The sequence below is a fragment of the Talpa europaea genome, assembly GCF_964194135.1.
Source record: "Talpa europaea genome assembly, chromosome: 12".
NCBI classification, from domain to species: domain Eukaryota; kingdom Metazoa; phylum Chordata; class Mammalia; order Eulipotyphla; family Talpidae; genus Talpa; species Talpa europaea.
The window spans coordinates 102,210,932-102,277,397 of NC_140079.1; the positions used below are offsets into that span (position 1 = coordinate 102,210,932).

The following is a 66,466-nucleotide window of genomic DNA, read 5'->3' on the forward strand; positions in this document are numbered from 1 at the left end:
CCCGCCAGCCAAGGACAGAGGCCTGGGAGGACCGACCACGAGGCCACCTCGGTCTGCACTTGACTCACAGCCTCGGAGCAGAGCCTGGCGGTGCTGGTGTTCAGCCATCCACCTGGGGGTAGTTCGGGCCCCTGAAAGGGCAACCCTCTCTCTGGCCATATACGTGAGACCCTTGTCCAAGCGGGTGCCCGCAGCCCCGCTAGGAAAGTGGCCCCAAGTCTGGCCTCGTGGGGAGGGTCACAGCCGGGCCTGGCCTGCTGTCCATCCGACGCTCTCAGGTGACCCGAGGTCGGGAGCTGAGTGGTGACCAGCCCAGGAACCGGGTTCACCGGTACCCCCCACAGACGCTCCGGAGACTCTGAGCCCCGGGCTTCCTCGTGAGGTCGCCCTGGCCGCCCAGGCCCTTATCTGCACATGTGTGGGTGGTGGGGCGCCCACGGCGAGCCCCATCTCAAATGTTGAGGGACGCACCTCCTGTCTGCAAGTGTCTTCTTTGCCTCCGACAGGGCCCTGAACTCATGACCCCGACTAAGGCTTTGACGAGGGAGCCCCTCGTGGCCCTGGGGTGGGCAGAAGCCCCAGTGGATTCTCTGAAGCTGCCCCTGGGCCCAGCCCCTCAGACCGGGTCTACATGAGGACTGTCCCCGCTGCTGTGCTGACGCACCTCCCCCGGTCACGCCTCATCAGAACCCCCAGACAGTGGGGGAGGGCACCATGGATCAAAACCCAAACCCAGACCCTCAGCCCTTCTCGGGGCTGAATGTGGGGTGGGCCCAGCTCTCTTTTCTGAGCCACAGCAGGGAACCCAAAACTCAAACTCCAGCCCCTGGTAGGGCACATCCCTCCCCCAGGAACCCGCCCCCAGGACCTCTGCCCCAATACTCATCCCCCTGGTAACTACCCCTAAGACCCTCCCATCTCCCCCAGGCACTGGTCAGGGGATCCCACCCCCATGACTCCTCACCCAGGACCCCGCCCCCAGCCCCGGTGACCAGGGCCCCAGACACAGCCCCGACTCCCTCACAGGTGCCTGTGGGGGCGGGAGTGCGGCCTGTGTCCATGTGTGCGTGTGTCCATGGGCACGTGTGTCCATGGGCGCGTGTGTCCCCGCACAAGTGTGTGTTCATGCAGTCCGAGCCGAGTCTGTCCCTGCACGTGTCTCCTGCGCACACACACTCCGCACGGCTGGAAGGTCACAGGGGCTCGCAGGCCCGGCTCCTCCGTCCAGGGGCCGCCCCGCGGCGCAGGTGCAGAAGGGGAAGGACGGGCCGCGCGGGGGGACCGCCCCGCCTCGGGCTCCGCTGGCCCCTGGCTCCCCGCCCGGCACAGCTGGGCCTGGCTGGGGTCCCTCGCCCTGGGGCCCTCTGGCACCAGGACTAGGGGCGCTGCCCGGGCACAGGGGAGGGCCGGCCACCAGCTGGCCGTGGAGAGAGGAAGCTCAGGGCGGCCTTGGCCGCCAGCCCGGGGGCCGGGATCCCGCCCCGGCAGGCACTGGCCTGTTCCCCCCACCCCCGCGCCCCCCTGGCCTTGGAGCAGGGGCTCAGGGACGGGTCCTGCCCCCAGGGGGCGCTGCGGGCCGCTCCTGAGCAGGGGGCGAGGGAGGGCAGGACTAGGGGTTCAAGCCCACAGCTGGGGGGGTCCAGCTCTCCGTCTGGGTTCCTCATTTGTGAAGTGGGAGATGAGCACCTCACACCCGGTGCTGGCCCACCCGAGGCCGGCGGTGAGCGCCCGTGCCCTTGCTGCCCCCCCACCCATGTACCCCCCACCCCCCAGCCACCCGCCACCCACCCAGCCGTCCCGTCCACACATCTCTCCGCACCCCCAGGGCGGAGACACTGTCGCATGCAGACGCAGCTCAGCAGACACAGCCCCCCAGCTCGGGGGAAGCCCCTGTCACCGGACTCCTGTGATGGCCTCACCCTGACTGCCCCCAGGCTCTCCAGCCCCAGCTTCTCGGAGGGCCCCTAGAATCCGCGTGGGGCTCTCCACTCCCCTTGTGTGTTTGGATTCCAGGCCAGGCCGACAAGCTTCTCCCTGGACACCTCCTCTCGGCCTGCGAGACCCTCCCCCAGCCCCGCCTCCCGCTGGTGTCCCCTGGACCAGGCCCGCGGGTGTCTGCGCGCACTCGAGAAACGGGGAGTCGACAGGTCAGATGCCGACCACGAGCGTCTCCGGGTACCGGACGCCTCGAGTCAGCCAGTGTGGCGCTGGTTCCTGACGTTTCCAGCCTCGCGGGTGTGACTTTCCTAACTGGGAAGAGAATGTTCCTATCGCGTGTTTGAGAGGAGACTCGAATTCTGTGTCTCCCCGCGGCCAAAACTTCGCCTATTCTGTCAACGCTTTGGTCCATTCGTCCGTTCGTCCAAGGCCCTTCATGCCCAGGGACCAGGGTATCGCTAGTGTCCAGGAGGAAAGGGACACTGGGGAGGAACCCCTCTTGGCTTCCAGACACAGCCCCACCCCAGGGCGCGGCCCTGCGTCCGGGGTCTCGGCGCCGCGTGAGGCCAGGCAAGAGCAGACTCAGCCAGCAGGGGAGCGAGTTAGCGGCGCCTCGGGTCCCCGGATGTGCTCCTGTTCACCGGCTCGCCAGCTAGTTAGCTCATTGGTTGACTCGTCAGCTGCTTAGTCAGCAAGTGAACCGGTTATTTGGCTAGTTCTCTTGTTAGCGTGGCAACCTACTAGTTAACTACCTGGCCAGTTAGGTGAGTATCTGCTAGTTACTCGGCTAGTTAACTGGTTGGTTGTGGGTTCCTATGAGCTGATCACTCACGGGCAACTAGCACCTATTTGCTCTCTGCAAGTCCCAGCAGCATGTTCCTGATTGGCCATTACGGCCAATGCTGTGTCCCGAGGCGGGCCTCAGGGCCCGAGGAGCCTGGGGGCCCGGGCCACGGTGGATGTGGTGAGGAGACTGTCCCGCTCGCCGAGCTGCCACTGGGTCTCCACCAGGGTGCCTGGCCAAAGCCGGGAGCAGGCGCTGGGCCAGAACAGCTCCCTCCCCGCTGCGCCCTGCGCTGGGTCTGTCTCCCTGTCTGAGCTCCCAGTGGCCCCCCATGAGGAGGCCCCAGGGACTTGTGGCCATGGCTGCAGGACACCCCCTACTGGGCGAGCAGGGACGCGCTGGCCCCCACAGACCAGGGGGCCAAGGTGGCCTCGGGATAACTCTGCCGTGGTGACATCAGCACATGCGCAAATGTCTCTTGACCTGTGGTCACGCCGTCCCCAGCTCTGTTCCTCGTAAAACGTTGTCCCCGGTCCAATCCCACCCCCCGGATCTTACTCCTCATACCATAGTCGCGTGACCACTTTTACTAGCCTGTGGCCGCAGGAAACGCACAGGCGCTTGTGCTCAGGGGGCAGAGTCCGGCCCCGCACACCTGCTCCGTGACCGCCGAGCCCAGCCCCCGCCCCGCAGCCCACGGCGTTCCCGCGGCCACAGCCAGTGGCCAGTTCACAGCCAGGGGCTGCTGACGGGCCGGCCGGTCACTCCTTAGCAGCTGGTTCGTTTGCCGCTTACGAGTAGTCGGCTGGTTACCCGGCCAGGCGACCAGTGAGCTAGTGAGCCGCGAGTCAGTCAGCCCACCCGCGCCTCAGGGCACCCCCAAGCCCGCCGGCCCGGACACGTGTCCCAGCGCAGACGGGGCCTCTGGCGGGTGGAGAGTGTCTCCTCGGGCCTGTGCTCGCGCCCTGGGGCACTTCGGGTCACCTGGTAGATTCTCGCGGGGTAGTCGGGAGTTAACGAGCTCCTGCTCAGGGAAATAGTTGGTTGGCAGCGCACCAGCCCCCTGAGCCCTGGGGCGGCTCCCGCCCTCCCGGGGCCCAGCGTGCCCGCCCCTGCCCCAGGAGGCCTCCCGCCACCCCTGCCCCACTCCGGGCCCCCTGCTGGCTGGAGGCTAGTGCTGGGGCTCGCACTCACCCAAGGAGAGGGGTTCCGGGGAGAAGGCTGGAAATGCAGGCACCGGTGTCCCTCCAGCTGAGCTCAGGGTCCCGGTTCCGAGACCCCGGGCCCGGTCTGAGCGAAACAAGGGTGGAGGGACGCCCACTGGGAGACCGTGGCCCGTCCCGCTGAGGCTGTCATCCTGACCCGGGTGCACCCCCGGGGCCGGGGCGGGGCTGGGGCAGCGGGTGGCGTCACGGCCCAAGAGGTCAGCTGGGTGGTGCGTGTGGGCACAGCGGTGCCCGGGCCTCTCCCGGGCCCTCGGCCCAAGTGGGAGCTGCCCCCGGGCCTCTGGACGCAGATCTGGGCGAGCAGCCCCCCGGGGCCAGGCCAGGCACGGGGACCGAGGAATGAGCATGCTTGGGGTCCCCACCGGCCTCCCGCTGCTGCTGTATCTAGTGACCCCGCTGGAGGCGCTCTCTGTGGCCGCGGACACGTTCACGCTGGGGCTGCCCCCCATCTCCACCTGCTCACTTTCACCCACCGTTCAGCTGCGCCCCATGGGGCTTCCCTGAAACACACCCCACAACCCTCTCGGCAGGGCCCACCCCACTCAGCACCCAAAGTGTCCCCTAGAGGGCAGATGCCCGACGCCTGCCCCATGTCGGCCCCATTGGCGCCCTGGCTGAGCCTGGCTCTGCTTCCCGTGGCCAGGAGCCGGCGAGTGGGAGGCTCGCGAGTGTGCCCCGGGGAGTGGACGAGGGAAGAAGGACCGGGTCCCCGAGGCCCTGACGCCCTGAGAGCCTGGACACGCGCCTGCCCAGGCGGGACCAGTGGACACTGGGCTGGGCCCGGGGCCTCCTTTGTTCCCGTGTCCTCGCTGAGGGTCGGTCCCAGGTGTGCATGGCCGATGCGGGGCGGCCCTGGCACCCTCTCCTGCCTCGTCCTGTGGCTGGTTACAGGGCTGCCCCTCCAGGGTTGCGCCGCCCATGATGACCCCAGTCCCAAGGACCAGCCTGGACACGCCATTTGCACTTTCATTTATTGGAGGGCTCTGGCTCATGTTGGCACTCAGATCCCCAGGGCCACACGCATCACCAGACAGACTGCGGCAGGTGCTTGACTCCGTGCCTGGGAGCCGACTGCTTAGCCGGCTCCGTTCTGTGTTGTGTTGTGGCTCGGGGTGGTCGGTTCCACCAGTGGGTAGTCCCACTTGAAGCCCATGCCCGTGAGGCCCAGGAGGCTGTACTGCCCAAAGATGCCGGTCAGCACCTTCCCGGGCTCGGCGGGGCTGGCGGCGAAGGTGCGGCCGTCCTCCTGCCCAAAGGAGCCCCAGCGCCCGAAGTCAGTGTAGAAGACCAGGTAGCGGAAGAAGCTCTTGCTGGCGCCGTACACGGAGGTGACGTGCTCACCCGGCCACAGAATGAACTCCTGGTTGATGACGTCCTTCTGGCCGCACATCTCGCTCCAGACGGAGCCTTGTCTCAGGGAGACCCTAGGGAGGGGAGCCGTGGGGGGGCATCCTGGGTGACCCCTGCCTGGTTGTCGCCCTCCCCCTCCAGGCACGCAGGGCAGCGGCCCATGCGCCGAGGGTGCCCGGGCCGCCCTGGGTGCTGAGACAGGAATGTTGCTCTGCCCGCAGGGACTCTGGGGTGTGGGCCTCTTGCCCAGCTTCTCTGGGCCTCAGTTTCCCTCTCTGTAATGGGGGGTGACAGTTGGGAGCCAGCATGGAGCCCGCCCCTCAGCCCCTGTCAAGGGCCGGGGTGGGGAGCTGCCCTGGGGCCCGGGTCGCAGGCCTGAGCACAGGTGACCCCACGCTCACCTGGGCCCACTGGCTCCACGGCCAGGGCTCCCGGGGCCTCCCCCACCTCGGTGCTGCCCCAGCCCCCCACCCTCGCTGTGCCCTTGCGGTGCTGGCTGCTTGGCCCCATTCCCTCTCCCAGGTGCCGGGGACCCCAAAAGCACTGAGCACAATGCTGACCACAGCCCAGCCGTCTGCCTCTACTTCGTCCCGCCTCTGTGGCCTGGGCCCACGCCACCCTCCCCCTGGTCCCGAGGCCGCGCTGGGGCTGGGCGGCGGCTAGTGGGGCTGGGCTTGAGGGAGAGGCAAGGGGATCACCCCTGCCCCGCGTGGGTGCAGTCCCGGAAGCCCCGGCGCCCTACGCACCCTTTAATGAGGCCGGCCACGCCCATGGACACCCGGATGCCGGTGATATCGCTGTCGCTGCTCTGGGGCACCGAGCAGTAGGTGCCGCGCGCAGCCCCGTACATCTCTGGATGTGAGGATGGGAGACAGGGGAACCCGGTGACGCGGGTCCTCAGATGGGGCCGTCCTGACCCCGAGGCCTCTGGGGTGGGGCCCACGCCCGGGTCTCAGGATTGGGGGTGGCCCAGCTCGACTCACGGTCAGCCCAGCAGGCGCCGCTCCACAGCAGGAGGCTCAGCCACAGCAGCATGGCGTCACAGGCCCGGCAGCCCCTGGGGAGAGAGGGAGCTCGCAGGTGCCCAGCCAGGCCCCCCGCCGCCCCGCTCGAGCCCTACCTGGAAGCGGTCTGGTCGGCAGCCCTGCCCGAGTCCTGGGCGCTGCTCCCCGGAGCCCTTTATACCCTCCCGGGCCCTGTGGGCCCCCGGCCAGAAGGAAGAGCTGGGGTGGGGGCTGTCGCTGGGGGGGCTCCCCAGAGCATCCTGGGGCGGCTCCGGACGTGCCGTGTTTGCTGTTCTGGCCCCGCGGCCTACACAAACAGCCCGGAACAGTGACAGGCGCCCGCTGTCCCCTCCGGTGTCTCAGCGCCTGGACTAACTCGGCTCAGAGGTGGGGGAGGGTCGTCCAGCTTGGCCCGGACCCCAGGGCAGGAGCAGGGCCCACGTCCGCAGGCGCCCCTGGGCCGGATCCTGCCGGCCGCAGCCCGCTGCCCAGCTGCCGCGTGGCCTCGGCGGGCTGGGGTCCGGCCAGGGGGCCAGGCACCCAGGTGCTGCCTCAGGCCTATCCCTGCCCAGCGGCATGTGGCGAGGGGGGCCTGGCGGCTGCACCCCTGACCTGCCCGGCGCAGGACCCGGGATCGCACTTTACATTTTTAAGTGGCTGGAAACGATTCCAAAGGCAAATGCTGTTTGGTGACACATGCAAAGTCGTTCCGTGAGATTCGGGGCCATGCCCACGAGTGTGGCACCTCAGGCAGCCTCGCCCACCCTCGGGCCTCCGCGGCGAGGCCGGGCCAGGCTGTCCTGCAGAGGTGGCGTTCGCGGCCCCTCACCCGCAGCCACGGATTCCCTCCCGGCCACGGTGCTGCCCCGCCCCGGTGCTGGCGGCCGCGGGGCTCAGGGGGGACTGGGGGGCTCCATTTAACACTCAGCCTTTACTGGGGAGCAGAACAGAGAGAGAGGAGTATGTCCGGAGCCGTCCCTTTCTCAGGCCTGCACTGGTCTCCCTGGACCAGCTCCTGAGGGCTCAGGCCCCACTGACTCACGTAGGAAGGTGAGGGCCCCCACCTGCCCCCCAAAGCTCCTCATCCTTCCCAGCGACCTTCAGGTCTGTGAATGCAGCGAGCGGCAGGGAGGCAGCGGCCCGCAGCCCGCAGACAGGCAGCAGGGCCCGCCCTAGGCCAGGAAGCCCCTGAGACGGGGGCGGAACAGGCCAGATCTTGTTGAAGCGGCACCCGGGGAGGGACAAAGGGTCTGTGTTCCCGTCCCAGCTTTTTTGAGCACTTTTTGGGGTCGATGCCAATTCAGCACCTTCTCTCCACCTCCAGGCTGGCAGGGTTGGGAGCCCGAGGGAGACCCGCCTGCTCACGGACTCCAGGAAGCGCCTTCTAGGCGGGGAGTGGGGGACGTGGGCTGAACTGGGGGGTGCGGGGCTCACACAGGCTCAGCAGGCGCGGGGTTCGGAGGAGCCTCAGCCTGGCAGTCGCCAGCTGCCCTGCACCCCCACCCACGGAGCTTGCACCACCCCCCAACAGGCACACTCGCGTACCCCGGCACGCCCGGGAGCACCACCCCCTTGTTCCGCCAGAGCTGCCGGGGAGACTCAACAGGCCCTTTGTCCCTGGGGATCAGGAGCCCCTCGCGGGGATTACCGGGCATAACTTGACAGGCCATAATCCCTCCGGCCCGCCCCGCGCTCAGCTGCCAGGCGCCGGAACAAAGGGGCTCTCTCCCCGCAGAGGCGGTCCTGGCGGGCGCTGCCACCGCGCTGGGTCCGGTCCGGGCTGGCACGCGGGTCCCGCCCTCTGGCTGTGGGGTCGGAGGGAGCAGCCCACGCACAGCACAGGGGTCTCCATCTGTCACTCGGGGCGGCGCGCGCTGCTGGTCCGGGCTGGAGCTGGGTGCCGGCTGTCGAGTGGGCTGGCAGGCCTGGCAGGGCCAGGACTCGGAGGGGCGCGGCAGGGGCGGGGCCTGCTGTCGCTGACCGAGTGTCCTCCTGGGCAGGCCCCGCCCAGGCCCGCGGACATGCCGGCCCTGACCCGCCGAGAGCAAGGGCCGCGGCTCGAGGGGCCCCCATGGCCTCACCGACCCCGTTCCGGGCCGCCCGGGTGCCCCCCGCGACAACCTCGGTGGAACATGAAGGGTGCCCGGGGCTGGCCTTCTCCCCGCCCCGACAGAGCTGCCAACTCCCGGGCCCGTGCGGTCTCCTCTGCGCCCCTGCCGCCCCCACCCCGGCTCATGGGCCCTGTGGGGGGTGCGTCCTCCAGCTTCTCCCCACCTCTGCCTCGGACCCGTGGCTGCCCAACCACCGGGGTCCCATCAGCCCCAGGGCTGTCCCATCCCCTGGGGGACACTTCTGCAGTAGGACAGGCCTGGGTGTGGGAGCGGGTGGCCGCAGGGTCCAGCCTCATACCCTGCGGAACAACAGCCTCTGCGAGCTTGGCCACCGCAGGTGCTGGGCCACCCAGGAGGGCACGGCCGTGCGGCGGCTCTGGCATGGCTGCGGGAGGCCTGTGGAGGGTGCAGTGACCGGCGGAGGGCAAGCGGGCCCTGTGGGGGGACGGGCCTCCACTGATGGCTGGGGAGAGGGCGGTCAGCCAGGAAGGAGGCGCCTGCTGGGAAGAGGGGAGGGCATCTGACCTGGGGGTCAGAAGTGGCCAGTGTGGGGGTGACCAGAGATGTGAGGTGACCCGGGGGCATTCAAGAGAGGCCCCAAAGAGGTCTGGGCATGGGGTTCCTGGTGCCATTGGGCAGAGGGGTGGCTGGCAACCCCTCTGGCTACAGAGTCCCCAGACAAAGGGGGAGCAGAGCTGTACAGAGGGGGTGCTCAGAGGGGAGGGGCAGCCTGGGGTCAGTGCTTGCTGCCCTCCCTGCTGGGGTGCAGAACCCTCAGCCTCCTCCTGGGCTCAGGAGAACGGGGGGTGGGGAGAGGCTTCAGGCAGCTGCCTTCTCCCAGAGCCCAGGCTGGGGGCACCGGGGAGGGGGGGAGATGGACCGGGACACCCCAGCCCCTAGCCCCGGGCTCCTGTGAGCCCAGGTATGCTTGAGCAGCTGGGGGCGCCCAGCCAGGCTGCTGCCCAGCCAAGAGCGGGAGCGCGGGCTCACCATGACAAATGGAGTCCCTTGGAGGCCCCCCAGATCCCCACCGAATGCTCTCTCCCCCCATCTCCGGAACGCCCCAGACCAGGACACCAAATACGAGGGGAAATCTGGGGCCCCAACCAGGAGTCCACCCCCTGGGCCAGCTCTGTGTGGCCTGGAGAGCCCTGAACGATGCCTGAGGGGCAGCGAGCACCCCACCAGCTCTGGGGACCTGCAGAGACGGCTCCGTCAGGCGCCCTTCCAACAGTTGCTGCGCTGGCTCCCCGCGGAGGACCCCAGAAGTTTGTCCTGGGGCCACTCACTCCAACTCAGCCATGTCCCAGGGGGCAGCGCGCCGGACACTCAGGGGCACCATGCGGGCCCGGCCTCCCAGAACCGCCTTCCCGACAGTCACCAGCCACAGGACAGCGGGCGGACGGCCGGGGCGCCCGCCGCCAGGACCCTGAGTAACGTGAAGGCAGTTTCCACGGTCAGGATTGACCCCGGGCGACGACGGGGCGGCTGGGGCGCCTCGGGGCTGGAGGGGACGGGCGGGCAGCAGGCCCGGCCCTGGCGCGGGCCCAGACGGGACCAGGCAGCGCTGAGCTGGGCGCCCCTCCGGCTCAGCCCGGCAGTGCGCGGCCCCAGGCGGCCCCACGGGGACCGGCCTGTCCCGCCGGTGCTGGCCGCGCCCGTCCCGGGCCCTTCCCGGCTCCGGGGCGGCGTCAGGCCCAGGAGGTCCTGAGGCTGGGCTGGGGCGCCCCCAGCCCTGACCCCGGGGGGCGCCGCGCAGGGCGGCCAGGGCCCCTCCCCGCAGGGGGCGCCGCGCGGCGGGAGGCGCGGCCCCAGGGGGCGCCGGGCGCAGAGGCGGCCATGGGCGCGCGCGTGGCGCTGGCGTGGCTGCTGCTGGCGCGGCTGTGGGGTGAGCCGGGGCGGGGCGGGGGGCGCGGGCGGGCGGGCGGGAGGCGGGCGCTGACCGTGCCGCCCCGTCCCGCCCGCCCGCCCGCAGCGCTGCAGGACAAGGACATCCTGTTCGCAGGTGGGCGCCGCCCGCGGGCCCGGGCTCGGTCCGCTCTCGGTCCGGTCTCGGTCCGGGCGCGGCGCCGCCTCACGTCTCGCTCTCCCGCCAGGTCACGCGAACTCCTCGCTGCTCTCATGTAACGGCCGGGCCGGCGGGCGGGCCCTGCGCCCCCGGGGGCGGGGAGGGGCGGGGGAGGGGCCCCGAGGGGGGAGGGGCCCGGGCTCAGGGGGGGGCGCAGGGGGGGTCCTGGGCGTGACCCCGCGCGGTCCCGTGCGCCCCCGGCGGGCGGTCGGGCCTCGGGGGCCGCGGCCGCAGGTGTCCTGTCCCCCCAGGGCCCTGCGGCCAGCGCGCGCTCCCCACGCGCATCGTGGGCGGCCAGGCGGCGGAGCAGGGGCGCTGGCCGTGGCAGGGCAGCCTGCGGCTGTGGGGCTCGCACTTCTGCGGCGCCAGCCTGCTCAGCCACCGCTGGGCGCTGACCGCCGCGCACTGCTTCGACCAGTGAGTGTCCGGCGCCCCCCGCGCACGCGCCCGCGGGGACCGTTGGCCCCGGGCGCCCCGGGGGAGGCCCGCTGAGCGCCTTCCAGAATATTCCCCCAACACCCCAGGCACGTTTGCACATGGGCTGGTTTCCTGCGCTGTCCCCTCCCCAGCAGGGAGCTCCAGCCCTCACCTCCCTCCTCCCGCCCCAGCGCAGCGACCTGCAGGGGTGCCAGGTGCTGGCCCCGGGCGGGGTCCCTGCCCCCAGGGAGCTGTGGGACCCCTCCCTGCTTTGGGGGGGGGGCCGGGTGGTTCTTTGCGGGCAGCTGGGAGCTGCCAGGCTGGCCGAGTGGCCACGGAGGGTCCCCGGGCCGGGCAGCCACCTTTGCCACCCAGGCCCCTGCGCCGGGGACGCGGTCTCGGCCTCTGGGCTCTCATGGTTTCTTCGGGGACTTGGGGGCCCCTAAGAAAGGCTCCAAGGGTGTCAGGGACCCTGATGGGACCCCGCAGGCCCACCCAGGAGGGCATGTGCCGGGCGGCCACCCAGACAGCTCTCCCCCGACCAGGAACAATGACCCCTTTGCCTGGACGGTCCAGTTTGGGGAGCTGTCTGCCTTCCCGTCCATCTGGAACCTGCAGGCCTTCTATAACCGGTACCAGGTGCAGGATATCATTCTGAGCCCCCTGTACCTGGGGTCCGAGCCCTACGACATCGCCCTGCTGAAGCTGTCCTCCCCCGTCACCTACGACAAGTTCATCCAGCCCATCTGCGTCCTGGCCTCCTCCTCTGAGTTCCAGAACCGCAACGACTGCTGGGTGACCGGCTGGGGGGACGTCGCGGAGAATGAGAGTGAGGCTGGGCACAGGCGGGGGAGAGGGGCCCCGCCAGGCCCTGGCCCTCCACCCGCCCCCGCCTCGGCCCCTGGTCTGTCTGTCCAGCTGGGCCCTCCCTCTGGGGCTCGGCCTTCTCTCGGCGGCCGCTCCAACACCACGCGCCCACGCGGCAGGCCTCCCTCCCGAGCCAGGCCTTCCAGACCCAGCGGGCGGCCTTACTCTCTAGCATGCCCGGGCCGGGGAGAGGGGCCCGAAAGCTCCCCTGGCGGGAGCTCCCCCCAACCCCAAACGCGGCCCCGGGCTCCTCCAGACCACAGCACCTGCCCCTCTTAGCTGCCCTCCTGGAGACTGAACCCCTTTCCCTGTCTTTGAGATGCATCTCCAGAGTCCTGGTGCCCCACGAGCCGCCTGCACGTCCACCCAGACACCCCGGGCCGGCGCCCCGGGAGGCCCTACCGGCCCCGGCCCGCCCCTCCTGTAACCACAGCGGCCGCAGCAGGAAGGGCTGTGTGCGCCCCTTCCTGGACCCCGGCCTCGGGGGGCTGGCGCGGTCTCTGTGCCTCTGCTCGTCCCTCTGGTGAGGCGGGGGCGGGGTAGTCCCTGCTTTACAGGGAGCCGAGGCAGGTGTGGAACTTGCCAAGGTCCCGGGGAGCGAAGGCAGAGCCTGTGTCCCACAGGGAGTGTGGCCCCAAGGTCCCCCTCTCAGTGGGCCAGTCTCAGCCTCGGTCTGCCTCTCCCTGAAACTGGGGTCCTTACTCTTCTCCTCAAATGCCCCCCCATCCCCGGCTGGCGTCTGGCCGGCGCCCACTACTGTCACGGGCCTCAGTGTCTCCTGGTGTCCACCTCGGCTCTGCAGGACACGTCATCCACTGGGGCCTCAGTTCCCCCACCTGTCAAAGGGGCTGACCGTTGTCCCCACCACAGGGCTGGGCCGAGCCCTCTCGGCCTGCCCGCCCCGAGGCTCGGCAGTCTGCACGGCCCTCTCACCTCGTCTTTCCGTCTGTTGTCACTGCCTCTGCAGGATACGAGGGGCCCAGACGTAGGAACTGGACAGGCCCGGGCCCCCTTGGGCTCGGCACCTCCCTGCTGCCTGGTCGGGGGGCAGTCAGGCCCCAGCTCTCTCCTTGCCTGAAAGCGGGTCCTGCCCAGCTCCTCCTTGGTGCTGAAGCAGCCCAAGTGCTCCCCACGCAGGTCCTGGGGTGCCCAGAGCTTCCAGGAGTGTCCCCCTGCCTGGACGGCCAGCGCTCCAGCCGACGGAGATGTGGCCGTGGGGCGTGGTCATCAGGAACCAGCTCAGCAGCCCACCACGTGGAACAGACAGGAAACGGGGTCCAGGAGGGGCTGGGACACCCTGGCCTCCCTGGATCTGGCTGCTCACCCATAAGGGCGGTGCCAGGCTAGAGCAGTGGCTCTCCGGGGGCGAGGCCCAGGTTTCGGGGGTGCCCCGGCCGCCCTCCAGCCTCAGCCAACAAACTGACAGGGGAGACAGGCTAAGTGACGCTCTTCCTCTGCCCCCCAGTGCTGCCAGCACCCTACAAGCTGCAGGAGGTGCAGGTGGGCATCATCAACACCTCCATGTGCAACCACCTGTACTCCCAGCCCTCCTTCCGCACGGACATCTGGGGGGACATGGTGTGCGCCGGCTACCCCCAAGGTGGCAAGGACTCCTGCTTCGTGAGTGCCCCTTCCCTCCCCAGCTCAGGCCCAGCAGCCCCCTCCTGGGCTGAGGGCAGGCGCCCCTCGGCCCCGGGAGCAGGGGCTGCTGTGTAGCGGCAGAAGCTGAGCTTGGTTCCCGGGGAGGGGGTGACTGCACCCCGCTGTGCAGCCCTCCGCCCTCCCACCCACTAACCCACACTGCTCCCCAGGGCGACTCTGGCGGACCCTTGACCTGCAAAAAGGACGGGCTGTGGGTTCAGGTTGGGGTCGTGAGCTGGGGCACGGGCTGCGGCCGACCCAACCGGCCCGGCGTCTACACCAACGTCAGCAAGCACTTCAACTGGATCCGCAAGCTGGTGGCCCGCAGCGGGGCACTCCGGCCAGGCCCCTGCCCGCCGCCGCCGCCGCTGCTGCTGCTGCTGCTGCTGCTCCCCCTACTCCGCGCCCCCCACCTCCTGCACCCCACCCCAAGGCGGTGGGACCCCTGACCGAGCCCTTCACTTTGACAGCCGCCCCGTCCCGCCCTGTCTGTAATAAATATGTCTGCACCTTGGAGTCGAGACCTTCCAGAGCCTTCTGTGCCCGGGGGGCTCCTGGACACCCCCTCACGCTCGCCCCACCCCGTGCACCCCAAGACCCACCCCGGGACCCTCAGTCTTATGTCCCAGCTGCGCCGCACAGGTGCAGAAACCCCCACCCCCACCCCACGTCCTGCAGGAGCGGGGTCTGGCTGAGGGGTGGGGTCAAGCGTGTCTGCCTGGCGGGGACGGGCCAGCAGCCTGTTTGGGCCCCAGCTGCTCAAGGACACCAAGTCTTCTCCTCGGAACGCCTTTCCTGGGGCGAGTGCGAGCCCGCCTTCAGCACGACCTGCGGCCTGGCCCCCGCGGGACCCTGCTCCCTGCCCTCCCGGAGCTGCTCTCCCTGCAGACCTGGCGCTTCAGACCTGCCCGAGGGCACAGGGGGTCCTTGACCAGACCTGAGCAGCGGCTGCCCTGCCCCCGGGCCTGTGCAGACGGAGCCTCCCCGGGAGGGGTCACGGGTGCGCGGGGACGCCCCTCTCCCCCCACGCCGAGAGGAGGGTTGTGTGGCACCATTAGCCTCCTGCTGGAAGGGGCTGGGCTGCAGGACTGGAGCTTCTCCACTTTCCCCAGGCGCCCCCTCTGCGGGCAGCAGCCAGCGGGGGGCCTGGAGTGGGGCAGGGGTGGCGGGAGCCCTCCTGGGGCTGGGGCTGGCGCTGGCCTTGGGAGGGCGGGAGCGGCCCCAGGGCTCCAACTAGTTCGCTGAGCAGGAGCTCGTTAACTGCGACTACCCCACGAGAATCTACCCGGTGACCCGAAGTGCCCCAGGGCGCGAGCACAGGCCCGACCTGCCAGAGGCCCCGTCTGCACTAGGACACGTGTCCAGGCCTGGCCGGGCTTGGGGGTGCCCTGAGGCGCGGGTGGGCTGACTGACTCGCGGCTCACTAGCTCACTGGTTGCCTGGCCGGGTAACCAGCCGACTACTCGTAAGCGGCAAACGAACAGCTGCTAACGAGTGACCGGCCCGTCACCAGCGGCTGTGAGCGTGAGGGCCAGGCCGTCCCTGGAAGCCGGGAGGGGTTTCTCCCCAGCGTCCCTTGTTCTCCTGGACCTTAGAGATGCCCCTGGCCGGGAAGGGCCGTGGATGGCTGGGTGGGTGGCGGGTGGCTGGGGGATGGGTGGGGGGTGGGGGGTACATGGGTGGGAGGGCAGCAAGGGCACAGGCACTCACCGCCGGCCTCGGGTGGGCCTGGCGCGGGGGTTCCCGGCGTGAGCGTCTCCGCGCCAGCACCGGGTGTGAGGTGCTCATCTCCCACTTCACAAATGAGGAGCCCAGACGGAGAGCTGGACCCCCCAGCTGTGGGCTTGAACCCCTAGTCCCGTCCTCCCCCGGCCCCTGCTCAGGAGCGGCCTGCAGCGCCCCCTGGGGGCAGGACCCGTCCCTGCGCCCCTGCTGGGGGGGGGCGAGGGGGGGCCATGTCCCTGCTCGCCCAGCAGGGGGTGTCCTGCAGCCGAGGCCTCCTTGTGGGGGGCCACTGCGAGCTCAGAGACGGGGAGACAGACAGGCCTGCCGGCGGGGAGGGGAGCCGGCCCAGCCCTGCTCCCCGCCTGGGCCTGGCGGGACCCAGCAGCGGCTACGGGGGCGGGATCCCAGGCCGGGGCTGGCGGCTGAGGCCGCCCCGAGCTCCCTCTCTCCTCCGCCAGCTGGCGGGGCCCTCCCTGGTGCCCGGGCAGTGAGAGGCGCTGCGGGGGCCAGGAACAAGGAAGCCCACACAGAAAAGGACAAGACGGCCGACACCAGGACCCTGATACCATCAAACCCACACTGAAGCCATAACCAGGAGAAAACAGCTCGGGCCACGAAAAACAGCTTTGTCGCCCAAACCTGCCCCCCCAGCCCGGTTTTCCTGCCTGACCTCTCCTCACCCTATGAAAGGGACATCTCGGGCCTCCCCGGGGCGCAGCGGTTGAGCGCTGGGTTGTGAAGCTGCCAGCAGCCTCTGCAGCGCCGGTTCGATCCCCGGCTGCTCCCCGGCCACTGGAGGAGGGTCCCGCATGGCGCGCAGACCTCTCCTGCCGCCCGCTGCTCCCCTCAGCAGTGTCCTTCGGTCCTTCTGCCTGCTCTGCTCCCCGCTCTGGCTCTGGTGAATTCTCTCACCCTCCCGCGCTTCTGACTGTGCCCAGTGCTTGTATAAATAAATAAATAAAATAAATAAGTAAATAAATAAATAAAAATAAATCTTAAAAAAAAAAACTAAATAAATAAAAGGGACATCTCCCCCCACAACGGGCCCGGCTTCACGGGCCCCACCTTGGGTCCGGGAGGTCCGCCCGGGGCGCAATAAATTTCCCCTTCCTGTGAGAAATGTCGCCTGGCTCTCCTTGTCTTCATCGCACCGGACCCTTCATCTGGTGTCTTGGCCGGGAACAGGGTTCAATCCCGCATGGGGACCCTGCCCCGTCCCGAGCCCTCCGCTCTCCCTCTCGTTCACTCTCTCTCCCCGCCTCTCCCCGTGGAACTGGTGGCCGGGAGCCCCTCTTGTTAGGGGAGAGGATGTCCTGCGCTGATCCCACGCAGGCTTTGGGGACGCCACCCCCACTCCAGACCAAAGCCATCAGGACACTGGGAAAGACAAATCCCGTCACCACCAAAGGGAAGGTGGCTGGGACCTGAGGGTGGAGTTGGGCAGCCAGGTTGGGTATAAAAACCAAACACGTGGGCCTTGGGCTGGCTACTGCTCGCCTCCTGGCTTCCCGGCTCCTGGCTGGCGGCAGCTCTCAGGGCGCCATCTGGGATTCCTGGTCAGCGGATCGGGTAGGACGCATTTAAAACTTTATCTCCCGCTTTTCTCCCAGAGCTGTACATCTCCTCCTTTCCCCTTCCCTTGTCAATAAACCTTTTATGAACCTTTCGCGTGCGCCTGCAGTAGAGCATGGATAAGTCCTTTTGAGCGCGCGGGTGAGGACCCACAGTCAGGCACCCCGTTTTGTATCGGGGCTGCCCTATAACACTCTGAGCTCACGAAGGCTGAACCGGTGCGCCACCCGGGCGCCCTCCCAGCGGGAGACCGGGCCTCGCTGCCTCGCGGGCCCCGGGAGCAGAGCAGGGACTTGCTCTTGTCCCGCGTCTGGCTGCCCTGGGAGCTCCAGGCCACGGGGCCACCTCCGCCTCAACAACTCCTCCTCCCCCGTGGAGGGCCACCCTCCTGCCCCTGGTGGCCCGCCTGCTCGTCCCGCGGCACTTCACCAAATAATCGTGAAGAACGAAAAGACTCGGCGGCCTGTGGACCCCCAGGCTGGGCTCTTGACTCTCCCAGGGTGAGTTCTTGCCTCTAGGGTCCCTCGGATCACGAAGGTCTCTGCTTTTTATTCAGTGATCGCTTCCCCCTCCTGACCCGCCCTCTCCATTTAGGGCTCCCTCTGAGGTGAGGCGTCTCCTCAGGGGAACGGAGGTAAAGAGGACACGGGACGCCGCCTTCCCCTTCATTCTCCCACTCAACTTCCTGAGGATCGGGCCGGGACGCTGGGATGTAGGCCTTCCCCGACCCTCCATCTGGGACCCTAAGAGGGACACTCACTATGGGATCAACGCCATCCCGCATTCCAGCACACACGCCCTTGGGTGCCTCCTGAAGGCCCTTGGCCCTCGACATGTAAAGCTGGATGTGAGACCTAAGCGCCTCATTTTTTATTGCACCAGGGCCTGGCCCAAATAGGAACTGGACAACGGCTCTAGGTGGCCGGAAATGGGCCCTTTTGACCCCCAAATTCTAACCAACTTAGACAACCTTTGCCATAGGCAGAAAAAGTGGCCTGGCTCTCCTTGTCTTCACCGCGCCGGACCTTACAGCAGCGCCCCTAGTCCCGGTGCCAGAGGGTCCCAGGGCGAGGGGCCCCAGCCAGGCCGCCAGCTGTGCCAGGGCGGGAAGCCAGGAGCCAGAGGACCGTTGAAGCGGGGCAGTCCCGCCCGCGCTGCCTCGTCCTTCCTCTCCTACACCTGCACCGTGGGCGCCGCGAGGGCCTCCTGAGGTGGAACAGCCAGAGCTCTCTGGGCTGTGACCTGGCACTCAGCAGTGTTTCTTTGACAACAGGAGATTCTGTAAAGTGCGAAACGCTCTCCACAGCTAGAACAGGGTCTGGGCAGGCGCGCCAGTGGAGCAGGCATGAAGGGCGACAGAGCTCATCCCTCAGACAGCGGCGACAGTCCCCGTCACCCAAGGCCTTGAGAGTCTTTTTTGTTTATGTATTTTGCGTAGAAGAGCTGAGGTGTAGGGCCTCCCTGGTGGCACAAGGGGTTAAGCACCACACTATGAAGCAATCCCCAGCCAAGGAGCAACCCACATGGCGCGGCAGACCTCTCCTGACCCGCCCGCTGCTCCCCTCAGCAGTTTGCTTAGGTCAGTCTGCCTGTTCTGTTCCCCGCTCTGTCTCTGGTGAATCCTCTCACCCCCTGCATCTCTGGCCTGTACCCCAGCTCTTGTATGCATAAATAAATAAATCTTATAAAAAAAAAAAAAAAGAAGAGCTGAGGTGCAGACTGAGGTGTGGGGGTGAGAGGAGTCACCAGAGACAGAGTGGGGAGCAGAGCAGGCAGACCGACTGAAACACACTGCTGAGGGGAGCAGCAGAGAGACAGGAGAGGTCTGCTGTGCCCTGGGGGTCACTCCCTGGCAGGGATCAAACTCAGGCCGCGGTGGTGAAAACCTGAGACTGGCCCCCAGGGAGGCCCCTGAGTCTGCCCGCTCAAGCACATCCACTTTAGCCTCTTGGCAGTAAAATGGCTGCCGAGCGGCAGGTCTTACACGCAGAGCAGAAGGAAGGAGATGGGCTGGCGGGGCAGGGGATGCGGCCTTCGATCAGGAACAAGCCGAGTCCCCCGAGGCTACAGATGCAGCACAGTGAAGCCGCCTGTGTTCACGGCCACGGCAAAGCCGAGCCAGCTACCCAGGATGAGCGGAGCCAGGCCGGTGTCGGGAGAGGCCGCAGGGCAAGGAGAATCGGTCCGCGTGCAGTGGCAAGAAGGACACAGGGCAGGATCTCTATGCTCTGTGCAGACGGGGGACGGCGGAGTCCTGAAGCCCTAGGGGGTTTTGCCGGCTTTTATGGGGATTTACCAGGCACACGGCAGGCAGGGGTGCGGGGGGGGGGGGGGGCCGGGAGGCAGGCCGCCCCCAGCAAGTCCTCGCTCTGTCTGGGCTCTCTGGCCTTCTCTGCTGGTCTCTGCTGCGCTTTCGCTCTCCTTCGCTCTGACTCTCCGCTCTCCGCTTCTCGTGGTTCCGCTGGCGGCCCCGTGACGCCGCCCTTAGAAGCCCAGTCTCTCAGCCCAGGTGAATCCCATCTACACGTGCCCACACCCCGGGGCCGCCACCCGGCGTGCGTTCAGGACCGCAAGGATCCCTCATCCATCCTAAGGGCAGAAAAGCCTGATATCTTTTTCTCTTCCCCTGCACCGCGCCTCCAACGCCGTGCTGTGGCCAGGACGCACGCCCACCTCAGAACCCCGGCGCCGCACCGGCGGGGCCCGGGCCTGGGAGCCGCAGTAGCCAGGCAGGGGCGACCTCAGCCGCAGCCCAGTGGGTGTGACAGGTCCTGCTGCAGAGGGAGCTGCCAGCTGCCTGCGGCTCACCAGACCACAGTGACACGGAGCAGCGCCAGGGCCGGGTGGCAGCAAAGGGGACCGTTCCCGGCCTGTGGGCCTGACCAGCCTGGCCCTCGCCCGGCACGTTCACGGTCAGCAAGGCCTGGAAGGGAGGCTGGCAGAGGCTACAGGAGACATTTGGGCCTCGGGGAGGGAACGGCCATGGCCCCAGAAGCCAGAGGCACAGCAGGGTGGGGAACCCTTCATGGGCATGGGGCGGCCTGGTGGCACTCCTGCTGGTCCCGCCCTCGCCCCTTCTGGTGCAGTTCTATGGCCACAAAGACGGGACCTACAAAGGCACAGACACCCCTACAAAGGCGCCTCCGGGACACACCCGGTTCCTGAAGAAGGGGTCTGAAGCCAGCTTAAAGCAAGAGAAGGAAACGCTGTTACCACCCACACAAACCGAAAACGGGGCCTTCCTGGTCGCGCAGGGGTTAGTCTCAGTGCTATGAAGCTGTCCGCAGCCTCTGCAGCCCGAGTTCGATCCCTGGCCAGGGAGGTGACCAGCATGACGCAGCAGACCTCTCCTGTCTCCCCGCTGCTCCCCTCAGCAGTGCATTTCAGTCAGTCTGCCTGTTCTGCTCCCCGCTCTGTCTCTGGTGGATCCTCTCACCCCCCGCAACTCTGGCCTGTACCCCGGCTCTTGTGTGCATAAATAAATAAATCTTTTTAAAAATATCTGAAAAGAAAACAAAGAGACAAAGGCACAGTCAGCAGGCCGGGCAGAGGCGCCCGGGGAGACCCCGCCGGCAGGAGCGCGGCCTCAGCGGGAGGCGGCTCCGGGCAGCCACAACCACGCGTGCCACATTAGGAAACAGGAGTGGGACACAGGGACAGTCTGGGACCTGCCGCTGGAACCGAAGGGCTGCGCTCTGCACCAGCACACCCGCCGTCTCGCTGCCCCCCGGGATTCGGGAGCCCCAGGAGGGAGCGGGAGCGCCGAGATGGCTGAGCAGCTCGGGGATCAAAGGGCCTCAAGTCAGGACGGAGCCTGGCGGGCAGCACCTGAGCTTGGGTGACCCGGGTGACCTTGACTCCGCAGACGGGACTGTCACCCTGGCACCCCCGAGAGCGCCTCTGCGGGCAGCAGGGAGCCCCAGGAAGCCCGGCGGCCAGGGCTCACCTCGGACGTGGGCGAGGGCGTGGAGCCGGTGGCGGCCGGGCCCAGAGCAGGCAGTGGGGCTGCTGGCCCGCCGGGGCAGCGGCCAGTGTGGTGGCCCCGGGCAGGGGCTGTACGGGGGGCCCTAGCGGAAATGGGGAGGCACGGGCCGGGGGCGCTCCTCCCGAGCCGCAGAGCCTGGGATTTGGCGATGACAAGGCAGGCCCTGGGGCCTTGGGCCCGAGTGCGGGGCGCTTCCGAGGCACGACGGGGGCTGAGGCGGTGTGGGGGGGAGGTCCCTTCCCCCCAGGAAACCAGGCTCAGGAGGCCACGGCCAGACTCGCAGCCACAGGGCGGGCCCGTCACCCCCGGGAGCCTGTGCCAGGCGGCGCGAGCGCGAGCTCAGGCGCAAATAAGGGATTTCGAGGCAGGCGTTTCCTTTCACGCCTGCTGCTCAGCGTCATCCTCTGGCCACGCCGCTAAATGACATGCCCCAGACACAGCAGCAGGCGAGCACCCCAGCTCACGGGCGAGCACCCCCAGCTCACGGGCGAGCACCCCCAGTTCACAGGCCGAGGACCCCCAGCTCACGGGCGAGCACCCCCAGCTCATGGGCGAGGACCCCCAGCTCACAGGCGAGCACCCCCAGCTCACGGCGTAGGGGGTCCGCTGCACGGGGGCCGCACAGGCAGCTCAGCCGAGCCAGAGGCCGCAGGGCAGCCCGTCGGGGCAGCCCGAGAGCGAGGCCGGGAGGGGGAGGGGAGAGGAGACCGCGGGAGCCGTCAGCCTGGGACGCGGACCCGGCGTCAGCACCCGAGAGGCCCCGAACAACACGTTCCATCCGAACCCACACATCTTCCCGGGACCCTCCCACCTCCGCCTCCACCGCCCGCCTGCCTGACCCGGGGCCGCTGCCAGGAGGCTGCCAGGAGGCTGGAAGGTGCAGGAGGGAGGGGAGTAGAGTCGGGGGTTAAGCCACCCCAAGGAGCCGGACCGGGGGGGGGGGGGCGCTGCATGAGGCTCGGAGTCTTTCTGAGGGTTGGAGTTTGAGGAAGAGCCGAGGCCAGACCTCCAGGCTCCTGAGGAGAGAGCGCTGACCCCGTGTGGCCGGCGCTGGCCCGGGCAGTAAGGGCTCCGCAGGGCCGCCGGGGGAGCAGAGACATCGGCCTGGAGCCTGGGAGGAGGCTGCTGGCCTCTCCCCAGGGTGCTCCGGACTTGACTCAGGGGACTGGCCACAGCGCTGCTGCTGTCCCTGACCACCAGGGGGCCGCCACCCAGATCGTTCCCAGGGGACGTCCTCCCCCACCCCCACCCCCCCCCCCACCCGCCTCTGACCCAGGAGCAAAGGGGCATCTCTAGGATCCTGAGGGAGCTGACACAGCACCGCCCCCTGCACCCCCACCCTAACTGGGCAGGGGCCGCTGGGCATCCTGTCCCACTGCAGACCCACGTGCCTGCTCCCCTCCAGGGCCAGCAACCCCTCAGGCTCCTCCAGGAGGGCAGGAGGCTCCCGCAGGCCCTGCTCCAGCAGGCCACTCACAACCTCTGGGGTGCCCGCGAGCCGGCACAGGATCACCCCTGCCGGGAAGCCCCAGATGGCTTAGGAGCCCACCCCGGGGGGGTCCTCTGTGTCCTGAAGGCGGGAAACCGAGGGACAGAGCTCAAGGTAAGAAGGGCAGGACAGAAAGCGAGACAGGACAGGGACAATGCTCAGGGACAGAAGCAGGATGCAGCAGACCAGGGACAGCACGGGGGCCGGAGGGGGCCAGAGGGCACAGAGGAGGGGCGGGCATCAGAGTAGTGGGGACAGGTGGAGGTGGGTCAGGAAGGTCAGGCTGCGCTCGGCATCTGCAGAGCGGCCTGCTACAGGCCGCATCTCTGCTGGGCAGGAGGCCGGTCAGTGGCTCTTGTGACCAGGGGTCACCAGGGTCCTCAGAGCCTGAGCTCCCAACTGTGCTCCCAACAAGGAGCCCAGGTCCAGAGCAGCCCTCAGCCCCTCCCCGCACAGGCCTGACACTCAGCTGTGAGCAGAGGGGTCGGGCCCCCTGCCCCCCAACCCTGGCCGGTGGTCCCCCGGGGCTGGAGCCACCGCTGCTGCAGGAAGCACTTCCGGGTCCGAGGCTCACCCAAGCAGCCCCACGGCAGCCCTGGGCGGACAGAGTCGCTGCCCCCACCCCGCAGCGGGCAGACGGTGGGCCCGCCGGCCCTGGGCAGCAGCGAGGGCTGGCTAGGAGAGCCGGCTGCGGGAGAGCGGGCGCCGGGGCCCAGCTCACCCCACGCACCCCAGCCCCCGTGGGTGCAGGCAGGTGACTCAAGCAGGTGCCTGACCAGCTGGGCCACAGACCTGCTGTCTCATTGTTTTGCTCCCTCCTGCAAAGGAGGATTCACAGGGTCATGAGTGAGTCACCGAATCCGCTGCGGGGTGTGGAGGCCCAGGGCGCGCTGCCCACACCGGGGAGCCCCTCCCCGACCCGCAGCCCACGGTGTTCCGGCGCCCACGGCCAGTGGCCGGTTCACGGCCCGCCGCTGGTCACAGGCGCCCGCTCTGGCCACCGCCTCTCAGGGCAGCCCACTCAGGAGCCCCACAGGCCCCTGGGGCCCAGGGGACCCTGCAGCTCCCCCCTGAAGCGTGTTAGAACTGGGTGCCCGCGCCACTCGGCCGCCCTGCAGAGGTCAAGGGTCGCGGCCCAGCCGCAGGTGGACAGAGGCCAGCCCCTGGCCAGGTCACTTCCTCATCCCCACCTGCGCCCATTTTAGCACCCACCGGACAGGGCTCCGGGGAGAGATCAGGAGCTGGGGAATAAATAATTTATTGAAACCGGGGGAATAAATAAGATCATGGGGGGGTAACAGAACTATAAAAATCGGGAACAAGTATATACAGGCAGGGGCGGAGCCTGCCCAGGGGCGGGGCTTCCGACAGGGGCGCGTCTTCCCGGTAGGGGCGGGGCCTCTCCCGGGGTGGGGCGGGGCTTAGTATAGGGGCGGGGCTGCCGTCTGGGGGGGCCTGTCCGGGGCGGGGCTTCCGACAGGGGCGGAGCCTCGCGCAGGGGCGCGTCTTCCCGGTAGGGGCGGGGCCTCTCCCGGGGCGGGGCTACCATCGGGGGCGGGGCCTGCCCGGGGCGGGGCTTCCGACAGGGGCGGGGCCTCGCGCAGGGGCGCGTCTTCCCGGTAGGGGCGGGGCCTCTCCCGGGGCGGGGCTACCATCGGGGCCGGGGCCTGCCCGGGGCGGGGCTTCCGACAGGGGCGGAGCCTCGCGCAGGGGCGCGTCTTCCCGGCAGGGGCGGGGCCTCGCCCGGGGTGGGCGGGGCTTCCCGGCAGGGGCGGTCCCGCGCCGGCTCGCGGGCGCCCCCAGAGGTAGACGGCGTATTTACAAGGCAGGCGCCGCGCGCGTCAGCGGGGCGGGGGCGGGCGCCGGCTCCGCGCACCCCCGAGGCGGGCGACCCTGGCCGCGCGCGGCGCCCCCTCCGCGCGGGCCCGGCCCCCGGCGTGCCCGGCGTCCCCCGAGCGGCCGCGGAGCTGCACCCCTTGCACGATCCGCTGCACCCAGGAGCGGTGGGCGGTCAGGCTGATGTAGACGCCCGGGCGGTTGCGCTGCGCGCAGCCCTCGCCCCAGCTGATGATGCCCGCCAGCAGCCAGGTGTCCTCCACCTGGCACATGAGGGGCCCCCCGGAGTCGCCCTGTGAGAGGAGGGGGGTTAGGAACGCCCGTGGGGCACAGGGTGGCCTAAGAGTCCCTCCTAGTCCTGGAGGCTGCGCCACTCCAACTCCACCCTGGAGGCCTGCAGCAGCCTTCGGGATCTCTGGGAGAGCAGCCCCCCTCTCTGAGCCGGAGCGCACCCCTTGCTCTATGGAGGAGGATGCTCAGGCTGAGAAGCCACTTGCCAGGGCCAGTGGGAACTCAGTCCACCCCACAGTGTCCAGGGGCCGCCCTCACCATCCTGCCACCACCCCCCGGGCAGGAGCAGGGGCGGGAGGGGAGAGCCCCCGGGGAGAACGCAAGCCCCAGGTGGGTGCAGGGCACCGAGCTGCCGGGTCTGGTATGTGCGCAGGTGAGTGAAAGCCCCGCAGGCTATGCAGACACCGGGCGGCCACCCTCACTGCCGGTCCTGGAGAGTCCGGCGCAGGCCCAGGCCCGTGGGGCGGTTGGAGGGGGCTCACCAGGCAGGCGTCGCGCTCGCCCTCCAGGTAGCCGGCGCACAGCATGTCCTCAGTGATGGCGCCCTGCCCGGCCCCTCGCCAGTAGAGGCGGCCGCAGACTTCCGAGTCGATGATGGGGACCTTCAGCTTCTGCAGGGTCTGGGGGTGTGACAGGGGCACTGGGGGGGGGAGGTGGTCAGGCTCAGGCAGCGTTCCTAGTCGCCTCCACAATTCCCCGCCACCAGCCCCGGGACTGGCGGGTCATCGCTCTGGGCCTAGGTCTTCGCCTCTGTGCCCGCTGGTGCCCAAGGGTGCCGAATCGAGCCTCTGCACCCCGGCTGGCATCTCAGGCCGCGGACAGGCGAGGGCACGGGCTGGCACCCCTCTCGGGCCCTGTCCACAGCGAGGAGACGGCCACAGACAAATGGTCACCGAGTGGTCACTGGTGGACCCCCAGCGTAGGGGGTCGGGCCCCAGGGCAGCCTGCAGACCCCCTGCTCTCAGCACCTGCCCGCGGAGACAGGGGTGGGCGCGGGGGATGGCCGCCCTCGCCAGTGGGCTCCAGGACGCAGTGCTCCTCATCTCCGGAATTGGGGTGAAGGCCTTGCCCGCTGTCCTTTCCTGGGGCCGCTCCCTCCCCCACTTTCCTGCCTCCGTACTGAGCCCACTTTGTGTTTCTAGATGACGCTTCCTAAGCCCCCGGCTCGTGCGACAGGGTCACTGTCCCGCTTCCTCTTGGGCGTCGTGCCCGCGCCGTGGCCTGCTGCCCGTGCCTGTCCACGGGGCTCTCAGGGCGTTTCCACAGCGCCCGCGGGCAGGCCGGGGCCACACGGGCCTCCTCTCGGCCTCCCTGCACCGCCCGCAGCCTCACTGCTCCGTGTCGCTCAGGCCTGCCGGACACGCTCCCGCCCGCGCCCCAGCCCGGCGCTGCCCTCCGGCCGCGGGCCTCGCCTTGCTGCCCGTGGTGCCCGGTCTCCAGGGCGCGCCGCCCGCGCCCACCCCCACCCGCCGGGGGCAGCCGCACCTCCGTCGTGGACGCTGCCCCAGCCGGCGATCCAGCAGTCGGTGTCCGGAGGGAGCCGCACGGAGGCGTCCGGCAGGCAGATGGGCAGGACCCGCTCGGAGAACTGGACGGGGCGCTCCAGGCGCACCAGGGCGATGTCTGCCCGGGTCGCGTCCCTCCAAGAGTACACAGGGTGGGGGTGCGCCCAGGCGATCCCCACCTCCTGGGACCGCGGGCCGGGGTTCCCCAGCTGCCAGGCCCCCAGCAGCACGGAGAAGTCGGAGGGCTTGTTCAGGTTGCTGGAAGGAAGCGTGGGGTCAACCAGGGCCCCGGGCGCCGGGCAGTGCCGGGGGCGCCTGGGGAGGGAGGACCCCTCTGAAGACCCCGGACAGCGGCGGAGGCGCCTGGGTAGCAGCAGGGTCCCCGGGGAGCCCCGGGCAGGGCTGTGGGGCGCGGCGGGCCTACCCCTTGAAGCAGTGGGCGGCGGTGACCACCCAGCGGCTGGTGAGCAGGGAGCCCGCGCAGTGGTGGGTCCCGTTCTTCCGGATGCTCACGACCCACGGCCACTCGGCGTCCGCGCTGTCCGCGCCGCCCACCACGCGGTTCAGCTGCTGGGGCTTCCCGCAGGCCGGCGGGGCTGGCGGAGGAGGGGCGCGGTTCCCATCTCCCCACACTTCCTCGCCGCCCCGCCTCCCGGCGCCCTCCCGCTCACCCCCTGGAGCCCCCCCTTCCCCCGCCCCATGCCCCTGGCTTTGGCCTTCCTGGGCCCCGGGCGACCCAGGTGGCCCTCTCCAGGGTCAGCCCTCTGGGCGCCTTCCCTGCCCGCCCTGCCCCGCAGACAGACCAGGACAGACAGACCCTGCGCCCCCTCCGTGGCCCCCGCCCCAGCCCTCACCGCCTACTCACCGGGGGTCTGGACGGCGTGCAGGGCTGGGGGCAAGAGAAGCCGGGGTCAGACGAGCGGAGAGGAGCCCCAGTGCCCGGCGCCCAGGCCCTCTGCACCCCAGGCGGCTCCCCCTTGGCCCCGGGCGGCAGAGCCCTGGCCCCCGGCCCCCTCCCGCAGCCGCCTGCCCGGCTGTGCCAGCTGCCGCCCGCCCCGTCCCAGCAGGAACACCCGGGCCTCCCGGCGCCCTCGGGCCCACGATCCTGGCCGCTCCCCGCAGGGGCCCCACGGAGGCAGCGCCCGCAGGTGGGGGCGTCTGTGAAGACGAGCACCCCGCAGGCCCTCGGCCCCGTCCTTCGTGCCCGCCTGTCACCAGTCCTGCGGCTGGAGGGGAAACTGAGGCTCGAAGCAGGCAAACGACACGCCGGCGGTGGACAGAGCTGGCGCGGACGGGCGGGCGAGACCCAGCCGGCCCCGCGGACAGGCGGGCGCGGGCGCAGACCCGGCGCAGACCCGGCGGGCGCACAGACAGGAGGGGCCGCGGGAGACAAGAGGCGCGCGGGAGGGGCCCTGGCGGGGGCGGGCGGCGGGGACTCACCCGAGGGAGCCGGGAGCAGGAGCAGGAGCAGCAGGGCGGCGAAGACCCCGCGGCCGGCCGGGCCCAGGGCCGGGCGAGCGCTGGCGGCCACCATGGCGGGTGGTAGGCGCGGCTGCCACGACGTGTGGAGTCCCGGGATGTGTGGGTCCCTGCAGGTCGCCCAGGTTTTATCCTCGGAAGATAGGGCGGAATGCGGTTGGACCAGTCCCGGGTGGCTCAGCCCGCCCGCGGGTCACGGGGTGGAGGAGGCCGCAGAGGGAGGAAATGCCGTTATGGGCCTGGGGCTCCCTCACGCCAGCCCCCCCATCCCCCCAATCCCGCCCCCCACCCCCGCCCCCCGCCATTCTGGGGCTGGCGGGAGCAGGAGCTGAGCAGAGGCTTCGACATGGACTGTCCAGGGGCAGAGAAGGGCCCGCAGCTAAAGGGAGGGGTCGGGGCTGGAGCCCTAGAGGCCTGAGTCTTGGGGGAGGCTGGGGGGCACGGGCTGGGGGGCTGCCCGGCACAGCCTGGGCCCGGCCTCTGTGGCTCAGCCAAGTGGGAACCCGTTGACCCACTTCCCAGCCCCGGTGACCACGCTGCCCACCCCTTCCTTTGGGCCTGCACCCGGAGCCCTGCACCCAGACCCCTGGGCAGCATGGGGGTGTCACTGAGGGGCGGTCCTTAAGGGCCTGGGTGGGGCTCCACACCCCACTTGGCCCCTGCACTGTGGAAGCCCTGATCCCCCAAGGGTCACAGCGACTCTGGGCTGCTCTTGAGGACCCCTGGTGGGAGCACTGGTGCCCCCCCCAGGAGGCCCCACTGGTTCCGCCCAGACTCAGCCCTGCTCCCCTCACCCCCAAGATGTGTGTGCCCACCCCAGGGTGGGCGCCCAAGGGGCACCAGCCACACAGTCGGCCCCGTCCCTTGCCTCTCAAGCCCCCTCTCACTCCTATTTGCAGGCAGAACCAGGCCCTGGGGCGCCTGGTGGCACCCAGTCTTGTGAGTGGGGACCTGGGCCTGAGCCCCGATTCTGGACGCAGCTCAGTGGAGCCTGAGGGAGCCCAGCTCAGGGGACAGAGGTCATCACCCCGTTGTGTAACGGGGAGTGGAGGTTGGGGAGCCAGGGGCACCTCACCCCCTGGGGCTTGGGGTCTGGAGGGGGCCCCAGGGCCTTCCGAGCTGTGGGGTTTCAGGGGCTGGCAGGACTCCGCTGGCCCCGGGAACGGCCTGGGCGGGTTTCCCAGACCCGCCGCAGACATAGTCTGGACTCCAGCGCCCGACGGCCTGGTGCTCCGGCCCTGCTCCGAGGGGGAGGGGGGCGGGGGCGGCTGGGGGCTAAAGGGCAGACACCAAGGAGCCCCCAGCCCACCTCACTCGAGGACAAGTGGGCACCCAGTGGCCCCAACTGAGGCATAATCCTCTGTCCCAGGCCTGGGGGGCGCGCGGGAGAGCAGCCGGGCGGGGCCTGCCCCCTTGGGGCCCTCAGCCAGTGGAGCAGGAGCCGGCCCTGCCCCGCCTCAGTGACTCACTCTCCTGGGGTCCCCTCCACACCTTGTGACTGGCCCAACCCATGCTCCCCCAACCCGCTCCCTTCCCGAAACTAAGGTGGCTGGTTGCCCCTAACCAGTGACATGCGCGTACTGGGCACCTGCTGTGTGCCACACATGTGCTGGGCAGCGGGGCTCGCGCTGAGTAAGACACAGGGGCTACCCACAGGCAGCCTGCCTCTCCCGGGGCTGGAAGGGTGGGCGGTACTGACAGCGGTGTCTTGGGGGTGGGCACAGAGGCCCTGGGACCGGGCAAGGGGTCTTGGGGAATGGGGTGGCTGGTACTGACCCTGAGGGCCACCCCAATACTGGGTGCCATACGCAGTGAATCCTGGGGAGGGATGGTGTGAGGAGGCGCCCGGTGACTCCTGGTCTAGGTTGGAGCCTGGTGCACACGGGTCTCAATAGGTGTTTGTTGAATGAATAACTGAGTGTAGAAGAGGTGAGTGGAGAATTCTGCTAGGGGCCAGCAGCTCCCACCTCCTGCCTATCCAGTTTCCTCCCCACCCCAGCTTCTCTGCCTTTCATGAGGCCTGGACAGATGCCCTGGTGACCCGAGGGACAGGCATGTGCCGAAGATGCTGCTGTCCCTGAGCCGGGGGCCAGGCAGGCCCACAGAGAGGGGCCCGCAGGAGCCGAGGAAGTCCGGAGAAGCCGGGGAGGCCTTCCTGGCACGAGTCCTGGGCGAGGGCCCCAGACAGCGGCGCCCTGGTTCCCAGGCGTGGAGACCCTGGCAGGATTCAAAATTCATTCAACAAAATACCGAGTGCTCGCTGCGTGCCCATCCGCACCCCGCACCCCGGCTGCGCGTCCTTCCCGGGGGGTGACACGGATGGGCTGGGGGCGCGGCCGGGCTGGCGGCCCACTCACCGGGGCCGGCCCGAGGGCCACGCTGCACGGGCGCTGGGCGCGTTGGGGGCACTAGGGGCAGAGGAGGGCGTTCCATGTGGGGGACTCGGGGGCACCCACAGGGAGGGGCCTTTGCTTCAGAGCAGGGGGGCAACTGCTGGCCTCAGGGGAGCGCGGGCAGAATGCTCCCCAGATGGGAGGCACCGGGAGGGGCGGGGGCCCCCAGGCCTGGGGGGCGCTGGTTGAGGGGCTGCCCAGCACAGCCTGGGCCCGGCCTCTGTGACTCAGCCAAGTGGGGACCCGTCCACCTGTTCCCGGGGCAGCCTTAGGGCGGCCCTGGAAGGGGGATGGGCAGATAAGACAGTGAGGGTGGGGGCTCCCCAGCGGCCTAGGGGTTGATCTCAGGCTGTCATGCTGCGGCCTGAGGGATCCGTCTGTTCTGCTCCCCACTCTCTGGTACCCCCCCCACCTCTGGCCTGCACCCCAGCTCTACACAAAAATTTGAAGAAAAAAAAGGCAGTGACAACGGTCCTTGTTGGACCCTGCCCTGGCACCAGCGCCCCGGGCAGCCGCCCTGCCCGACCCCACGCGCGGGCTCCAGGCCCAGCGCCAAGGCAGGTGGGCGTAGGGGAGGCTGGTCTCCCCGGAGGCGAAGGGCCCGGTGGCTTCTTGGGGCAGCTGGGACGGGGATCCAGGCAGAGACAGGCCGCCCACCTCACCCCCCCAGTGCACGTGGCCAGTCCCGCTCCCCCCAGCCCCGCCCCTACCCCACCCCGTGCCCCACTCCCCCCCCACCCCCCATCCTGCTCCTGCCGGGAGCCCAAGGGACAAGCAGGGCCAAGGGCCAGTGCTGGGTGTCTCCTCTGTGAGCCCCAGGAGCGGTCCTGGCACGGCAGGGGGCGCGGGCCCTGGAGCCCATGTTTCCCGGGACGTGGGGTGCTCTGGAGCCGGAGGGAGGCGGGGGGGGGGGGGGTGGGGGGGGGCCGCGGCGGGGAGAAGGTGCTGAGATCCCGGGCGCCTGCTGTGCTGCAAGTGGAGACGTGGGACTCGGTGGCGCCTGTGCCGGACCCAAGCGGTGCCCGGGGACCCCAGCTCAGCCCCCAGCTGGCAGGGGGAGGCCAGGGCGAAAGGCGGGGGGCAGCCATCCTCAGCCGCCTGGCGTGGCCAGGGCCGGGGGTGGGGGGCCTGGGGCGGAGCTGTCTGGTTTCCGGTGCTAATGGTTGGTGACACCCCACGTGGCTGGCCTGGGGCGCTGGGGACCTGCGCTGTGCTGGCCTCCGCCTCCCCTCGGGGCGCCTTCCGCGCTCACCTCCCCCACTGTCCCGGGAGCTGCTGGCGGGCGCTGTCCTGCTTCTGCACAGCCGGCTCCCCTGAGCCCCCTGCATCCTCCCAGGTCGCCCTCGGCCCCTCCAGCTCGCACCCGCCGTCCCTGCCCCCGGCGCTCCCCGCTCCTGCTCACGCTTTGGCCCCACCGGCCCCATCTCCGGCTCAACCCTGCAGCGAGGTCGGTGCCTGCACCCCTCACCCCGCCTCCAACTGGGAAGAAAATGCAAAGGAAGTGGAGCGCCCCCTCCTCGCCCAGCCCGCCTTCCCCTGTCTGGGGGAGCCCCCTCCCCCCCACCATCCGCAGCCCCCCACTTCCTAAAGGCAGAGACCCCAGCTGTTGTTTGATCCTGGGCGGGGCGCTGTGGACGTGCCTGCCGCAGGCCTCACCGGCCACGTCTGGTCTCCAGAGAGTGGGGGGCTCGTCCCGGGCCCCACCGAGACAGCGGCCTTCCAGGCCGGCCCTCCCTGCTGCGAGCTTCTCCCAGGGCTGTCCTCCGGTCAGGGCATCCCGAGGTTGCTCCCCGCCTCCCCCCTCGGAGCCGTCGGCTGCCACCTGGATTTCTGCGTCTCCACAGCTCCCCCCTGACCCCCCAACGCCGGGCGGGTCAGCCAGGCTGGGCCTGGGGCAGGAGGGCGGGTGTTGTCCCCTGCGGACAAGTCCTGGATGGTGCCCTGCCCACCGCAGCCCTCTGCCCACTGCTTCCTCGAGTTGATGGAAACCCTTTGTATTGCCCCCCAAAGCCCCACAGAGCGCAGGCCACGGACCCTGGCTTGGGCGCCTGTTTGCCTGTTGACCGCGGGGGCGTCAGCCGGGGGCTGCTGCCTGGTCTGCACAGGCCCCTGCAGGTGGCTGACATCACATCAGCCTCGTGCGCTCAGGGGGGCCATGGGGCGAGTCCCACCCAGGAAACAGCGTCACCCACAGGCCCCCCAGGCTGCTCGCTCTGGCCGAGCCCTCGCAGTCTGCCCAGCACCCGCCGGGCCCGCTGTGGACACAGCACCGAGAGACGGGTCTGGAGCGACGGCTTCCTCCACCGCCTGGAAGCGGGAAGCGCTCGGGCCGGGCAGGGCTGGGCGGGGAGCCTGAGGCTGGCGGGAAGCCGGGCCGGAGAGGGGGAGGGAAGCGGGCGCGCTGGACACGCTGACTCGCTGGGTGCCCATCACCAGCTGGGCAGCTTCCAGAACTCGCCATGACACATCGGTGATGGGCAGCACCGGGAAGCAGGGCAAGACCCTGGAGTCGCGAGGTCAGAGGTCATGGCCCAGGGCATTAGGAGAGGCGGTGACCGACTGGCGGGCACTAGAACGTGGCGAGGGGTGGGAGGTGCAGAAAGGGGGACCCCAGCGGGGGGGCCAGAGCTGAGCAGGGCCAGACCTGAGCAGGGCCGGAGCCCGGATCCATCGGCTCCTTCAGAGGCGCCGACTGACTATGACCCGGCCCCCCAGGTGACCTGGAAGCCACGTCATGCCCTGGGGAGCAGGCCTGGGAACCAGCTCCAGCCGCCCCCGCAGGGTGGGGAGCCGCCTCCAGGCTCCTTCCCCCTCACCCCTGCAGGGAAATGAGTGGCCGCGCTAATGACTGCTGGGGCAGTCAGAGCCGGCGCGGGAGCTGGGGCAGAGGTGCCCGCGGCCCTGGCCCGCTGGGAAGTGGCGCTGCTCCCGCCAGGGGCCGCCGTCGCTCTTGATGGACCCCTGTCCCCCCGCCCGGCTGACCCTGCACCCCCCCCCCCCGCCCCGCTGACTCTGTGCCCCCGCCCGGCCGAGGGGAGGGCTGTTTCTCTGCTGCGCGTGACCGGAGGTGTGGGGCTTTCCACGCCAAGCCATTCTCGGGGTGGAGGGGAAACTTCCAGGGGATCCCCCTCGCCGCCCACAGCCCGTCCCGCCCAGCGCGAGCTGCTGCACGTTTCATTCACGCACAGAGCCGGAGCCGGAGCCCGAGCCGGGCGGACGGAGGGAGGCGCGGGGCTGCCTGGGGGGCAAGCCTGGGGCGGGGGCCGGGCCGAGAGACCGCAGCCGTCTCTGGGGGGCGGGGGCTTCCACACACCAGCCTCTTGCCTGGACGGGGGCAGAGGGCAGGGCTCAGGGAAGATCTTTCGGGGGACAGGGAGCACGAGGGGTGACGCGTTCCCCAACGCGCCCCGCGTTCCCAACCATCCACGGCTACTTTGGCACAGCTTGGGGTGGCCCCACCTGGGTTCTGACGGGGGTCCACAGGGCACCCCGCCATCTCACCCCGCTCAGCAGACAGGCGAAGGGGCTTCCGGGCGGAATCAGCCACAAAGGCGGCCCCTTAGAGACCCTCAGGCCACGGCGGTCTCCGGACACTGGAAAGGCTGCCCCCTTCCACCCCCTCAGAAAGGGAACACACCCCTGGCCCTGCCCAAGAGCAGGTGGGGGGGGGGCCTTTCAGACCCGACTGCACCGCCTCAGCGTATCAACAAACTCACCTTTCCTTCTCTCCGACGCTGCTTCCTTTAAGGGGCCCGGGAACCGAGCCCCGCATCGATCGGCTGCCCCCCGCGGGCCCACCCTGGGCTTCCAGGTGTGCCTCGGGGCGCGCCAGCCAGGGCAGCAGGCTACCGGCTTGCTCCAGGAGAAAGGATGCAGGGGGGGCCTAGGCCCTGGGGTGCATGGGCGAGCGGGTGGGTCACCAACCCGGGAGCCCCGAGCCCGCAGTGCCGGGACCCCATGGCGCCCCTCACGCAGCAACGGCGTTCTGGCGGGTCCAGCCCCCTCCCTCCCTTGGACACAGGTGCAGCCGCAGGATCCGGGCGCCCCCTCTTGGCCTGGTCTCCAGGTGGCCCACCCGGTCCCGTCCAGAGCCACCCAGGGCAGAGTCGCCCCCGTCGAACAAAAGATGCCCCGATCCCGGAAGCGTGTGATGGTGTCTCAGGACAGTCGGCCCTGTCGGTCCTGCCACGGCTCCAGGCTCGCTCTCCACTCCCACTGGCCCCCGATTTCCAGTCCCTCTTCTGCCTCAGGGCCTTTGCCCCTGCTGTCCGCAGGCGTGGAAGGGCGGACCCGCCCAGGAGCCTGCGCCTTCTCGCGGCCTCCTCAGTCTCACGACACTGCTCTGTGGGTCTCTCCCGCGGCCGCGGGGAGGAGCGGAGGTTTGACCCGGGCCGCGAGATGCTGCTCCTCCAGAGCGCGGCCGCCCCGGGCTCTCCTGGCGCTTCCGGCCGACGTGCCTCAGTTCATCTATGGCCAAGCCGGACCCTCTCCCAGAAACGCAAACCACATCCCTTGGAAAGCAACTGCCGCTCCGCTCTGAGTCCAGACGCCGGCGTGTGGCCCCGACGGCCCCATGGGCACGGACTCTGCCCCGTGGCCTCTGATCTGCCCCGTGGGCACTGACCGTCCCGTGGGCACTGATGGTCCCGTGGCGCGTGGCATCCTCGCTGCGACAGGGTGGACGTTGTCACTGCTTCCCCCACGGCTGCCGAGTGAAACAGTCTCGAGGACACCCAAGGCCATGCTGTTGTAGTCTGTGAGCTTCCCCGCGGCGGGGCCGAGCGTTTCCTTCATCGAAGGGCGCGTGTCTGCCCGGCCGGGGACGGCGCTGCTCTCTCACTTCCCGGGAAACGCGCGAGAGGGCGCTGGGCGGGCGGCGGCCCTCAGGGCCAGCTGCTGTAGGCGTGACCCCTCCCAGCAGGGCCCGGGAGCTTTCGCCTGGGGGCCGCTGGCCGTTGGGCTTCCCTTCACGCTCCCTGAGCCGGTTTTAAGCAGGGGCTGGCGCCTCGCTCGCTGGTGACTTAGCACCTCAGCCACCACGAGCCCATTGCAGACTTTACCCAAAGCCTCGCTGTTGCCTTTTAAAAAACAAAAGTTTATTTACTTATGCATACAGGAGCTGGGGTGCAGGCCAGAGGTGTGGGGGTGAGAGGACTCCCCAGAGACAGAGTGGGGCGCAGAACAGGCAGATCTACTGAGATACACTGCCGAGGGGAGCAGCGGGGAGACGGAGAGGTCTGCGCGCCCTCTGGGGAGCTCCCTGGCCGGGCCGGAACTCGGGCCGCAGAGGCTGCGGACAGCTTCACGGCGCTGGGACTGACCCCTGCGCCCCCAGGGAGGCCCCTGCTCCTGCCTGTTGAAGGCCACTCTCAACAGCTCGCCATTACACCCTCCGTGCTTGGCATAGAGAGCCCCGAGATTCTGTTGAACTGGTTGGTTGAGTAATTAAAGTTTACACATTTTTATCTAATTAATGAAGCAGGATACAGGTTATATATTTCTCCCCTTTACATGTTCGGAATCATACCTGCCTTTTAAATGTAATATATTTTGGTGTCTTCCTGGGTCAGTAACCTGCTCCTTCACGGTGCGACTGATGTTATGTAACACTCCGTGCGTCACGGACTCTGATACCGGACACTCATTCTTTTTACTGTCACACATAACACTTCCATAAACAACCTCGTCCATAAATCTTTGAAAACAATCCGCTTGTTTCCTCAAGTTACGCCCCGCGGGGACTGCGAGTACAAAGGTGAGCCGGTGCTTACTGCATATTCGCAGACTGCGTTGAATTTTTTTTTTTTAAGATTTATTTATTTATTTACACAAGCACCGGGCACAGTCAAAAGCGCGGGAGGGTGAGAGGATTCACCAGAGCCAGAGCGGGGAGCAGAGCAGGCAGAAGGACCGAAGTACACTGCTGAGGGGAGCAGCGGGCGGCAGGAGAGGTCTGCGCGCCATGTGGGACCCTCCTCTGGTGGCCGGGGAGCAGCCGGGGATAGAACCGGCGCCGCAGAGGCTGCTGGCAGCTTCACAACCCAGCACTCAACCGCTGCGCCACTGGGGAGGCCCTCACTCATATTTTTTTAAGGTCTTCATTTATTCATTTTTTGCATACAAAGAGCTGGGGAACAGGCCAGAGGTGCGGGGTGAGAGGATCCACCAGAGACAGAGCGGGGAACAGAACAGGTGGATCTACTGAAACACACTGCTGAGGGGAGCAGCGGGGAGACAGGAGAGGGCTGCTGCATCATGTGGGTCACTCCCTGCCTGGGGATCGAACTCAGGCCGCAACAGTAACAGCCTGGCATGAAGAGAGGAGCGGTGAAGATCTTCCGCAAGTGCAAAAGACAGGAGGACAAGATCCCAGCAAGCTCCCGTCGACGGCACTGCCGAAGCCTCCCAGGGTGCCAGGGAGCCAGGCCCCTGCACCAGGAGACCCCTGCCTCCAGGCGCCAGGCCCCAGGTGCCCAGAGAGGACTCAGCGGACCCGGCCTCATTCCCTCGGCAGCCTCCACTGCAGCTTCCACTGCCCACGCTGGCACCTGCGCCCCAAGCAGGCACAGCCTCATGCAGCACGCCCCAGGCCAAGCTGAGTGCCCGCGACAGGTTGGAGTCACACCCTGCCCTGTCCTGCCCCACGCCCTGCCACGTCCCTTCTGCCTCGGGGAATGCGCTCCCCTCAGAGGTGAACTGACCTTGACTTCTGTGTTGAACTAGCATCTTGCCTGGCCCTGCCTCCCAGGGAAAGGGCCTTGCTGCAAGGTGACTTCAGAACAAAGCCGAGGCCGGCTGGCCCAGGCGACATGAGATGCGCGGCCACCACGACCCCACCGCGCCGCCTGCCCCCTGGCACGTCTGCTCTGCTGGTCAGCAAGCGGCAGCCTCTCAGACTCTAGTCTGCTGCCTTCCCGGCTTGTCGACAAATAAATGGAACCACTTCCCTCTCCAAACTCTGCTCCTCGCATGGGTGAGGGGCACCGAAGCAGCAAGTCTAGCCCATGCCTGCTGAGCCGCGCCGGCAGCCCCTCCACTCCCACCTCCCAGTCTCACCAGCGCGCCCACGGAGGCGGGAGCTGCCAGCTGGCCCTTCAACTCTCTCCTGTCTTTAAAGAACCAGTTGTGGGCCGACCCTGGTGGCGCAGGCGGTTCAGTGCTGTGCTGTGAAGCTGCCCGCAGTCTCTGCCACGCCGGTTCAATCCCGGCCGACCGGCGAGGGTCCCACGTGGCGCGGCAGACCTCTCCTGTCTCCCCGCTGCTCCCCTCAGCAGTTGTATTTCGCCAGTCTGCCTGTTCTGCAACCCACTCTGTCTCTAGTGAATCCTCTCACCCTCCCGGACATCTGGCCTGAGCCCCGGTTCTTGTATAAATAAATCTTTAAAAAAAAAAAAAAAAGAACCAGTTGCTAAATATTTGTCATATTGCTCTGGGCCTGTCTGGGGAGCGGGGGCACAGTGAGGACCAGACAAGTCCCAGACTCACAGGTTGCCACAGCAGCTCACAGCACCTCCACTTCCCTGCCTCCAACCCAAACAGCCCTCTGGATGCCACCCGACGTGCTCCTGGGAGCCCAGCCTGAGTCTGCAGCCCAGCATGGCCTGGGCCTCAGCTCCAGTAGCTGCTACCGGCCACGCCCACACCCCAGCACCCTCCCCCTGCCCAGGGTTTCCCTGTGAGCGCAGGCGGGCCAGGGCACACAGCTGGGCAGCAGCAAGGGCTCAGCCAAACGCCACGCCTGGGGCCTGCTTAGCTGCGAAACCCCCACTCTGGGCTTGTTGTGGAGGTAGGTTCTGGGAACATTTATCAGATGCCTGTTCTCGGCAGCTCCCTCCTCCTCGCTGAGCAGGGACGACTTCGCAGGAGGCATCTGTGTGTGTCTGGGCTGCGCCTCAGGCCAGCTGGACCAGCTGGAACCCCATCTTCTCACGACAGGGCCCGCCCCTCCCCGTTTACACACAAGAAACCACACACAGGATTCCTGTGGGTCAAATAACAGAGGACCGTGACTCACTCTGCCAAAGCAAAATAACACGGCCGCGTTGTGACTTTATTATTCCAGGAAACACCTGCTCAGGGACACATAATCCTGCGTGGATTCTGAAAAGTCTACCTAAAACCACACAACTTTTCAGCAAGTGACTTCAAACACAAGCCCCAAGACTCCGGGGACCCTCACCTTACGAGGACCACAAATCCCAAAGTACCGAGGCCCAATAATCCCAAAGGACTCAACCGTCCTCACCCCAGCTGTAAACCCGCCTCACGAGGCCCAGCTCCACCAGGCCCCAGAGCTCAGCAGCTCATCGGGGCGTCTCCACGCGAGGAGGGTGGCCTCCCTCAGCGCGCAGCCGCTGTGGGCTCCCTCCGACACGCACACGGTCTCCCCGTGCCCGGCTTAGGCCTCGTGTCGCGTGCTGTGGGCCCGGGCGGCCATGGCCGGCGCCTCTGGGGGACGCCGAGTTTAACAATGCAGACACGTCTGAGAGCAGTGAGAGGCCTGGAGGTGGAGACGCCATCCTTGTGGGTCCTCGGCGCCCCCCCAAAGAAGGGGTCATCACTCCCCAAGTTCCTGACCTTCAGTAATCAGGGAGCCAGTGACCGCTCCCCCTTCAGCACCCCGGATCCGCCTCCAGAGGAACGTGGCGGGTGGGGCGCTCACCAGGTGCGCCTTATCAGCGGCCGGGTCCTCTCGCCAGGACTCTCCCCTCTACTGCGGGGTACAGATGAGGTCACCCAGCTGTCCCGCAGGCGCCTCCTCCCTGCGTGAGCCGCAGGGCCTGGGGCAGGATAACACCGCCCGCCCGCCCCATGGCCGCGGCGGCGTCACCGCGAGGGTTTCTCGCGCGCTGCAGATGCGGGGCTCCCCCTCCCGACGTGTCTGAGTCTGCCGCGGGGTCCAGGCTCGGGTGGGGGTTTCCTCGCAGTCTCGGCGGCCGCCGTCCTGAGGGCGCCTCCGGGGAGCAGGGCCGGCCAGGCAGGGCCCGACGGGGGGCGGGAGGGGCCGGAGCCCAGCGGGCGCGACCTCCGCGGCGGAGCCGGGACGAGCCTCGCGGACCCGGGAGGAGCCTCGCGGCGCGCGCCGCCGCCCTGGGCGCCTCGGGCGGGAATCCCCGGCACCAGCGCGCGCACTAGCCCCGCGGGCTCAGGCCCGGGGACACCCTCGCGACCCGGCGCGGAGCGGGCGCGGGCCGGGACCCAGAGCGCCGCGGCGCCCCGGGCGGCGGAAGGGCCGGCTCCGCGCGAGGGATGCCGGGAAGCGTCGGGGCGGGCCGACTTCCGGCCGCGGGGCCTGCTGGGGGCTCGGCGCCGGGGCCACCTGGGGCGGTGGGGGCGGTGGGGGCGGTGGGGGCGGTGGGGGCGCCGGGGCCACCTGGGGCGGTGGGGGCGGCGGCCGCGGGGCGGGGGGCGGGGGCCCTGCCCGCGGGGCGCCTCCGCCTCGGCCGCGCGCGTGGCCCCCGGAGGCCGCCTGGGGGTGCGGCCGCCCACGCGGCGCGCGGGCCTCCCCCCCCGGGGGTCCCCGCGCTCGAGGCCGCGGAGGGGCCGGGCCGCGTCGGGCGCTGCTGCGCGGGCGTCGGGAGCGCCAAGCCGGTGCCGGGCGGTCGCCGCCTCGAGCCCGCGGGGGTGCGCGCCGAGCCCCGAGCCCGCGGCGCCGCGCAGCTGAGGTGGAGCGGCGGCCGCGCTCGCGCTGACTAACGAGAACCAGCCCGCTGGGGTCGCCCGCGCTCGCGGCAGCTCCCTGAGGACGCGGCTGCGTCGGGTCGCGTCCCGGCTGCGCGTCCGCGGCGGGGGTGTGGGGGCGCCGCGGCCCCAGGCAGCCCGGCTGAGGGGCCTGCAAAGTGGGGCCGCAGCAGCCCCGCCCCCGCGCCCTCGGCTCACCCCTTGGCCCGGGGCCGAAGCTGGGGCCGCGCAGGAGTCGGGGCGCTCGCGAGGAGGAACACGGTGCTGCCAGGGGCTCAGGCCGTGCCCGCGGGCGAGGCTGTGCTGGCCCGGCTCGGGATCAGCTCTGGCCCGGCTCCCCTGAGCCTGCCCGACACCCCTCCCGCGCCCCCCAGCCTGACCCTGCCCCGCACCCCTCCCGCGCCCCCCAGCCTCACCCTGCCCCGCACCCCTCCCGCGCCCCCCAGCCTCACCCTGCCCCGCACCCCTCCCGCGCCCCCCAGCCTCACCCTGCCCCGCACCCCTCCCGCGCCCCCCAGCCTCACCCTGCCCCGCACCCCTCCCGCGCCCCCCAGCCTCACCCTGCCCCGCACCCCTCCCGCGCCCCCCAGCCTCACCCTGCCCCGCACCCCTCCCGCGCCCCCCAGCCTCACCCTGCCCCGCACCCCTCCCGCGCCCCCCAGCCTCTCTGACTGTCCTGCCGGCCTGGGCCTGGGCGGCAGCGGAGTCCCCAGCGCAGGTGTCCGAGGACTCAGCCGGGTCGGGATAAGCCCCACCTGGCTTTCCAGCTGCGAAGGGGCCCGCGGCGGGCGCGCCGGGTAAGGACGGCCTGGAGCGGGGAGACCAGCGACCCCAGGACCGTCTCCCCGCTGCGTAGCCGCAGGCCCGTGAGCCGCGGGCAGCCCGGGGACCTGAGCTTGGGGCCGGGCCGTCGGGACGGAGGCCGAGCGCTGGGAGGGGCGCGCCAGGTGCGGGGGTGCCTCGCTCGCCCTGATTTCTCCCTGAAGAGGGTGAAGCTGGGCACCCGCTCCGCCGGAGCGTGCGCAGGGCCTGGGCCTCCCGCTAAGGGGAGGCGGAGGAACCGGACCAGCGCTGCCGGCCCCTTGCCGCCTCGCAGGGGCACGGCGCCCCCCCGGGGCCGCTGCCCTCCGCGGGAGGTTGTACGCCCGATGGTCTCGCTGGGTGTCGTCGGTCCCCCACGGTGCTGTCCTTGTTCTGACAACCTGGAGGCCAGACCTGGGCACTGCCCTCCCCGGGAGCAGCTGTGCACGCGCGTGTCCACACCGGGCGTTCTTCTCGCGGCGGGGACGTGTCTCTCCAGCCCTGGCCGCCGCCCTCGGCCCCGACGGCCCCGCTCGCGGGCAGCGCCCCTCCAGGAGCGCGGGACAGACGCCGCCACCCCCAGTCCCAGCGGCGCCGACCTGGCCGCGGGCTGCGTCGTGGAGCCTCTCGCAGCCGCTTCCGTCTGGCGCTGTCCGGCCCGGTGTCCGCGAGACACGAGTGTGTCCTCCCCGTCTCCTGCCGACGCCCAGGGGGCCAGCGGCCGGGCTGTCTCTCGGCCTCCGGGCTGCGCCCGCGTCTGACGCCGGGTGGGGTGCCCGCGGGCCTGCCCTCCGCTGGGGCCGGGGCCCCTCCACGCCGCGGTCTGGCCGCCAGAGCTCTGGCCTCGGGGGTCCTTCTCGGGGTCAGCGCCCACTTCTCGTCCCTCTTTGTGAAAAGAACATTTTCCACTCGGGAGGAGTGGCGGGTTTGCATTTTGTGTCTGCAGTCCAGGTTATAAAGGAAGTCTACGTTTTGTCTAATGTGTTTATAGTTTGAGGCTTTAAAAACATTTTTATGAGCCATGTGAGGTGCAGATGGCCTGTTCTCCGGCTGTCCCAGCTGACTTTTTTTCAAGACTGTTCACTGAGTAATTTTTTCATGCTCAACTGATTTTGAAATAACATTGACTTAAGATATATTTATAGGGGCCTCCCTGGTGGCCATGGGGTGAGTCTCGGGCTGTCACTGCTGCGGCCTGAGTACCATCCCCGGCCAGGGAGCTACCCACACGGCGCAGCAGACCTCTCCTGGCTCCCCGCTGCTCCCCTCAGCAGTGGATTTCAGTACATCTGCCTCTTTTGCTCCCCGCTCTGTCTCTGGTGAATCCTCTCATCCTCCACACCTCTGGCCTGCACCCCAGTTCTTGTATGAAAAATAAATTTTAGAAAAGCCTTTAAATAAAGAGGCCCTTCTCCGCTTATTCACCTGAGCATTTGTCCACGAAGTCCTCCCTGTGGCTTCGGGGGACAGGCTTCCTTGGCTCCCGCGGTGGTTCCGAGCTGACTCCCTGGCCTCTCACAGCTACACGGGGCTGAGAAGCAGCCGCAGCCGCAGCTGTAACCATGGCCTCGCCGCCTCTGCCCGCCAGGAGCAGAAGGTCCCAGAGCTGAAACGTGGGAGGTGCGGCCAGCGAAGGGGCGCCCTGGGGCCGAGGACGGTGCTCGGGCTGGGAGCGCCTGAAACGATCCTCACGCGTGTGACTTTTGAACCGCTTGACTTGAGGTCTTGCTAGTTGGCCTTCGTCTCGTGCCGCCGCTGCCTTACGGAATCCAAAGCAGGTGCGCTGGCGCAGAGGCGAACCTGTGCCGTGTGAGCATGAGGCGGGCCTGGGTGGAGTCTGGGTCTGAATTTAAGACGTTATGTATCTAAGATCAGAAGCCAAGGTGGGTTTGTCAGAATTTCACGCGTCATGGCAGGCCCTGGGCCAGCTCCCCCGGCCAGCACGCGTTGCGGGGTCCCCCTGTGGGGTTCACACACCACACTGAGTCCCAATAGCATTCGTTTGTTCTCCTTCCCCAGAGCTGCGGAGGCCATGCAGGCCGGAGAGTTTCATTCCGTGAGCGTGAATCCGGTCAGCCTAGTGAGTTTAAAGCGAATTCATTTGATGAGTTTCACTTTAATCAATTCAGTTTCACTTTGTGAAGCGATTTTTTTCTACCTGTTGTGTTAGTTTGCTACAGTAGCATCGCCCGTGGGGCATTTTCTTCCCACCGGACCTCGGTGTTGGTGCCCCGGGTGGCTGGTGCTGGTCTCCGCTAACGGGTCATCCACTCCCTTTTACATTTTTTATTTGGAAATCGTGTGGCATTTCCTTAAAACAATTGCCATTTGATCCAACAACTCGCCTTTGGTTACATTCACGAAAGAAGTGACGTCAGGGTCTCGCCATGCTCGTCCACGCGTGTGCAGAGCCGTGTCCACGGCCGCGTCATTCATAGCCCCCCACAAGGCGAGGGGGTCACATATCCCCGGACCAGGCATGGACAGACACGGCCTGTCCGTCCTGCAGACGGAATACGATGCAGCCATGAAAAGGAAACCCCCCAAACCGCAGCTTAGACATGTTGTTTAGAAAGCAGGGCCGAGTAGACTGAAATCCTCCGCGCCTCTTGTCCTCCCGGCCCCCACCATCCCCCGGCTGTGGTTCACTCTCCAGCTGCACCCCAGGAACCCTGACGGCTCATGGCGTTACAGCTGACAAAGTCCTCTCCGCCCTGGAGGCTGCTCACACGGCGGCGCCTGCGGTCCCTGGGGAGCCTCCGCACGTGGGCCGGGTCCGCCCGCTGCCTCCTCACGACCGTGGAGTCCTCCCTCCACTGCGCCCCCGGCTCCCCTCCTGCCCCCAGAATACTCGGGGCCCGCCGACCCCGTGGTGCTCGCCTCTTGCAATAAACTCCTTCGTGAAAAGACTTCCCGACGGCTCGGCCTTTGTCTTTTTTTTTTTTTTAATTTTTTTTTATAGAGGCATGTTTTATTTTATTTTTTTTTATTTGTTTGTTTGTTTTGTTTATACAAGCACTGGGTACAGTCAGAAGCGCGGGAGGGTGAGAGGATTCACCAGAGCCAGAGCAGGGAGCAGAGCAGGCAGAAGGACTGAAGGACACTGCTGAGGGGAGCAGCGGGCGGCAGGAGAGGTCTGCGCGCCATGTGGGACCCTCCTCCGGTGGCCGGGGAGCAGCCGGGGATCAAACCGGCGCTGCAGAGGCTGCGGGCAGCTTCGCAACCCAGCGCTCAACCGCTGCGCCACCGGGGAGGCCCTCGGCCTTTGTCTTGCCGGCGGTCACAGCCCCAGCCCGGGGGACTTGGAGGGCCCCACGCTCAGCGAAATAAAGCCAGACCAAAGGGACCCGGGCTGGGGGGCCACGTCTCGGGTCCTGACACGGTGACACGCACAGGCAGAAAATGGGCGCCAGGCTCGGGCAGGGAGGCTGCGGGGCGGGGAGCACACCCCGCGGTAAAGCCGCACCACCGGGCCCTGCGCCCCGACGATTTTCCAGCCTGAGGACACGCCGGGGCTGGGGCTTCGCGGCGCCATCACAGTCCAGCCCTGGCTGACCACGGCCGGGGAGGGGCGGCGGGGCGGGCGCCTCACGCTGGGCCCCGGTCTTTGTGTGACTCACTATGAAAAGCTGGAAATGAAACGAGAAGGCGGTTTCTGCGGGGCGCTGCCCCCTCTTGCAGATGGGCAGTTCGGTTCCGGCGCTGTCACTGGCTTTCGGTGGCGCCGGCGCCCCCACATCTGCCTGCCACGGGGGTTCCAGGTCGGCAGGTGGGAACGCTCTGGGCCGGAGACTGTCAGTGGCCTCAGCTGTGCGGCCGGCGGGTGGCCGGGGCGGCGGGGCCTGCCATCCACACCAGTTAAAGCAAGAACAGATTGAGGTGGGGGTGTCCTGAGGAGGTGGGAAAGGGCTTTATTTTCCTGTGTGGCCCCTTCTGAGAACCCAACGCCCACGCCCGGCCGGCCCTGGAAGCCCCGTTCTGAGCGCCGAGCACGAGCCTCTGGGGGCAGGGTGTCTCCTAAGAAGGTCTTGACAGGAGCCGACACAGCACCACCGGCCGGCCTGGAGGACCCTAAACGTGCAGCCGGTACCCAAATACCATGAGAGTGGGGTGCGGTCACGCCCGCCTCCTCCAGGCAGGCTGGTGGCGGCGGGTCCTGCGCTCGGCCACAGCCAGGAGTTCTAGCGGGAAGCGGGCCGCGGGGTGACAGACGGGCCGGCGCGAGCCTGGGCCTGGGGAGCGTGGCCCCCGCCCCCGCGGAAGTTCGCCTCACGCTGCAGCACAACGAGGAGCGTTGTCATGGTTAGAAATGTCTGAAGCGCAAGGGTGCTGTGGCGTCTCCTGAGAGACTGCCCTGCACGCAGCCTGCCCGTTCGTTAAATAATGTAGAGGTTAGACTGAGGCCTTCAGTCAGTGGAGGAGCTGACAACTGTAGTTTCATCTGAGCCACTAAAATACTTAGGATTTGCAGCGTTGTGACACAGTCCTTTTAAAATCAAGACCGCTATACGTTCATTTAGTTGAACATGAACATCACAATTGAAACATCATAGACATGGATTTTAGCTGATAAGTTAAACGAGTGGAGCACGTTTAAATAAATGAGAGAATGATGAGATAAAATAAGTGAGAAAGTTAACCCAAGACTTGCATAAACTGGCTATTTTGCTAACATTAAGAAGGTGCTAAAATTAGGGGGCCTCCCTGGTGGCACAAGAGGTTGACATGCAGCCTATGAGGCTGTCCGCAGCCTCTGCAGCACGAGTTCCATCCCCGGCCAGGGGGCTACCCACAGGGCGCAGCAGACCTCTCCCGTCTCCCCGCTGCTCCCCTCAGCAGTGTTTTCAGTCAATCTGCCTGTTCTGCTCCCCACTCTGTGTCTGGTGGGTCCTCTTAGCCCCTGCACCCCTGGCCTGCACCCCAGCTCTTGTATGCATAAATAAATACATCTTTTAAAAAATTACAAATAAAATGATAAAGAAGTTAATCTCTTATTTTAGCTCAAAATAGTAAAGCAGCCTAATGTCTCTGAAGGGTCTCCTTGACCGAGCGCGTGAGTGGCCGCGTCCCTGTGGAACTGGACGCTGCATGTTAACATTTTAAGTTGCTTACCAGCAATCCCGTGTTGGCTTCTTGTAAACGAGTCATCCATGTGGTTCAACTTACAGTGAACCTTTCCTTTAACAGGAAACGTCGCTCTGGCGCGTAGAAGAACGTGTGTTTTCACTTCTTGGATGTAAATGTACGGAACTCGGTGACATACTAGCACGTTTCCTGACAAGCCATTTGGAACCTGCGTGCATTCCAATTTTGTAAAACTGCTGAAATAATTTCAAACTTACAAGTAAAATTGCAAGAAAAATATATAGGAACCGCCCCCCCACCACCACCACTTTCCCCGGCCACGCGGCAGGGGTAGCTGCAGGGGTAGCTGCAGGGGTAGCTGCAGGGGTAGCTGCAGGGGTAGCTGCGGGCGCCGCGGGTCATGGGCGCCTCCTGAACCTGAAGGACGCTCGCTGCCCAGTCACGATGGTGGCGAGCAGGAAGCGCAAGCGACGCGGTTCTGCGGTCTAAGGGTCTTATACAATTTCCCCAACTTCTCCAGTAACATTTCTTACAGCAAAAGGAAAAGGAAAGTCGTTTTCCTCGGTTCAGAATGAAACGGGGAGCGCAGGACTCGCTGTGGAGGCCGCAGCCCACATCGGCCCCTTGGTCCCTCTTCCTTTCTTTCTTCTTTGAAAGATGGATTTACTTATGCACACAAGAGCCGGGGTGCAGGCCGGGGACGGGGTGGGGTGGGAGGACTCCCCAGAGCCAGAGCGGTGCAGAGCAGGGAGACCGGCTGAAGGGGGGCGGGCGAGGGCGGGGGCGCCCGGGGGACCCGGCGCAGCGGCCAGCAGAGGGCGGCGTCGCCCGAGCGGCTCGGCCGGCCCAGGTCCAGGACCGGGGTGACGGGGCGACCCCGGCGGCTCAAGGGCCCGGCCCCCACCAGGGCGCAGCGCGCAGGCAGCCTGGGGGGTCAGGTGCGCGAGCCCCGAGTCCCGCCCTGACGCCGGTCCCGCGCCCCAAACATTTTCCTCCCCCGCCACGGCCGCGCGCCCCGGAACCCGTGCATGGGGGGGCGCGGGGGGGGGTGCGAGGGGGGTCGGACTCCCCACGCCCTCCCGGGGCGCTGCTCCTGCCGCCCCCGGCCCCGCCCGGCCGCACCCTGGGGGCGGCTCTACCTCGCCTGGAGGGGGCCCCCGAAGCGCACTGGGGCTCTCTGGGGACCCCCACCCCACAGCCCAGTTCCTCCCCGGTGGTTCCATCAGCACAGCTCGGGCGAAAGCCCCCCGGACCCGCTGGCCGTGCCCAGCAGGCGCTCAGGAAATGCGGACCAGTGGCCCAGGGAGGGCCCCAGAGGACCCCAGGAGGCACCAGCCGTCGGCGGGGCCTGTGGTCAGTTGGGGAGCACACCCCTAGGCCACCGGCTCCCAAATGGCACCTCTGGCACCAAGACCCCAACGTGTGTCCGGGTAGAGTCCAGACTGCAGGTTCAGGGGGTTCAGGGCCAGGGCACGGAGGAGCCGGGGTTCTGGGGCACCTCCTTCCTGCTGGAAGGAGCCGGGCTGGCCGGGAGGACAGGTCCGGCCGCATAGCAGGGCTGACACTCACCTTGGGCATAAAACCCCACTTCATAGCCTCCCGCCGCGGACAGGCCCCAGCCCCAGCCCCGCAGAGACCATGCGGGGGCCGCCGGGCCCGGCGCTGCTCCTGCTGCTGCTGAGCGCCGGTGAGTCCAGGTGCCGCGGGGCCGGGTGGCCAACCCCGGGCCCCCCCCCCCAAGCCTGGCTCCCCAGGGATGCGGGGTGGGCCTCCCCTTCCCGCCACAGCGGCGGGGCCTCCTGGCTGGAGGGAAGATTCCAGATGCCCCACCTGGGGGAGCGAGGGGGGGGCTTGAGGGTGGTGAGGGACAGGCCCAAGGGACGGGAGGCGGCGATGGCCCGGGGTTTGCTCTCGTCCTGCCGTCGGGTCCTCACTGCGCCCGGCCCTGGGCCTGGCTGCCCGTGACCTGCTGCCCCCGGCCCCCCAACACGGGCTGCCTGTGTGCGGGACTCAGGCTCGGAGCCACTGGCGCACCCGTGGGGCACCGGCAGCCCAGCCCGCGCCCGGGAGCCCTGTGGGGCTCGTGGGGAGTGGGGCCCGGGGCCCGGGGCCCGGGCTGCCAGCTCTTGCTCCCACCATCGAGGGGAGTTGGGGGAAGCAGGCTGACCCCCCTCCCCGTCCCATCTCCTGATCCTGGGGCAGGGCCAGCAGCGGCCACACCGGCCAGGCACCTCCCTGCCGGGCCAGCTGCTCCCTCCCAGGGCACCCTCCGCATTCCTGGGCCAGCCCAGCCGGCCAGGCCGCCAGCTCACCTCCCTGTCCTGGGCTCACCTCCCAGGGCTGGGCCAGGTCACCCCAGGCCACCGCTCAGCAGGGCTCCAGGGGAGGAGGGCTCCGGGGGGCGCCTCTGGGGGGCCCCTCCTGGCCTCCTGGAACCAGCAGAAAAGGCCTCTTGGGGGAGCCCACCTCGGCTGGGGCAGAGGCTGGCTGCCCCGCGGGTTGAGTAATTGGGGGCAGTGCCAACACGGAGACTGCAGCCTGCATCGGGTTCAGACGGCTCTGAGCAGGGCCTGGGCGCCGTCCACCCCACCTTGGGCTCCCCCAGCTGCAGAGCCCCAACCAGCTGCAGGGGACTGGGGGCCCGGGGCCCAGACAAGGGGCCGTGCACCTCACCTAGCCCCCAACAGGCCCCGCCTTACAGAGCCCAGAGCTCCAACTGCCCCTCCCTTGTCAGCCCTGTCTCCATGGCCACCCTCAAGGGTCCCTCTGCACAAGCCCTGGGTCTTTCCTGGAGCTCCTGGGCCTGTAGGGGAGGTGAGGAGATTCTACCTCCAGGGAGAGGTGGGCAGGGCGCCTGCAGCCAGAGCACTCAGGAGAGGAAGCGAGGCTTCCAAGAGAGCACAAACATCGAGGGCTGCCTGGAGGAGGCGGCCTTTCGATTAACATTAAGACAGCATTTGGACTTGTCAGGACAGGAAAGGGCTTCCAGGCAGGTGTGTTGTGAGCAGGCACTGGAGGCCCAGGCTGGAGGGCTCAGTCCCAGTCAGACGCCCCGGGAAGCTCAGGCGGGAGGAAGCCTCAAGGCTCCAGGGGTCCAGCTGTGCCACGCCTGGTCTCAGGATTGAACAAATCAGTTCATCTGCTGGGATGGGAGGGGAAGGCTCTGGGGAGAACTGAGACAAGGATCTGGAACATTCCCAGAGGGCAGGACAGGGTGGACGGCACGCTCGGGTGGACAGGTGGGGAGCCTGCTTGGGCAGACACCTGGGCCAGGCCAGCGCAGCTTCTCACCACCGAGTGAGCACATGTCCAGCCAGGAAGGGCTGGCGGCGGCCCCGGAGACCGGCCCTTCCAAGGCCCGCCTGGGTCGCACCCACCCAGCGCGGGGAGGGCCAGGCCGACTTCCTGCTCCCCGGGCCGCGGGGCTGACTCACTTGCCCCCTGCTCGGAAAGGCGGCCAGTCTCCGGTGTCCACCTCCCTCTCGTGCCCCACCCACCGCTGTCCCGCCCTTCCCCTGCGGTCATCACGCACCCACCCGGGGCCCCCCACTTGGCATCAGGAGTGGACACCCAGAATGCAAGTCTGGCAGAAGAAAGGGGGTCCCCAGGGTCCTCTGGCCCCCCAGGGAGACGTGTGGCTCAGCCTCCCACTCCCTGCCCCCGGGGCTGGTTCTCCCTCCTGGCCCAGTGTGAGGGGGGGGGCAGCCCCACCCTGAGTCCTCCTGAAGGTGGGGAGAGGTGGCTGTCCTGGGCCCCCGGCTTGGCCAGCCCTACCCCCACAGAGGCAGGCACTGTGGGGGGGTCTCTCCCCACGGACAGGCACCCAAGTGCTGCTGGCCCTGGCTGGGGTCTCCGAGCTACAGAGGCTCCTGTCGAGGTGGAGGTGTGGGGGTGCACACTGGGAGGTGGGCCCCCAGAACAGCAGGGACGCCGTGCCCTGCCGGGGTGCTGGCGCTGACCACACAGGGGTCCCCTCGCAGTCTGAATCTCAGGACGCTGACGGGGCCACAGCAGCTCCAGCCCCGGCTCCAGCCTCGGCCTTTCTCCCTCCAGGCGCGGGGCCCCAGTCTCCCCGGGTCTTCCAGATGGGCGCCCCGCGGGGTCCTCACCCCAGGCGGGGTCGCACCCTCCTGGCCCAGCAGCCCCCCACAGGTGCCCCACCGCTGCCACCCGGGTCCGAGCCCCACTGCGTGCTGCCGGCCCGTCACAGCCCGCCCCATGCCCCGCCCCGCCCGGCCGCCCTGCAGAGCTGAGGGGGCGCTGGTGGGGGGCACGGGGCGGGCCAGAGTCACTGACAGCCCTTTCCTCCCCTGCAGGAAGCCGGGGGTCTGAAGCCTCGAGAGGTAAGACCCGAGGCCCGGGTGAGGAGCAGCAGCGGCCTCCTGCCGGGGGCACACGCACGCGCACACACGCCGCACACACGCCGCACACACACACCACACACCACACCCCCCCACAGGAAACCCAGCACGAGTGAGCAGGGCACGGGGGAGCTGAAAGTGGGGGCCGTGGACCCAGGCAGGAGGGCGGCAGCAGGGGCCACGCAGCTGAGGGGCCACACAGCAGGCCCCGGGGCGCAGGAAGCGGTGGCGGGAGGAGCCAGGGTCGGGCGGAGACTCCTGCCGCAGCAGCGACGCCCTCAGGGTCAGCCACACCGAGCGAGACCCCCGCACCCGCGGGGAGCCCCTGGCCCGGGCCTCGCCAGCTGCCCTCGGGGTGACCTGACGTCACCCCCCGCCCGAGGGCTCCGCCGTGGCAGAGGCTCCCCGCGGCCCCGGGTCAGGAGCAGGGCCGGCCTGCGCGGCGGGGGGGGGGGGCTGGGTGCAGGGCTGGGGGGGGAGGCGGCGGTGCCCCACGGAGCGCTCGGCCCGTCCCCCTAGTCTGCGGGCGCCCCAGGATGCTGAGCCGGATGGTGGGCGGGCAGGACGCCGTGGAGGGAGAGTGGCCGTGGCAGGTCAGCATCCAGCGCAACGGGAGCCACTTCTGCGGGGGCAGCCTCGTCGCGGAGCGGTGGGTCCTCACGGCCGCGCACTGCTTCTCCGAGTGAGTGGGGGCGGCCCCCGCGCGCCCGCGCCTCCCTGCCCTGCGCCCCGCGCCCGCCCCGCGCCCGTCTTTTCAGCACCGCGGACAGCGCCCGCCCCCCCTCCAGGCCTGGCGCCGGCAGGCCGGACCCCGCACCCGGACAGGGCCGGACCCCGCACCTGGCCTCCAGGGAGGCGCTTTGGCAGGCCGGGCTGCAAAGGGGACAGGCCCCTTCCCTCCCCTGTCCTCCCTCCCACCCCCACGTCCAGGACGTGCCTCCCTCTGCCGGGACTGTGCCTCCGCTCCCTCCCGCCCCACCGCCTCTAGGGTCACCCTGGAAGCCCCGGGCACAGCCAGGCCACCCAGCCCGGCCACCCACCGCCAGCCGCTGGCTCTCCCCTCGCCCCCCGCGCTCCCCCTTCTACCCACACCCACGCCCGCAGCTTGGACACAGGCTGAGAGCGAGCAGGCCCCTTGCCCAGGCCATTTGCGGCCGGCTGGGCGCCCGTGGGTGGTCGTCTCCCTCCTCAGCTAGCCAGCCTTTCAGGTAGGGGCGGTCACTGCCCCATCCCACGGACAGCGAGCCAGGTGGCCTGCCCGGACCGGCACCCCGGCTGCAGACGGTCAGGAGGGGGGCTGCGGCAGCTCCTGCCCCGGCCAGCTCACCGGGCACTGCGTTGCCAGCCGGCCAGGAATGCTGCTGGGCGTGCGCGAGGCCAGCCAAGCTGGCAGGGAGGGGCCGGCGGGGAGGGCCTGGCAGCCTCCAGCTCCGCCTTGAAGCTCTGGGGGCTGCCTCACGCCAGCCCCTGCTCCTTCCCAGCACCTCGGACACGTCCCTGTACCGGGTCCTGCTGGGCGCGCGGCAGCTGGCGGAGCCGGGGCCGCACGCCCTGTACTCCCGCGTGAGGCGGGTGGAGAGCAACCCCCTGTACCGGGGCATGGCGTCGAGCGCCGACGTGGCCCTGGTGGAGCTGGAGGCACCCGTGACCTTCACCCACTACATCCTCCCCGTGTGTGTGCCGGACGCCTCGGTGGTCTTTGAGGCGGGCATGAGCTGCTGGGTCGCCGGCTGGGGCAGCCCCGGTGAGCAAGGTAAGGAGCAGGGCCGGGAGGCTATGGGGGACGGGGCTGGAGAACGCCCGGGCCGCCTGGGGCCACTCTGCGCCGGGTCGGACGTCGGTACTCGAGTGCCCTGCCCTCGGGGCTGGAGCCGGGGCAGCTGAACCCAGCAGGGGCGGGCGGGGCGGGGCCTCACCTAACGGCCCTGAGCTGCCGCCTTTCGCCCTCCCCAGACCCGCTGCCCAACCCCAGGGTCCTGCAGAAGCTGGCGGTGCCCATCATCGACACGTCCACATGCAACCAGCTCTACAGCCAAGACGCAGAGTCCGGCCTCCTGCCGAAGACCATCCAGGAGGACATGCTGTGCGCTGGCTTCGCCGAGGGCAAGAGGGACGCCTGCAAGGTAGGGCGGGCAAGTCCGGCCCCGGCCCCGCTGGGATGGGGCCTCAGCGCATGGGCAGCGGCCAGGCCTGGCGGGCACTGTCAGCTGGGAAGGCGACGCCCTGCGCCCGGCCAGGAGCGCCCCGGCGGGCCCAGCACTGCACCCCCGGTGACCGGCGTGGTCTGGGGAGGCTGCAGAAGGGCCGGCGGGGCCTGTGTCTGCGAGAGGCAGGCGCTGGCCTCTGGCCTCTGACGGCCTCTGCTGCCCACAGGGCGACTCCGGGGGCCCCCTGGTGTGCCTGGTGGGCCCGTCCTGGCTGCAGGCTGGGGTGATCAGCTGGGGCGAGGGCTGCGCTCGCCGGAACCGCCCAGGGGTCTACATCCGGGTCACCGCCCACCAGCACTGGATCCGCCGCATCGTCCCGGAGCTGCAGTTCCAGCCCGCGAGGTCCCAGGCCCGGCACCCCCTGGGCCGGAGCGCCGCGCCCCGCCTGGCGGCTCGGGCCGTCCCGCTGGTGCTGGCGGCTCTGCTCGCCGCCCGCCCTGTGCACCTGTAAAGCGCTGTGCTCGCCCCTCGCCCGGTGCTGTCATTTACGTCCCCCCCCCCCCCCGCGTCAGACCCGACCTGGGGGCCTGCCTGGGGCAGCTGGGGCCAGGGGCGGGCCGGCCGTGGGGGCCCGGACGCCGTGGGGCCGAGACCGGGGCAGGACCCGCGAGAGCTGCGGTGGAAAGGGGGCGTCCCGGAGGTGGAGGGCTGGAGGGGGCGTCAGCCTGTTGCCCCAAGACTTCCCCAGCGGCAGCGGGCTGGGAAACGGCGGGATCCTCCACCCTGGCCCTGCCCAAGCTGGTCCCCTCCCCACCCGCGTCCCGCGTGGCGCCCCCTGAAAGGCAGCCGGGGCTCAGTGGCCGCGAGGGGCGGCTCCCAGGAGCGCTCGCCTCAGCCGGCTCGGCCCGCGGCCCGGCCCCGCCCCGCACTGTCACTGTCGCACCTGCCGCAGCTGCTCCAGGCCACGGCCAGCACAGGCGGGGGGGCCGGTCCCGCAACCTCAGGGCTCCCGAGCAGCGGCCAGACCAGGCCCAGGGCAGGCGGGCAGTGAGGAGGGCGAGACGCGGGAGGCTGGGCTTAAGGCAGGGGCTCGCTTCTGAGGCCGCAGCGCTCGGCTTGCGGGGCAGGCGGGTTGTGACCAGACCCCGTCTGGCGCTTCCGGCCTCCGGCCTGGTGGGGGGGTGGGGGGCGCGGTGCAGGCCGCGGGAGGCAGGGAGCAGCAACAGGCCTGCCCAGGAACGAGAGGGGGCTGGGCCCCCTTCATGGGGTGCAGGAAGGACGCGGAGTGCACGCGTGGGGCGTCAGGCAGCCGTGGGGCCTCGGGAAGGGGACCCGCTGGGCCGGGACCCTCAGGAGTCGCCTGGCCTGAGCACCTGCATGGGCGCCAGGGTCTCAGCCAAGTGCCAGTCGATGCCGCGCGGAGCCGGCTCAGAAGGCAGGGCGGCAAGGTCTCCCACACCCAGCGGTGGGCACCCACCTGGCCACAGGCCTGGGGGTTGTGCTACTGCTTGGCACCCTGGACTCATGGCAGCGCTCGAGCCAGGACACGGCCCGGGCAGGAGACCACAGGGCCAGGGACGCCCTGCCGACTTCAGGGAGGGCAGTGAGGACGGGAGGCTCGTGTTCACCGGATGGCGCCCTAGAAGACTCTGGGCAGGGGCTTTGCAGGAGGCCCAGGGCCCAAACCGGCGGTCACACCCTCCTGTCCAGCCCACAGGCTTCCTGGGCAGCAGGGTCACCCTGGAGCCGCGCCCCCACCCCTCCCCAGCAGATCTGGCCAGAGAGCCCTTGCGCTCAGGTCAGGATCAGTTCTCGGCTGGGTGGGCACAGCCTGCGTGGGTGGCAGAGAGAGGCCCCGAGGCTCGCCCAGGCCTGCTGTCGGCTCCTGGCAGCTGGAAGACGCCTCGCTCCGCTTGCCCTGGAACACGTTTCCTGGAGCGGCATCTGGAGCCCTTCCTCGTGCGCCCCACCCAGGCGGCTCCTGTTCCTGGGGTTCCTGAGAGGCTGTCCCCAGGATCCCCAGCGCGGGCCAGGCTAGCGGCGCATGTGGAAACGGGACAGAGGCGCAGCTGGAGCCCACGCGCTTGACGCCAACACCCTGGGGCCAGAGACACCCGGGCCGGGAGCAGACCCGTGTGCGGAGCCCCTGTGGGCCCAGCAGCCGCCGGGGTGCCAAGTCTCCAGGCCGGGCCTCGGGTAGGGACAGGCGGCCCCACCCCGGAGACCGCGCCTCCGCGCGGGACGACACGGCTCTCCGCTTGTTCATAAATACACAGGTTTTATTTGTAATTTTCAGGGGAAAATTAGGTTTTAAACTGTAAGTTGAGAAAAATACAGATACCTAAAAAAGTATAAAAAGTATAAATATCCCCTTAGAATAAATTTTAATGAATTAAATCTTGAAATCTTAAATTAATGAAAACCAAAAATTGTAAAGGAAAAAAAGCTTGATGGATCTATTATGTCAGGGGCATCACCCACCACACTGGCCAGCAGCTGCCCCGGGCTGGCGCAGGCCCCCTTGCGAGGTGCCGCCGGGACAGACCGTGGCGCCGGCCCGGGCGCTGGAGGGCCGGTCACTCAGGTTATTGGCAGAGGAGAGGAGGGCAGAGGCCAGACGTTCCCGGAAGCATGTGATGTGGACGCTCCGCAGAGGGGTCAGTGCATGCAGCTCCGGGCCCAAAGGTCGAGGGGCAGAAGCGCGGCCCCGCCTGTGCCTGGAGCATAGCTGCTCGCGCCTGGCCGGGGCAGAGCCCACACGGGTGTCTCGGGCCCCGCACGCCAGAGGGGACTGCATAGTTGGACAGAAACACACGTGGCAGGCGAGAGACCCCCGTGACGTGCGGGAAAGGGCGCTGCCCTGCGGCCACGCTCTGGAGGCCCAGGACAGGCCCCCAGCCCAGGCTGACAAAGGCACTCACGGCGCCAGCTCCCCAGCAGCCCGGGCACGGGGACACGGCGACGCCCACCTCCTTAATGATTTAACAGATTCGTCGAGCGCAGAACACTTCCAGGCGTTTCTAGGCGACAACAGCAGACAGGCCACCCGCTGGGACAAAGGACACCAAGGCCACTGGTCAGGGCGAGAAGCCTGACGGCTGCAGGCCGGTCAGGTCTGGGCCACAAGTAGTGGATGCGCCACCTGTCAGGAGCTGCCCGCGGAGGCCAGGCGCGTGCCGGGGGAGCAGACGCCCCGGCAGGCCGCGTCGCAGGCGGTCATTAGCACCAAGAACGCTGTCCTGTGAGAGCTCCAGGGACGACGGGCAGTGGGCGCCCGCCGAAGGCCGCGCAGGTCTGCAGAGACCGGCGGAGCCCCGGGGCGCGCCTGCTGCAACCGCCTCCTCCCGGGATGTGGGCCCGGGCAGCTGGTCCCTCTCACCTCCCACCTCAGAGGCAAAAAGGATTTACACCCGATCTGTAGAGAAATTGTCAAAAGCAGGGTTCTCCTCACGGCCGAGCGGGCTCAGCCACATCTTAGAAAAGGAAAAGGTCTCTCCCAGCGTCAGCACTGCGGTCCTCACATCCGTGAACCCCGTTCTTGCAAAATCTGAAAGCACCAAATGCAGAGGATGACGACTGGGGCCCCAGGAGGGAGGCGGCCTGCAGAGGACCCGGCCCCAGAGCCGGAGCCAGGCGGTAGCTCAGCCCAGCCCAACCGGCAGGCTGAGACCCTCGCTTTGGCGGGAGGGACACGGCTTACGCATCCCCAGACCCCTCCAGCTCCCTCCACTCTCCATCCCAGCCTGATGTCCAACAGACAGGCCCCCCCCCACCATGGCGGCAGCCCACCCGCCCCGGCACCTCCCTGGCTTCGTCTGGGCATCGAGACCCACTGGCATGGCTGCAGGGGTCAGCGCTCCACGGAGGCCCAGGGCCCAGCAGCATCTCCCCACCCAGGACACCCCAGCTGGGGGTGCTCCTACCACCTGACAGGCAGCGACCCCAAGCGCCCCCAGCTGGCTGGGCCTGGGACCTTGGCCACGCCTGGGCTGGGGTCTGGGAGCACCAGGGACAGGAAGGCGCCCAAGCGTCTGGATGGACGCCCGCCTGCAGGGGAGCCCGCCGCCCACCTTGGCTTTCTCGCTGGGCTCGCTGGCCGTGCCGTAGGGGGCGTTGTGCAGCTCCTTGGACACCACACACAGGAACTCAGCCTGGTCCTCGCTACCGTAGTTGTAGGAGGAGCCGATGCTGACCAGCTGTGGAGAGAAGCCCACTGACCACAGCCCAGGCCGCCCGGAGCTGCGGCACAGACACGGCCCTGCGGGTCCAGCCCAGGCCCTCGGTGGATGGGCCAGACGCCCCGCGGACACGCTGAGCATAGGCACGCGAGGGGCAGTCTGTGGGTGCGCTGGGCAGAGGGCGGAGCGGGGAGGCAGGGCAGGATGCAGGGAGCAGCACCACGGAGCCCGGCCAGAGCAAGAGGAGGAAGCGGCGAGAAGACAGAGCCGGGGCTGAGGGCTGCGCCGTCTGCCCCACGCACGGGCCTTGTGGAGAGGCCCCGGGGACCCCGGGCAGCCACAGGTCCCGGCCGCAGCCTCACCTGCTCGAACTTCCAGCCGTCGGACAGGGTGGACACCACATGCGTGATCTCCTCCTCCTGGCACTGCAGCACGCGGTACACGTGCTTCACGGGCACCTGCAGGACACGCGGGTGAGAGCCGCGCCCACCTGGGAGCCAGGCTGCCCCGAGCCACCCTGGTGCGCCCCAGCACAGTCTGGCGGCCCCTGTGCTCGGCCCTGACACACGGTGACAAGAGGCACCATGGGCGCGAGGCCGGGCGGCCCCACCCGAGCCTCCCGGAGGTGGCCTGCCTCCCCCAGCCGCCAGCACCTGCCCTGCTGTGGTGGCATCCAGGGACCTGCCCTGGGGACACCGTCGGGGCGACCAGGAGACAGGGCGGGACGGAGGCAGGCTGACTGGCCTCCAGGGAGTGACGCGGGTCGCAGGCTGTTGAGACGCTGCAGCCCAGCCTGAGCCGTCAGCGCCGGGTGGGTCTTCTGCTTGGTTCCCGGGAGGGGAGCCTGGGCCCAGCTCCCTCCCAACCACCCTGAGGCTGTGGGGTGAGCCTGCAGGATGGGGTGGAGTGGTCCTGGCCTCTCACCCAGCACCATGGCACCCCCAGCTCAGCTATCGGCAGTGGCCAGGTCCCCAGCAAGCCACTGGGCGCTCTGGGGGGGCTGGGTGCAGGTGAGCCTGGGGGGGGGAGGGCGGGCAAGGCAGCAGAGCTACAAATGGAACAGATGCTGCCTCAGGCCCTGCTTCAGGCCCTTCGGCACCTCTCGGCCGGCACAGCCCGCTCCCACTCTCCTTCCCCGGCCCGTGGGGCAGCAGCGTGGCTGAGGCAGCACTGACCATGCCCAGCACTAATGGGTGGGCGCTTGGTGCAGGGCACCAGGCCTAGATCACTGACCACACCTGCCTTCTGAGAAGGGCCGGCCCCTAGCCGAGCCAGGTGCCAAGGGCCCTCCCACACGCTGCCTCCCCCAGGGAGCCCCAGCTCCTCCCCCGCCCCCCTCCCCCCACTGGACCGTCTCCCCAGAATTCTTCGCCTCTTCACACTGGAAAGGGGAAGGCCCCGCGGCAGCTGGGGGCAGCAGGCAGCAGCTGGTGGCCCGAGCCCGCGTTGGCCGCCCCAGGTCAGCAGGGGGCGCCGGCGCAGCCCGGACGCCTCAGCAGCGCAGCCACTCACCTGTGTGGTTTTGCTGTCTCGTTCTCTAATTTTGTCCTTTACAAGTTTTATTAGTGAGGTGATATTGTAAAATTCTGCTTCCTCCAACACTCCTGGAATAGGAAAAATAACTGATTTTCAGCAGATCAGCCCGGACCAGGGTAACCGCTGCCGCCGTCCACGCCCGCCCGCAGAGGCACTGCACGCAGGCTGGGCAGCAGCCCCAGTCCTGCCAGGCCCCGCTGGCGAGAGGCCCGAGGCCCAGTGCCTCCCCAGAGAGTGCCTGTCCCGAGCTGGTGGGCACGGGCACCCGCCCCTCAGCCTGACCCGCCTGCCCTGTGGGGCCTGGCCGGTGGAGGCCCCTCTGGCCTCTCTTCCTGGTGGAAGCCCTTGTCGTGCTCCCTATCCCGACGCCCCGGCCCCCAGGAAATGCCAAAGAACAGACCAAGAGGCCGTGCTCCCGACATTCCCTAGGGACATCCCAGAGGGCTCTGAGCAGCCTCCTGCTGGCTGGGCCTCACTCCACACGGCGGGGCCCCCGCCTGGCTGCGCACGGTGGTGTGAGGCGGGGGACGGATGGCGGACCTGGAAGGTCCCTTTCTCGGGCTACGAGGGCGTCGTGCAGAGACAGGACGCAGGCCCCGCTCCCGGAGCCCCCTCAGATCCGTGGTGGCCGGCAGAGTCAGGAGCGCCTGGTGCTTTGGGAGAAGCGCCTGCCTGAGGGGCTGAAGCAGGAATCCCCCAAACAAGCCGGGGTGATGCTCAAAGTGTTCAGCCCCACAGACTGCAGGAGCACACGGAAGTCCAGGCTGGGGGAGCTGGTCAGTCTCAGCCACCAGCAGGGAGTGACGGGAAGCCTGGGGAGCCAGAGCTGCCCCAAGGGCGCCGGGGCTGACCATCCTTCACCCAGCAGCGTCCCTAACCAGACAGTGGGGGCCCGGACTGGCCACTGTCCCCGAGGCCTACGTTACGTGGGTCCTGGCGGTCAACTTGGCTCTAACAGTGTCCACTTCCTGGGTGGGGGCAGCACGGCCACCCCCCACCACCGGCGGCAAATGCCAGGCGCCCCGGGCATCTGCAGAGCAGGTGGGCCCACGCAGCCCGGACGCTCACCCTCCTCCGCGAGGTCCTTGTTGATGACCAGCTTCCCGTGTCTCAGGTAGTTCAGTACAGGCCCGAAGTAGGTGGGGTCTCTGTCGATCAGGTAGGCGCCCGTTTCATCCTGTGGAGGGGGGACAGCTGGCTGCAGGGAGTCGGTAGGGGTGTGAGCCAGGCCCGCCACCGGCCCCCAGCCCGCCTGCAGGCCAAGGGGCCCAAGCTGGGTCTGATATCGAGATGACCTGTTGTATTCTAAAGCGTGATGACTACAGGGGTCTCCTTACAGGTCCAGGAGGTACTAGGGAGAAGGAAACCAAGGGGCTGCCTGTTCATCCCAGATCCACCCCGCGCGGATCTGCCGGACAAGGCACAGAGGCCTGGGAGCAGGGCCCGCGGCCCTGACCACACACGCTGGGCTGAGCTGGCCACGCACCCGGTCAGCCGGCAGGCGCCCTGCCCCAGGCCAGCCCAGCTCTCTCTGCCTGCCCCCAAGCCCAGCCCACGGAGGGGAGCGGGAGGAGCCTGCCGTGAAGGGCGCTCTGGGAACCCTGCCCCAGGGCATCGGCACCAAGGCCTCCGGAGACCAGAAAGTCACCTCCCTGTCCGTTAAGTGGCTGCTGGGGCTCAGCTGGCGAGAACCGGGGCGCAGCAAGCCAGGAGGCCTGGAAGGCGGGGGGCACGGTGAGCCCCAAGGAGGCCAGAGGCAGGCGCCGTGTCCTCCGCCGGGCGCAGGGTTAGGGCCCAGTTTTCCTTTCCTGAGCACGCGATTCGCGCCTTTATGGGAAAACCGCTGCTTTCAGGGGTTTCTTCCCTAAACCCCCGGCGCGAAGCCGGGAGGCCTGTTCTCGGAGCACACTGCCGAGCGTCCCCCGGCATCCAGCCTCCGGCCCCAAGGCCTTCTCGCCCCAGCCGCAACCCCACCGCGCCCAGGTGTGGCTCAGCGTCCCACAGCCCTGCCCTCCCCCAACGGGCTGAGGGCGCCTGGAGCACGAGGCCAGAGCGAAGGGGTCCCCACTGCCAACAGAGGGGCCCACTCCCTGGACAGGAAGGAACGGCGGCCGCCGCCCCGTGGGGATCTCGCCCAAGCGGGACGCTCACACCGCGGCGGGGGCACCGAGCGGCAGACGCCCAGCCTGGCTGAGGCGGGGGCAGGTCAGCGGTGGGGCTCGCCTGCCCTCAGGACCCAGGGCCGCCACGAGGCCTCCGTTGGGACACGCGCAGGTCACGCCACAGGTGCTGGGACCCCACAGAGAAGGAGGAAGTCATTTCTGGGGCGCAACTCCCAGGCTGAGGCGCGGTCTGCAAGGCTGGACGGCTGGGTGGGGCCACGGCCGGGCCGGGCAGCAGAGGGGAACCGAGGGAACACGGGCCCCGGAGGGGCTGGGGCTGGGGCTGGGCCTGCAGACAGGGCTGAAGCAGAGGGCGTCCCGCGGCGGCACCGCGCTCAGGGCCAGTTCAGGGCCCTGCTTGGGCGTGGGAAACGAGGCACCCTGGCAACGTGGACTCCACCCAGGGGCTGGCCACGCAGGAGCCACCTTTTCTGCTCAGGGGCAATGGCCTGCCCCTGGCCGTCCCAGGAAGGGCAGGCCAGCCTCTGTGCAGGGACCCCCAGCTTCACCCAGGCCAGGAGCACCCAAAAGCGGCGGCCTCTGGGGCCCAGGCACAGCCAGGAAAGACCATGCTTGCTGGGAGCCGGCAGATCGAGGGGCCCCTCAGGACCCCACCGAGGCTCGCCTACCACCAGAGCTTGCTCCACAGAGGGGGACACAGAGGTGCAGCTTCGGGGCGCTCCACTGCTCACAGCACGGCCCCTGCAGGCTGAGCCCCCAGCCGCCAGAGGAGCTGGCCAGCACCGAGGCCGGGGCTGCGGGCCAAGCCCCTCACCGCGGGGCGGTCCAGAGCTGCAACCCCTCGACCGCCAGCCCTCCGGCGTCTCCTCCAGCCCTGCGTCCGGCGCCCGAGCCGCTGTCCCCTCTCCGTGAACGCGCTTCCTGCGCGTGGGCCGCGCTGGGGCACCTGGCAGCGCCCGACCAGCCCCTCGGAGATCGGCGAGTTCTGGCTGAGGGCACCGGGGAGGGCATCGCCCAGAGCGGGCAGCCGTCCATCCCGGGAGACACGCGGCTGCCCTTGGGCCGGCCGGAGCCCGCCGCTGCGAGGCACGGTGCCGGAGGGGCTGGAGTCCGGGCAGGGGGAAATGCAGGTCCCGGCCGAACAGACACACCCAGCCCCAAGATTCGGAAGACTCTTAGGTCACTTATGGGGCAGCAGAGGGGCGCCGAGAGTCGGCGTCTGGGTGTCCCTGGGGTGTCTGGGACAAGGCCACCGGGCCGCAAGGTGGCAGCGAGACGGCGGGCCTGGCCCCTCGGCGACTTACAGGACATCTCAGAGCGGCGAGGCCGGGTTTGGTTTCTGGTGAAAAGCTGGAATGGAGACGGCTCGCTGGCGTCCCCCGCCCCACGCCCCTGCTGGCCCTCCCGCGGCCCGCCCCGCGGCGCCTGGCCCCCCTGTGAGGCTGCACCGCTGGGCTCCAGACTCCCGGGTGGGCAAAGGCGTCCAGTCCATGCCGCCAGCTGTCCTGGGGGCCCCCGCCCAGATCCCCGGGCCCCCCGCCCACCTGCTGGTGGGAGCAGAGCTGCCACGAGCACCCCAGACCCCGTCGGCTCCCGGGTGCGGGCGCCCACCGCCGGGCGAGAGAAAACCTCTCGCGGTGCTTTGTGGGCTTAGGGCAAAAGCCCAGAATCCTCCGCGCTAGCGCTGGCCGTCTTCCTAGCTGGACGGTTTTCACTCCGAAATGACCCACCGTAAAGGACGTCCGGCTCACGGAACCGCCGCGGTTCCCGGTTCTGCAGATCCAGACCCGCGGCCTGACACGGCACTGAGGCCCGAGGCTGTCGGGGCACCAGGCCAGCCCCGGGGGCCTCTCCCGCCCACGGCCATAAGCGCCCGAGCTGGCGGCTCCCAACCATCAGGTCCCCAGCCAGGAGGCCTCCCAGCCCCGGCGGACGCCATTCGAGGGGCTCAGAAGCAGAGTCGGGATGTCCGGGAAGGGCGCCCTTCGGACCGTGAAGGGCCCCCCCCATGAGCAGCAGCTCTGGGGCTTCTCTGGGGACACACGTCCTTCAGTCACCAAAGGCGGGGCCCGCCGGCAGGGCCGGCCATGGGGTGAGGGAGTCCAGGCAGGGCCGCGGCCGCGGGGCGACCTCTCCGCTACAGGCGCCGCCTGCCCATCTCGCGGGGCCCTCCCGAGCACGTCCCCGGCCGGGGCACCGCGGTCTCGGGGTCGGACCCAGCAGAGGAGCGAGAGCGGGCGGTGCACACCCAGCCCCCGCCCCGAGCAGCAGCCACCACCCGGCTGGCGGGGCTGCCCTCTGCCCGCTCTGGCCCCAAAGGTGAGGCGCACAGGCCGCCCCCTGGGGGGCAAAGGGCGGCCGCACCCCTTGCCTCCCCCACACCTGTTTCAAAAGCCGGCCCGGCCTTCCAGGCCTGTCACCGCCACCTGACTCGCAAAACCAGGCCAAGCTCCAGGGCTGCTCAGCCCAGCAGGACCGGGAGGCCGCAGGCCTGCGCCCGGCTCCAGGCTCGGGGCCGCGGGTCTCCGCACGGAAGCCGGGGTGCCCGGGAAGCCGGGCGGCGCGGACACACGGGGGGGCCGGCTCTGGTCCTTCCCGAGACACGGCGCGCAGGGGAGACTGACCAGGCGCGGGCCCCGGGCGCCGCCTTGGGGCTCAGGGAGGGGCCCTCGCCTGCCCCCACGCCGGGTGAGCGGGCGGAGGGCAGGCCCGGGGCCCCAGTCTGACTCCGTGGGCGACGACCCCACACCCAGAGCGCGGCACCTCCAGGCCGGCCGGGCCCCGCAGAGCCAGCTCCCGGCAAGCGCGTGCGAGACCGTCGCCGGGAAATGCTGGCCGGGAGAGCTCTGGGGGGGCTGAGCACTGAGTCCCGGTGCGGGCGAGTGGGCATCTCTCCCCAATATCCTGTTTGCAAAGACAGGCAGGGGCCTGGCCCGCTGCCCAGACCAACCCCTGCCCTGTGGGGTCAGAGCGAGCGGGGCCGAGGCCCCTAGGGCCTTCACGGTGGGCACCCAGAGCAGCGGGCACCCCACTGGCGGAGGCCCGCCCCACCCCGGGCGACCACGGGAGAAAGGCCTGAGCACGTCACGCACAGTCACCCCAGGCCTGGGACACACTCCCATCAGGCACAGGCCGGCAGGATTTGGGGGGCCAGCCTGGCCACTGCCTTAGCTGCTTGGAGATGCTGCACCGTGAGCCCAGCTCCCCGGCCAGGCGACGCGAGCAGGCCGCCTTCGGACCTGCCTGTGGAATGCCCTCCACCCTCCCACCCTGACGCCCCCACCGAGTGCCCCCAAATCGAGCACGGGCCGAGGATGACAGGTGGCCTGTCTTCAGGAGCATGGGCCGGCCCCGCCCTCAGTGACCCCTCAGATCCACCGGCCTGCACCCGGGCAGGACCAGGACTCTGTCAGGACCGAAGCTCGAAGCTCACGAGCAACCACAGCTCCCCTGGGGAGAACAACCTCTTCAAAGCGTTTCCTTCTCCCTTGAACTCCGCGAGTGCTTCCACACAGAAGCAGGGCCTGATTCAGCGTGAAGCAACTCTGACCTGCTTCCAGGTCAGCACCTACGGGCAGGCACCCCGAAACAGACACAGGAGTGAGTCACAGGTCAAGTATCTGCCAAGCACTTCCGGGAGGGAGCATCGCCCTGGCCTGCCCCTAAGGGAATAGGGGAGATGGGGGAGCCGCTCCCAGCAGGTGCGCAGAGGGCACCCCGGAGGGAGTGAAGAGGGCGAAGGTGGGTAGTAAGGCCTGGGGTCAGTCCTGGAGACAGGGGTGCGAGGCCAGGCTGGGAGTGAGACAGGGAACAGGAGGGAGTGGGGGAGGAGGGGCGTGGGCACAGCCTGGGGCTCAGCGGCCCTCCCCACGGCCACCCTAACAACTTGTCTTTCGACTCTCAGAAAACACCCTGAGCCTCTACCCCCACTCGGGCACAGACCGAGCCCCCAGACACCTGCGGCCAGCAGCAGCTCCAGGGCTCTCGCTGCGCCAAGCCTGTCGGGCCTCTCCCAAGCCCGGTCGGCACCACCTCTGCCAGGCCGGGTGCTCGGTAGATGCTGGCCACACACTGGGCCCGGAGCCGCCCCAGGCCTCAGCCCCTGGCCAGCCGGGCCCGCCGCTCAGGCAGGCTTTGGTGCAGGCCACCCATGAGGTCAGGCCATGGAGATGCTTCACCTGTGAATCAACATCCTGCTTCTCCTCCATCATGTAATTCCTGGCATCCCACCCTCCAAACACCCCTCTCCCGGCACCCTCAGCCCCGCTGCCTCGCCCGGTGTGTCGTTAGCGACAGTGTGAACCCTGGGATGCTCTTTCACCTGAGCCAAGTGGGGCTGAGAAGACCGAGCACCTCACACGCGTTCTCGCCATGACTGCGGCGGATCCGCGTTCCTCTCTCTAGCAAAACCAGCGTCTGTGACTAAAACACACCGTTCTCTACTATCCACTAGCCTAGCGCCAGAAACGGATCTGCTGTGGTACCTTCAGTCTCTCAATTTCGGGTTATAACTTGGAAATCGAATGTGGTGACGTGCACGGTGGTGGTGAAAAAAGCAACAACACGGATATATGCTGACGGGTTAAGTGGCTCCCCCAAGGGCTCCTATTCCAGTAAAGCGTGACTTTTAAAGTAGTCCTGAGAGACAGTGAAATAATGGGGCTCATCCACTTAACTGTGCAGGCGACAGCTGGCCGGCTCTGACGCAGGGAGGCAGCCCCGGCCTCAAAACCTCACAGACAAGAGAATTTAAAAGCCAACTTGAAGCATAAGACAGGATCCCACCGGGAAAACTGCAAGTGGACCCCGGAGAAGGGCTTTTGAAAAACAAACAAACAAACAAACACGCCCAGGCCAAGAAAAGGAAGAGGCAGGGCGAGCAAGAGCCTGTTTCCCTCCGGGAGGCCGAGTCTCCACGCGCCCAGCTTCCTCCAAGGAGCGGCGGGGACAGCTGAGGGCTGGGGCGTGGGCCGCACGCTGGCATCTCACACTGATTTCTACCCACGACGGGTGGTTTTGTGGTGACTCCAGTTATTTCCTGATCAAAAGGCCACGCCACACGACGGCATGGCAGGCTCCCCGAACTCGAAGAGGGATCTGGGGAGCCTTAGGCCTGGAGGCCCCAGGAAAGTGAGAATCAGGCTGGTGAGCTGCCTGGGACAAGCACAGGGACCCACACTCCCCGCAGGCCCTCCCAGCCCCCGCCGCCCAGCGCGCCCGCAGGGCTCCTCACTGGAGCCTCGCAAAGTTAAGAGTTTGTCACCATCTGCACGACAGAGAATTAATTTTGACCCAAGACAAGTTGCAAGCCGACCTGGAGCTGCCGCCGGCGTGGAGGCGGCAGGGAGACGAGGCTCACGGGCAGGCAGTGACGTGCCGGCGGCCCCTCCTCGCCTCCCCTGGGCCACCCCTTCACCCGAGCGACACCCCCTCGAGGAGCCACCCCGGCCGGCCCTCCGCGCGCGGCGAGCGGGTGCGCGTCGGGCCGAGAACAATGGAGCGCCAAGTCCAGATGCAAGTCCCGGGGAGACGCGTCCGACCCCCGCCGGCGTCCAGGCCGCGTCCGGAATGTGGGCGGGGAGGAAGGGGCTCGCTCGCCGGGCGGGGGGCGGGGGCCGGAAGGTGGATCGACGGCGGGGCCCGGGGACACGCCCGCGGCGCGGGGCCGCGGGGGCCTGGGGCGGGGGCCCGGGGCGCCGGCCCGTCCTCCCCGGCGCGGGGCGCGGCGGGGCGGCGGCGGCGCCGGGCGCGGCGGGGCGGCCCGCGCGGGCCTCACCTTGTCCGAGTCCAGGTCGGGGTCGGCCTGGCACAGCCGGTACAGGAAGGACTTGGGGTCCCGGCACAGCGTCTGCCGGGTGGTGAGGAAGTAGGTGCCGCCCACGTTCAGCCGGACCCACTTGGACACGCCGCCGGGGCGCTGGGCCAGGGCGCCGAGCCCCGCGCTGCAGCGGCGGCACAGGCCGCCCCCCAGCCCCGCCCCGAGGCCGCCCGGCGCCGGCGGCAGCAGCTCGCAGTGGTTCTCCGCCATGATCCCAGCAAGCCCCGCCGCAGCCCGCGCCGCCGGAAGCGTCCGGCCTTTAATAGCGTCCCCGGCCCGGCCCGCCCCCGGCCTGCCCCGGAAGGCGCCCGCCCCGCGTGACGCGGGGGCCGGAAGTTCCGGCCCGGAAAGGCGGCCGGCCGTGCCCACTTCCGGCGGCGGGGTCCGGCCCCCCCCCCCCCCCCGCCGCGGCGCCCCCGCCCCGAGAGAGCCAGGCCGGAGCGTCTACACTCTACATGCGCTTTTATTACAAGACTATCGAGCATACGTGGAAAATTCATCATCCGGTAACTACATCTGAAGCACAAATATTTGAAAAACAAAACAAAACAGGTTCATTAAATTATATGATTAAATCATTGACCAAATAGAAAATTTATATAATAAAGCCAGAAAAAAAGTTGTAAAATATAGTTTACAATAATTATTCACATTCAAGGCTGTACATCAATACATACAACGTGGCCCCGGACATGAATTCAATCCAAGTAATTCATATATTAGATTTTAAATAACAGACTGAACTAGAGGCCAACGATAGCCAGCAAATAACCTTATATAAGAATAAAAATACAAAAGTGTATGTATATCCTAATATCATTGCATTATTTGTTTTAATACGTTTTTTTAAATTTTTGCTTTGCCTGTACATCACAGTTACAGCTACTGACCAGGTAGAGAGTATCACGCGTTTCCTAACTGCCTGCCTCCAGCCCGAAGGGCAGCTACCTACTCACTCTTCATATTGTGTGTTGTTAAGAACAGATACAGCAGGTCTAAATACTGCAAACCTGAACTTTGCCATGTCCAATCAGACTCAGGCTCATGAAAGGCTT

The 66,466-nt window shown here is 68.5% G+C and overlaps 4 protein-coding genes across 4 annotated transcripts; 2 read left to right on the plus strand and 2 right to left on the minus strand.

The window, feature by feature from the left end:
- Nucleotides 1-10,252: 10,252 nt before the first annotated feature.
- Nucleotides 10,253-13,855, plus strand: LOC311181822 (testisin-like; the record flags this gene model as incomplete). The annotated part of the gene is made up of 5 exons (XM_084250263.1): nt 10,253-10,301; nt 10,733-10,898; nt 11,444-11,727; nt 13,231-13,385; nt 13,577-13,855. The coding sequence occupies 5 exons, from the start codon at nt 10,253-10,255 to the stop codon at nt 13,853-13,855; spliced, it is 933 nt and encodes a 310-aa protein (XP_084106389.1).
- Nucleotides 13,856-23,975: 10,120 nt separating this feature from the next.
- Nucleotides 23,976-27,343, minus strand: LOC311181823 (brain-specific serine protease 4-like; the record flags this gene model as incomplete). Its single annotated transcript, XM_084250264.1, has 6 exons — nt 23,976-24,306; nt 24,787-24,944; nt 25,790-26,067; nt 26,234-26,405; nt 26,675-26,698; nt 27,250-27,343. 6 exons carry the CDS (start codon nt 27,341-27,343, stop codon nt 24,019-24,021), a joined length of 1,014 nt encoding a protein of 337 aa, XP_084106390.1. The 3' UTR covers nt 23,976-24,018.
- Nucleotides 27,344-41,325: 13,982 nt separating this feature from the next.
- PRSS27 (serine protease 27) lies at nt 41,326-52,267 on the plus strand (the record flags this gene model as incomplete). The annotated part of the gene is made up of 9 exons (XM_084250265.1): nt 41,326-41,330; nt 41,685-41,783; nt 46,844-46,935; nt 49,302-49,400; nt 49,565-49,591; nt 50,129-50,291; nt 51,091-51,362; nt 51,563-51,732; nt 51,983-52,267. 9 exons carry the CDS (start codon nt 41,326-41,328, stop codon nt 52,265-52,267), a joined length of 1,212 nt encoding a protein of 403 aa, XP_084106391.1.
- A 3,006-nt stretch (nt 52,268-55,273) lies between these two features.
- Nucleotides 55,274-65,621, minus strand: KCTD5 (potassium channel tetramerization domain containing 5; the record flags this gene model as incomplete). Its single annotated transcript, XM_084249636.1, has 6 exons — nt 55,274-55,303; nt 55,827-55,952; nt 56,297-56,392; nt 57,447-57,538; nt 58,539-58,647; nt 65,370-65,621. 6 exons carry the CDS (start codon nt 65,619-65,621, stop codon nt 55,274-55,276), a joined length of 705 nt encoding a protein of 234 aa, XP_084105762.1.
- Nucleotides 65,622-66,466: the final 845 nt, after the last annotated feature.